Here is a 72,089-nt window from a genome sequence, read left to right on the forward strand (position 1 = left end):
AAAAGTCCAGGAGCCAGTGCTGGCAACTTTATGAGGGCGGATTGGGATGTGAAATTTCTGGAAGCAGCCCTTATGGGGGCGGGTCTGTTGAGGGGGCGGGGTCTGTGGAGAAGGGCAGGATACTCTCTCCTCTTAGGGCCTGGAAGGGCTTTTGCAAGCCATTGAGGAGAACAGGGACAGCAACAGAAATCTTGGTGAATGATGCACTCTATTTGGGGACCTCAATCCCTCTGAACTAGGTACAGGCCAGTCAGTTTGAAAGTCTTTTTTCTTACCTATATTGTGGTTTCTCTGCAACAGGGAACCTCGGAAGAATTTGAGTCTCACTGGGCAGCGTCTTCAGCCGGAATCACTACTCATGTACATCACACTGTCTGGAAGATGCCTGTTTACGTATAAATATAACCAATATCATCATCATAACCAGATAATGTATAGTAACATAAGTTTTTGTGCAGGACAAAATGTGAATTTCCCTGATCAAACTATTTATGTGTCTTTCCCGTGTTTCTCCAGACCTCCTTCCGTCTCTCCATCCTAAGGCCCTCTGTGGTTCTTCAAGCTCCCTGTGTCTCTCCATCTACAGGCCGCCATGTCTCTCTTCAGGACCCCATATGTCTCTACAGGACCCCCTGCGTCTCTCCATACCCAGACCCACCTGTAGCTGTAGCCTCATTCCCCCAGCCCCAGTGTGTCTCAACCCCATTCCCTCAGACCAAGGGTGTGTCTCTCAACCCTATTCCCCTAGCTCCAGCCTGTGTCTCAGCCCCAGTGTGTCTCAGCCCCAGTGTGTCTCTCAACCCCATTCCCTCAAACCCAGTGTGTGTCTCTTAGACCCATTCCTCCCAGCCCCAGTGTTTTCTCAGCCACATTCCCCAGCCCCAGTCTGTCTCAGCCCGTGTGACAGCCTCATTCCCCCCAGCCCCTGTGTGTCTCAGCTGCCCCTGTGTGCCCCAGCCCCAATGTGTGTCAGGCTCATTCCCACCAGCCCAGTGTTTCTTTCAACCTTGCCCCGCCCATTCCCCCCATGCAGCTGCCGCCACTTACTTGCAGCTCTTCTGTCTGCCCGCTGCTTGTTTCGGATGCGTGGTGTCACTGTGTGCAGGCTGCTGTTCTGGAGTTGGGGAGCCGGGTTTCAGAGGGGCTGGATGGAGGTGGAGCTGTCAGTGATGACTGACAGGCTCTGCAAAGGCTTGTGGGTGGAGCTGCATCGTTAGCCTTTTTTTTCCATCAGCAGCGTTTGCGCATGCACTGCAGAAATTATAGAGCTGACCGATCGGAGCTGAGCTCCAATCGCAGCAGCGGGGGGTGGGCAAGTGCTGGGTGGCCGCCTGGCCACTGTGGAGACTGGCCCAGCGGGAACCAGCTCGGTTTCCCGGCGGCCCAATCCGCCCCTGGGCACTGGTCGAATAATGACTCAATAAAGCTTCTGGATAAAAAAAAGTAGTGAAAGACCTGCAATTCTGTTCAATATATTACAATACTTATTGATCATGTCATTGCATGCTACTATGTCATTTTCTTTGTAATGGAAAAGGCCGGATGACCTCGACCTAGCCACTCCCGATCACAGATTGGAGTTTCGAACCCCACTGGGTCTTGGGGTATCAGGGATTCCCGCTTACCATCAGTGACCGCCTGTCACTGACTCCACCCACTGCACAGTGGGCGGGTATGTAGCTGCCACCACCAAACTCCTACTGTCGGCGTTTGGAACCGCTTACTGCTGCATATGCGTCGACTAGCTGCGGCCGCACCTCCTGATTGGTGTCCGCATTTTGCGCAATTCTGTTGGTCACAGAATGCAGATGCAGTCGAATAGGCAAAGGTACCCCCACTGCAATAAAAAGATTAGTAAAAAAAATTACACACACCGTAGAATGTAAAAGTTTATTACATACGTAACACACTCGCACATACTTACCTGCTACCAGATGTTCATGTCCCCTTCTCCAGTAGAATTCCCACCTACTTCTCCAATACTCACTTACTTCCTGGTGTAGCACCCGTACCAGCTTCAATCATGATGTTCTGCACTCAACACTTACAGCATTATACATATGTGCTTTCCGCTAGGTACATATCAAATTAATTTAAACATGCTATTGAAAACATATTATATCCCTGTGCAATGAAGAGAGCATCAGTCAGTGTAAGGGAAGCATTCACCAGAGCAGTTGGTTTGCTAGTGCAGGCAATGGATGAACAACATCTTCCAGCATTTGCAACATACCCTGACCATCTGCAAATTATATGACTTTCCTAAATATGCCTCTGCCTCGTTCCAGGATTTCATGTTTTTTGTATTTAAATGTACACCACCTTACTTCATACCACTAGAGCAAGGGCATTATGAGAGGAGGGGGGCCCATGTGCAGCCTCCGTTTGGGTCCCCTCCTCTCTGGCAGCAGACTGAGTGCAGTAGATTCTGGCTTAATGCCAGAATGTACTGCGTATGCGCGGGTCTCCGGGGAAATGGTGCCAGCACCTTATTCCCTGGGACATCTTTTCTGTGCATTTGTGTCACTGAGAAAATGGTTGGCGCCATTTTCCCTGTGATTTTTGCTGCTGAGCAGCACCAACATGGCACTACAGAGCAGCACTTTGAAGACTGCGGAGAGGTAAGTATAAACTAAATATGAGTGCAGCTCCACCAATTGGTGAGGTGCTCACTCTGAATTAGCCCTTAGCATTCTAACCAACTTTGAAAATCTCCTGTCCAGGAGAAGCCCGGGGAGAGGAGATGAAGGTGGCAACTGCTGGGAGTGGGCTGGAAAATGCACTGAATCGTGCTTCTATGAAGAGGAGGGAAGTGCTTATCCCAGAATTGTGTCATGTTTGATCCACTCCCTCCTCATAGACATGATTCTCCCGATCCTGTGTTGAAAGTGAAGTGCAGTATTGTGCAGACTTCTTCCAGGGAGGCTTCATTCCCTGTTCCAAGGTGGCCACCAACCTAAATACTGCACTATCTTGACACTGTGCTAAAGCGCCACAGTGGGAGACAATAGTCTTCCACTTAGCTTCAGTGTGACCAGTTATTACCTGCATACAAAGCATTTCCAGCATCTTGCACAGCTATCCACAAATTGCATACACTAATTGGCTGATGAACTGTATGATATCCGCTCCATGACCAGAGATGGTTGGTATGTAAAATCAGGCACTTCAAAGCATTTCAGCTGCAATGCGAAGTGGTTAACTACATTAACCAAATGTTACCCTATCACAAGTAAAGGGATTGGCAATCGAGTCCTTACAGCCAAAAGTTGGAACAATTAAAGCCCCCCTGAAAATTAGAACAGGAGCAAAAGTTACAGAAATCCATGACATGCATTACTTACCAGAGTTGGGAACAAATCTTATAGCCATAAGTATCCTAGGACAGAGATGCCACAGAGTTCACTTTGCTAAAGGAAAGTGTATTGTGTGAAACAGGAGAGGGACCATCATAGCTACAGGAACAAGATATCAGCAATTGTATAGATACTGTACGCCCTTATACATCTTTGCAACAGTTGCGTTAAAAAGCTCCTCTCAGTGCATCAGGTCATGTGAGAATCTGCTAGCTCAGAGCACCTTTTTTAAACTTTTATTGCCATAATGCCTCTAGCTCACAGTGTGATGTGACTAGGATGCATCAGTAGTCTCTGCTGACTAATTTGATATGCAACACTTGTATATCTTTGTCTCTGAATCAGTATACAAAGTGCTACAATGTAGCAGTCACAGGTTTTTTCATTCAAAGTTCTGTTGTGCATCATATTCAGACTCAATCGCACATAGATATACAAGTTTCACATATCAAAATAATTAGCACAGTCTGCTGGTGTGTCCTAGTCCCATCGCTTTGCAACTTAGATGTATTTTTGGCATAAAGAGATGCCTGACGCTAGCAGAGTAGCATAGGACCTGGCAGCTCACACGAGGCAAATCGCGCTGCATTACGGATTGAGGCTAGAGTGGTAGATGTATGAGGACACATCTGGACATCCTTAATCCACAGCCATGTTACGCGATGATGACAACTGAGTCACAGTCACTTGAACTCTGGCATAGAAGATTTGGTCACCTAGGATATGACAGTGTTCAGAAATGACAAAACTGGATTTTCATAGGAACGTTAGTTAGTGACACAGAGGAACCCATGTGTGATAGCTGTGTAGTGGCATAATAAAGTCATCAGCTATTTCCCAAGTCAGTAAGTAGAGCAATAGCACCACTTGAGATAGTTCATACAGATGTGTGTGGGCCAATGGAAGTAAAGTCAGTAAGTGGGTACATATACTTTGTAACTTTTATAGATGACTTCTTAAGAATGACAATCCAAAGTAGCAAAGAAGATTGCAGACTACAAGAGACTTGTAGAGAGCCACACCGGTCATAGACTCAAGACCCTGAGATTTGATATCTTGGAATTATTCTTAAGAAAATGTGGAATAGAGCATCAAATGCCCATTGTCCATACTCCTGAGCAAAATGGTGTCTGTGAGCAAGCAAACCATCCACTAATGGAGAAAACAAAATGTATGCTGATGGATACAGACCTAGACAAGCAGTTTTGAGCGGAAGCCATGTCTACAGCAGTTTTTCTCAACAGCCGTTCTCAAGTGGAAGACATCTCAGAACCTTTGGAAATATGACCTACAGTATAGTATGTGCATATGCCAAAAAAGAAAAGACAAAAGCTGGATTCAAAGTCAATAAAGTGCATTATGCCTGGCTACTGCCATGAAAGTAACGGCTACAGATTATGGAATCCAAGTACTAGAAATCTTGTCAAATCTAGAGATGTCAAATTCAAAGAAACAGTGCTGTTTGAAACAGAGGCTACCAACATGGAAGTTCAGCCACAGAAAAGGTCTTCTGCAAGATCAAATAATGACAACCAGTATGATGAAGAATTTGCAAACATTGCATTCAGTGATCATCTGGACATTCAAGAAGCAAAGGCGATATCCGATTGGTGTGAGTGGAAGTCCAAGATAGGGAAAAAGACTTCAAGATTTAAAAGTCACATTTGAGGAAGACATCCAGAATGTGACAATGACAGCAGCCCTGAATTCCTGAAACAAGAGACCGTTGTTGTAGTCCATGCTGTAAGTGAGGGGACTCTTACTGATGGATCTACCAAGACAAGCAGGCCAAAGTCACCTGATATGTTGATGTCTTCTTATCTGCTTAATCATGTTTCCCTTTCGGTTTGCTACAGAGAAGCTTTAATTGAATGTTTGTGTAACATGGAGAAGCTTGTAGCTAGGGGAGGTGTTGAAAGTTGAGTGCGCTACTGCGCAGATTTCATGTTCTTCCAAGATGGCCGTTCCAAGATGGCCACCAACCTAAGCACTGCGTATGTGCTGCACCATCTTGTCAATGTGTTAGAGCGCCACAGTGGGAGAAAGTAGTCTTCACTTAGCTCCAGTGAGACCTGTGATTACCTGCATCCAAAGCGTTTCCAGCATCCTGCACAGCTACCCGCAAGCAGCATATACTCACCGGCTGGTCAGCTGTATGACCAGAGTGTGTACAACAGTGAGTACGGCTGAACACTGTGTAACACCAATAAACCACTCCACTGGTGAAGTAACTGGGCTGTTCATAGTTGTAAAGTATCTGCTGGTGTGTACAAAAACTCTGCTATATCCTCAAGCCTGCACAAATGTATTTCCAACATCCTGCCCACTTCACTAGTAAGTGGGCGGGTTGCTGGTAGACCACCCACTCTTCCAGGAACCTGGGGGACTACCCAAAATTCAGGAGTCCCCCAGAGGTTCTTGGAGAGTAGATAAGTATGGCCCTAGGTGTATTGGGAGACGATTATATAGGCTGGTGTAATAAAAGGGGAATGTCTGTTTGGCTGATATGAACAGCATCAACTCTTTGCATAAATATCAGTCATTGTTTAAGGAAAAAATAAATTTTCAATGTAATTCTAAAACTTAATGTTGTCATTACGCTATATAATAAATTACATTTATTTAAGTAATTGGCCTTTATCTATGAATAACGCAACTTTCAATATATTCTGTAACATAATTTAGCATGCAGAACGTCTGATGCAATGTTATACAGCTTGTCCTTCTTCAGACGAGTACTGCAATGGATCATAAAGCAGAATTCAATCATAAACCATCATACATAAATGCTCCTTTATTCCCTGCTCAGGCATATGCCTCGTGCCATTTCTACTAAAGATTATAAATCAAAGCCAATGAAAGCCATTGTCTGAGTTATTTACACAGGTGACGATGGCAGAGGACATTTCACATCAGCTTTGACAATGAAGACTTGAGGCTTTAAATCAATAAAGGTCAGCTAGTACTTAACTTGGGGAGTAATAAACATTTTTATGGAGCCAATTACGGCACATGTTCCATCTTTACATAAAAGTTATATGTTTTACTACAGCTGGGAAGCCAGTACAGCAATAACCAGGCATATGGCCTGTCCTTCACATGATATTAAAATGATAAAAAAAAACAGACAAAGGACCTGATACAGCAAGGATCGTAACTGCGATTACGCACACAATCGGTCAATTGTTGCGTTCTGCGCATGCGTATGCATCTCAGTGCGAACCAGCCACTGCGATCAGGACTGCGATAGCAAAGACTACGCAGACCCCAGGGCAGGATTAATGGAGGGGTGACAGGGGCGGCCATTCCTGGACCCCCACACTCACCGGAGTTAAAATGGGCCGTAATGGGAGACGGTACCAGTTCCACCTCCGCCGGCCCACCTAACCCCGGCGCCGCAGGGAGGCTCTATTTGCCGGGCGCCCACTGCGATTTTGCTACCAGTGGGCGCCCGACTCCCTCCCAACAGCGGCAGCCGGAGGCTGGAGCTCACTCTTGAGCTCCGGCTTCCGCAGTGCCCTATGGGAGAGATGTCATGACGTATCTCCAATAGTTCAGAGGAGCAGCCGCAGCCAGGCGGACCGGATGGCAGCGGATGCGGGAGTGAGGCTTAAGGTAAGTATTAGGTTTTTTTTTTGTGGAAAGCGGCCTCATTATAGAGGGCACTACTACTGGGGGCAATACTCAGGGGGCATTATTTAGGGGGCACTACTGGGCGCATTAGTCAGGGGGCATTACTATTGGGGGCTCTACTACTGGGGGCATTTATACAGGTGGCACTACTACAGGGGTCATTACTACTGGGGCATTACTATTGGGGGCACTACCACATGGGACATTACTACTGGGGGCATTACTACAAGGGGCATGAATACTGGGGGCACTACATAAGGGGCACTACCACTACTGGGTTCATTGCATAAGGGGCACTACCACTACTAGAGGCACTGCATAGTGGGCACTGCATAAGGGGCACTACTACTACTGGGGGCACTGCATAGTGGGCACTGCATAAGGAGCACCACTACTGGGGGCATTGCATAAGGGGCACTACCACTACTGGGGACATTGCATAAGGGGCGCTACCGCTACTGGGGGCACTGCATAAGGGGCACCACTACTGGGGGCATTGCATAAGGTGCACTACCACTACTCAGGGCACTGCATAAGGGGCACTACCCCTACTGGGGCACTGCATAAGGGGCACCACTACTGGAGGCATTGCATAAGAGGCACTACTGCTGTGGGCATTGTGTAAGAGGCACTACTGCTATGGGCATTGTGTAAGAGGCACCACTACAGTGGGCATTATGTGTATTAAGGGCACTACTACTGTGGGCATTGTTTATAAGGGGCACTACTGTGAGTATTGTGTAAAAGGGGCATTACTGTGTGTCATAACATGAATAAGGGGCACTAGTACTGTGTGGTGTAATGTGGATAAGATTGTGTAACTGGTGAGTAATAGTTCCTGTGGGTGCCTATATGTGTGTTTTTTTTCCTGCGGGTATATATTGTGTGTTTTTCTTGTGTGAGCTTGAAGTTTGATTTCTCTGGGGAGACAAAATATCCTCCTTTCAGTATTTAACAAACAGCACTAAGCTTAGCTTATCGCTGTTTGTCAATGTACCGCTTCTGAGCAATGTGGTCCCCATTGCGCATACTCCCATTTCGTCCATATTTAATAGGGGCACCCACATGTTTGTTGCCCAGGGACCCCCACAGACCTTAATCCGGCCCTGCATCACAGAATGTTTGACAGCAAGTACCGTTTGGGGGAGGTGCATTTGAGCGCCATCGTAGGGGCGTGCATAAAATAGGCACTGCAATGCCATACACAGCTTGGGCTTTCACTGCATGTGATGAGGTTAGCAATTCCTGAGTAAGGTCAGAGCTTGTGCAAGTGTGCGTGAGGCTCCGATTGTACTCGATGCTACTGATGGTTTTGCAGTCTTGCTAAGTATTACGTATGTGTGTAAGGCAAGGTGGGCGTCCTTATGTTGTGCTGCGACTGCATAGTGATTGCAGAGATTTAGCATATCTTTGCAGTGAGACTGCGTGCGTAATCGCTAATGCAATCGCATTTGCAATCCGTACTGAATCAGGCCCAAAGACACCCCCCCCCCCCCACAGACTTTACTGATTTGGTCACCAATATAGTTCTAAGAGAATCTGAAACCAAATATAAAATTAAAAATGATATTTGTCGCATCATACAGTACTCCTCTGGCATTAGGCTTAGTTACTTTTTAGTAGTGGTGCCCAAATGGGAGCCGTGGCACTCTGGGGTGCTGTGGGACACATGCAGGGGTGCAACGGGTTGGTGGTCCAGGAGCAAATAAACTTATTTATGGTCAATGCGGGTGGCTGCCAAAACCAGTGCTGGTGGCTGCCAATCATAAAATATGTGGATAAGCAACAGAGCCGTAACTAGACTTTTTGGTGCCCTGTGCCAGATAGAGAGAGCATTAGCACCCACCTCATTTTTCAAAGGGACATAATGCACCCAAAAAAGGGCCATGGCTTCATGGGGAAGGGCCAGGGAAGAGATAGGGGAGGCCAGGAGATGCTGGGGATAAAAGAAGAGGAAGCTACAAGCAAGTATGATAATAAACAGAAATTTCACAGGCCCAAACAGTGCCCCCTAACCTGCGGTGCCCTGTGCAATGGCACCGGCCGCACTACCCTAGCTACGGCCCTGATAAGCAACCACATAACTGAACCTAAGGGTGACAGATAAGTGCAATTTACTTTATTTTTTTCCCCCTGAATTTCCATAACAAGGCGATTCTTGCTGCAGGGCGCCGTTTCAGGTACCCTGCTAGCCAGATGCAGGGGCTGTGGGCAGGGGCGTATCTATAATGGGTGCAGGGTGTGCTCCAGTGGCTGGCCAGCTGCGTTAGTCAGCTGCTGGCCGCCGGGAAGGGAGGAGGGGGCCACGGACGGGGAATGCACATAGGCCCCCTCCTCTCTAAAGATGCCCCCCTGGCTGTGAGTAAGCGGTGGTGCTGCCCACAGAGCCCTCCTCGCACACCCCTAGTTACTGCACTGTTCCCCCCAAATTGTGAACAAAATAATGTACAATTCGGAAACCAGCCATGAAATGACTTGTAAGAGGTTGGTACCTACAGTAAATATTTTTAAGTGTATTTGTTACCCTGTCCATTACCATAATTGTCATGCATTCAGCATTATTTTATGGGGTCTATGTACTAAGGGGCACTTTAGCGCAGTGTAAAAGTCACTCCTGCTTCGCCTGCATACCGCTGTGAAGCAGGAGCTGGCTACCGCGGTTCTAACTATTAAACCCCCCACACCCCTGAGGAGGATGAACACAAGTCACCCCCTCGGCGATGTAGGCAGTATAATAGAGAATGGACTCACCAGGGGGCATAATTACTAAGCCTTTGATGGAGACATAGGGCCTGATTCAGAGCCGTACGCAAGTGGCTGATCGCTCGTTCGACGAACGAGCGAGAAAATGTAAATTCAAGCGCTCGCTCGTAAGTTCGCTCGTAGCTAATCTTCCGCCCCAAAGTCTCCTAACCCTCCTATAGCTAACGAACGAGCAAAATTGCGACCGTCCATCTCCAAATTTGGTTGCAGGGAACGCTCGCACAAGTCCAAACAGGAAGTGGGCCTGTCAGATTTCGATTACCTGCTCGTTCATTCTGCATACATACTTTAATTGTATCATGCCAATCAATATATTAATTAGCTTAATTGCTCTTCACATGTTTGCCATCCGTTTTTTTTTTCAATTTCAATAAACTTTATAGTTGTCCGTGTGTGTCATTTTTCCCGCAGAATACGTACGGTTTCACCAATGGTTTACTTTATCAAAAAAACATGTTGTAACCAATTATCCTATTGTTTTCCTGTGTTTAGGATATTCCTATTTTCAGATTTAAATTTCTTTATTTAAATTAGCTTACGCATGTCACTGCATGAAGCCTATCATAACTCACATTATATTTTGGAGCCTGTAGGACACATGACTCATACAATGAACAATACAATGGTTCCTGTTAATTTACAAAGTACATTAGCCAATCAAAAGTTTTCTCTGGCCTTTATTAAAACTGTTTGTTGCTAAAAAAATCATTGCCATCATGAGAGCCTCCGCATTTACCACACGGGAGCTGTTGGTCCTCACCGAGGTCATGGACCGGAGGATCACCAGCCAGCCTCCCCCCATCACCAACCGGGCCAAGCGATCGGCCTATGAGGAGGTTCGCCACCACCTGCGCTCCTTCGGCTCACGCCGTAATATCGGCCAATTAAAGCGCAGGTGGTTGCATCTGCGGTGCCGCACCCCCCGCTTGCTGGCATGTTTTCGCCAGCGGATCGCTGCAAGTAAGTGTTTTTTTTTGTTTGTAGGATTTGATTTCAACCCTATCTGCGTGTGCTTGTTTCCAGTATAGCCCTGTTTGTTTTTTGCGGCCCTATCTGCGTGTGCATGTTTGTTTTCAGTATAGCCCTGTTTGTTTGTTGCGGCCCTATCTGCGTGTGCATGTTTGTTTTCAGTATAGCCCTGTTTGTTGTTTTTTGACATGTCTGTGTGTGCATGTTTGTTTTCAGTATAGCCCTGTATTTTGTTTTTTGACATGTCTGTGTGTGCATGTTTGTTTTCAGTATAGCCCTGTTTGTTTTTTTTACACATGTCTGTGTGTGCATGTTTTCCTTTTTTAGAATGTTTGTAATTTTTTTGTGTTGTAAATTTGGGTTCCACCCACCCCCCCCTCCCAAAAAAATTAAAAACATTTTTCCTTAATCAATTAGGGGCTGAACGCAGAATCCGGCCTCGCCGCAGAGTTCGTCGTCGGGCTCGGCCCCTGACGCCGACGACCAGTCTCCCCAACCTTCCCCTAATTCCCCCTCCACCCCTGCCCGGCCAATAGCTGAGTCCCCTCCCTCTACCAATTTGCACCGCCCCCAAAATTCCCCCTCCCCTCCACCCCCCCCTCTCTTTTCTTCACCCTCCCCTCCACCACCCCATCCATTTTCCGGACCGTCAACCATTTCCGCCCTCTCCCGTCCCTCAACCCACCAGCACTGGCCCACCTCCGAGGAGGAGGAGGATGGAGGGCCTCCAACACCCTCCAGCCCAATGACCGGTATGTTTACCTTTCTTTTGTTGTAAAAATACATTTTGAATTGGATATACAATGTCTTGGATATTTTCCACTGATACATATCACACATGTGAAAACACTCATTCTTGGGGTTTTTTGCTTTACCCTAACAAGGGTACTTCGTCCTTTTTGAGTCACCTTTTTGTGTGTTCATTTATAATTTAGTATTGATACCATCTTAGCATTTGCCCTTACCACAAAACTGGATCTTGTTTGCAACTAGATTTATTTGTTTAGTTTGTTTATTCAACTTATAATGTAAGGTGTCATTTCATTAAGGATCCCTGTTTTTTTTATACCAACAGAGGACCAGAGGTGGATGCATGGTATGCAGGAGGGCTTGGCCGCCTTGCGTGGCCACGTCTTTGCCATGCTAGTGGTCCTGGACCACATGGCGGTGCTCCTTTGGAGCTGATTTTTTGTTTGTTTGTAATTCTGTTTTGTATTTTTTTTCAAATAAAATAGCGTTGTATGTTAACGAGTCTCATTTCTTGACTGAAAATATTACATTGTTTAACCTTCCATAAGTCCACTATTTGGTCATGTTCTTTAAAGTAAGGTAAATTAGATTGTACAAAGCGCTAGAAAGTATGTAAGCCGCCACATTAAACACCTCACCATACCAATAGGTTTGTGGAAAAACCAACAGTTTGTTGTTTTTCTTGTGGTGGGTAATGTAAATAGAAACTGAAACCTGCTTAGGCCTATTTTTTAACAAACTACTGATTCACCCTAATACCTTTGTTGGTTTTTCTAAGCCACAAAGCATGTTCAAAGACTTAACAATTTCACACATTACAGGATTCGGCATTATGAAAGGTGGCATTTTTTGAGCCAGGTTACACGTGCTTGTAATGTGTAAATAAACAGTCTTTTTAACGGAAAAGAAACTTTAATACACAGCAAACACAAACAGAAAGTGAATTGTGACAAGCAATTCACACAGTGAAAACACACTACAAAAAACAACCTACACCAAACGCAAAAAAAACAAACAACACTCAAGAACTGTTGAAATAAGTAGCAGGCCAACATGAATCCACAAATGAGGTGATGAAATAATTTTTCCACAAGTTAGTTCCAATGTGGCCACATGTAGACAATTTAGTGGATCAGGTAGTAGGCATCGTTTTTACATTGTTTGAAAAGGAAGACAAGAAAAAAAAATGAAAAACAAGATTAAAAAGGCACATTACAATCGTACATGTAGACATTGGGACAATTAAGTAAATGTTTGCAAATAATTACCTGAAAAATCTGGCCACCACATCATCGCGTATGGCCCCCCCACATACTGACCTCCGACCAACCTCGGGGGGGCCATCCTCAGGCAAGGCATCCTCTGGCTGCATTGGGACACCACTCCTCATGGCGATGTTGTGAAAGATCCCACACAGGACCACAATTTTCGAAACCATAGCCTGCAAATACATGAGTTCGCCACCAGAGCGGTGGAGGCATCTGAATCGGCCTTTTAAAAGGCCGATACAGCACTCCACCACCTGCCTGGTGGCTGTAAGTGTGGAATTATACTCACTTTGTGGCCCTGGTGTGGGAGCCAAGTAAGGAGTGAGCAGCCAGGGTGTGCAAGGGGAGCCACTGTCTCCTGTGAAAAAACAACAATCAGGATCACTGTGTATCAAGCTTTGCATTGGTTTCAACTAAAGGGCTCCACTTACCCAGAAGCCACGCATCACCAGCTTGTAGGTTGTTTAATTTATGCCAAATCCCTGATTGCCGGATGACGAATGAGTCATGTTCACTCCCGGGTAATTTTGCATTCAGGGACAGGATCTGGAGGGAGGCATCACATACCACCATTACATTCAGTGAGTGATAGTGCTTGCGGTTCCTAAAAATTGCCTCCAGCCGTGCTGGAGGCTGAAGTGGTATGTGAGTACCATCCACAACCCCTATGATGTGTGGGAAGCCAGCTATTTCGTAAAAATTGGCCTTCACCACACTAAGGGAACCCATATCCAATGGCATGTTAATAAAATGATGGAGGTGCTTGAAAAGGGCCTCCATCACTGCCCTCAGGATCCTTGAAAAGGAGGATTGGGAGATTCCGGCCACTATTCCCACTGTGGTTTGAAAGGATCCTGAGGCACAGAAATGTAACACCGCCATGAATTGCGTAAGTGGTGGTATTGCTGTAGGACTGTCAATTTGCCACTCCAGATCACTCTCTATTAATGAGATAGTGTCTATGATGATTTGTGGAGGAAGACGGTATAGTCTTAAAACCTCATCATCGGGCATTCCAAAAAGGGTGACACGTGTTCTATATATCTTGGGCCTTACACGACTACGATGCCTACGCCTGGGACGAGGTTGAGGTTGGTCGGGTTCCGGAAGCATGGCCAAAATAAGACAACCAACATCAACCTGAAATGGTAAGCCAGGTAGTTAATGGTAGTTGAAAATGATCTTTCCAAAAAATACTTATCTTTGCCGCAAAATCCAAAGATGCTTACATGCCGGGGTATTGTCATGAGTGTAACAACCTACAGTTCAAAATTAGAAAATCGTTTTAGAATTTTGGGGTGCCAGATTTAAATTTTTCATATTTGGCAAAATGCGCACAAAGATAGGGTGGAGCACACATTATTTGGAAAATGCACCCTACATTGAGTGGACAAACAAGAATGGACAAATTTATAATATAAAAATAATTCTTGTGCTAAATAGTTCACATTTTTACATGGGGATTAAGGAAACATAAGTGCGCTAAATAGTTTGCATTTTTAAGGGATAAACAAAGGAAATATATTTGGCTAAACATTACGCTATATTTATTGTTAATACATGATTGTTAAACTTAGAAATAAAACAGTAATGTACCAAATATATGCGAAAACCAACACATCCAAATTGGTAAATCCGGAAAAAAGATAAACTTACAGAAATTCGACTAAGAAGTCACAGTCCAAAACTTCAGCCAAAATAACTGTAAAGAAATAAAAAAAAAAGAAAAAGAAAGAACATTTGGTTTGTCTATCCCTTATTTTTAAATGGAGTTGTAAAAAATACTTACTCCAACAATAACCGACAAAGAAAATAACCGCAATAATAAAAAACAAATGGAAAATAAGGAAAAAAAAACAACAACCAACTCCTACTCCAAAAACCCGCCTCAATCCACTAATCCCGCCAACAATCCACTACTACACACGAAACCTCCAACAATCATCACCCGCCACCTCAACTCGAGTCGCCCAAAGCAATAAATAGTCTTTATTTTCCTGCTCCAATTAAGGACGGATCATAGGAGCGCACAATCAATGATGTGGACGAATAATACGGACGCATGTATAAATACATCACGGAAAAATCAAAACGGTCTGCTGTAGTTCAAGTTGGTGTTCTCAAAATGGCTACAGAGCAGCAAAACAATGGCCAAGAGGCGCCCGGTAAGTATTTGACTCTTTTGGCTTAAATAATTTTTTAGAACCAGAATTTAGTGAAAACTGAATATCTAAATGTAATCAATGTTTTTGCAAAAAGGTGTTGAGGATGCCATGGAAGAGGCTGCTGGGCCGAGTAGGCCCACAAAAGAAGGCAAAAAAAAAGGCAGCCACAATTCACAAGAAAGGAGATGGAGGTTTTGGTCCAAATGTGTGTTGACATCCTGCCACAGGCAGATCGGACTATGGGTGCAAGCCAGAAGTGGAAAATGTGGGATGAGACAGCCAGTGCTGTCAATAGGGTGGGTGAGTTTGAACGTCTACCCCGGGATGTCAAACGCCGGTACGTAAAAACTACATTTTTGGAAAAAGTGGTTACAGGGCCAAATACTGCAGGAATAATGCTTTTGTTTTGTCCCACAGATGGACCGATTACAAATATCGGCTAAAACAAAAACTGGCAGAGAGGGCTAGGCATGCAAGGGGGACAGGTGGGGGTCCCACCCCTGTGTCATTGGAGCTGAATGATTTGGAAGAGCTGGCACAGGGGTGTGTGCAGTATGAGGAGGTGTTTGGCGTGTCCAACATGGATACGGACATGCCAGACTTTGCGGCTCCTCATGTTGTCCCAGGTAAATGTTGTTATGTTACCAACTCTGAAATGTTTGTGACAATATGGAGATTCTAATGTTACTCTTTTCTCATTTTTCGCACAGAGACACAGGCGGATGAGTCTGCTCCAGAGGGGAGCCTTGGCCGCAGAATTTCTGCTGGCTCTGCAGGGGAGGAAGCAGTAGATCCGGCTGGGGACCTTGCAGAAGCCAGTCCAGGGCAATTCCCCTCGCAGGCAGTGGCCCTCCTCACGGATCTCAATTTTAAATCGGATCACCACACGGAGATTCTGCTGAGGATGGACACCAGTCTGCTACGGGTGGCGAAGGCCATGGAGCAAAATGCTGCGACCAACGTGACCATTGGTCAGGCCCTGGCGGAAAATACCAGGGCCAACATCCGAATTGCCAATGCCCTGGAGCAGCTTGTTCGCCAGCACATGGTGGAGCCGCACTCCCTTCCTGCTGGAACATCAGGATCCTCCACCTCTGGCACAACAACAGCCATCCCTCCAAATGTGCCTAGCCCTCTGCCTACTCCAGAGGCCCCAACATCTGCCTCTGGAGAGGCCAGCCAAAGGACATCCCGGACCCGTTCAGGCTCCCACCCTACCCCAGCCAAACGGGGCAAAAAGCGATGACAGCACTGGCTAATATTCCCACAATCCTTCTGTGCTTGCCCCATATTCCTTAAGGGCCAAAACTTCCCTCTCCTTTCTTGTGAATTGTTTTTAATGTGTGTTATTTTATTTTTGCAAAATGCCACTAATTTTGTGTTTTCATTTTTTGGCACAATTATTGCTGTAAGCCACACATGCAAACTGGAAAATGCACATGAAAATATAAAAATGTGTGTAAAAAATAAAAACAATTCAAAATCTGCTCCATTGTAATGTGACATTATTCTCAATATGGTTTTTAGGTAATCCCGGCCCCAAAAAAGAAAAAAAGATTCCAAAGGGTTAAAAACCATTTAGGAGTTTAAAGGAACACTTTGCCCAAACCAAATGGATAAGAAATTCCCGGGACCATTAAAAATGTTGCTAAAACACAAACATTATGCCAATATTGTTGCAATAACACAAAACAAAAACAAAAAAAACAAATAAAAAACAAAAATGAAAAATTGGTACGCTAATTGATTGGCTAAGCCAGAAATTAGCAGTACTTCACCTGCGTAAGGTTTTGTGCTACTAAAAAAAAAATAGTTGCTAGACACATTCCAAGCTTGTTTTCAATTCTAAGTTGATTGCTTTTCTGGCATGAAATGATAAATTGAAAAAACATCGAAGAGGCACGGGAAGGAGGACGAGACCATCGACATTGTGGTAGAGTATACCAGACAACAAGCTGTGCGAGCAGTTTGAACTAGGGGTGTGCACCGGCCACTTTTCGTGTTTTGTGTTTTGGTTTTGGATCTGGATCTTTCTTCGTGTTTTGGATCTGGATTGGTTTTGCCAAAACCACCCTTCGGTGTTTTGGGTTCTGGGTTTTGTGTTTTGGATCTGTATTTTTTTGAAAAAAAGCATAAAAACAGCTAAAATCACAGAATGTGTTGATTTTTCTGTTCCTATACTATTATTAACCTCAAAAACCTTAATTTCCACTCATTTCCAGTTTATTCTGAACACCTCACACCTCACAATAGTGTTTTTATGTCCAAAAGGTTGCACCGAGGTAGATGGATGACTATGCTAAGCGACACGAGTGGGCGGCACAAACACGTGGCCCATCTAGGAGTGACACTGCAGTGGCAGACAGGATGGCAGTTTGAAAAACTAGGCCCCAAACAGTACATAATGCAAAGAAAAAAAGAGGTGCAAGATGGAATTGTCCTTGGGCCCTCCCACACACCCTTATGTTGTATAAACAGGACATGTACACTTTAACAAACCAATCATTTCAGCGCCAGGGTCTGCCACACGACTGTGGCTGAAATGATTGGTTCGTTTGGGCCCCCACAAAACAAGCTGGCAATTAATCTGGCCCTGCACAAACTGGCTCTACGGAGGCAAGATGTCGTCCTCATCCTCCTCATTCACCGATTCCTCACCCTCTTCAGTGTTGTGTACATCCTCATCCTCACAGAGTATTAATTCGTCCCCACTGGAATCCACCACCACAGGTCCCTCTGTACATTCTGGAGGCTGGTCTCCCTGGAAAAGTTGATAATTAATTTTTATGAACATCATCTTCTCCACATTTTGTGGAAGCAACCTCCTACGTCTTTTGCTGACAAGGTTCCCGGCTGCACTAAACACTCTTTCGGAGTGCACACTGGAGGGGGGCAACTCAGGTAAAATAGAGCCAGTTTGTACAGGGGTCTCCAAATTGCCTCTTTTTCCTGCCAGTACATGTACGGACTGTCTGACATGCCTACTTGGATGCTGTCACCGATGTAATCCTTTAACAGACAGACGCACGCTTGTCACTGCTGCTTTGAGGATGCAGGTGCGGCTACAGCCCACTCAATTCACAAAGACAGGAAAAAAAAGAAATTTTTTATTTATTGTTTGTGGAGCGCACTTTGAGGGTTACACCACCCTTTAACAGACAGACGCACGCTTGTCGCTGCTGCTTTGAGGACAGTATCATATGCAGTGACAGTAGACTTGTCAGAAATTGTTGCCTCGTCCTTCAGTCCGGACCAGATGTCCAAACCGGCCCTTGACTTATGACACAGGCGCACGCTTGGCGCTACTACTGTGTTGATGCACGTGCGGCTACATCACACACTAGTCACAAACACATAAAAAAAATAGTTTTTTATTTTTTGGAGCACTTTGAGGGTTACACCACCCTTTAACAGACAGACGCACGCTTGTCGCTGCTGCTTTGAGGATGCAAGTGCGGCTACAGCCCACACAATTCACAAAGACAGAAAAAAAAAGAAGAATTTTTTTATTGTTTGTGGAGCGCACTTTGAGGGTTACACCACCCTTTAACAGACAGACGCACGCTTGTCGCTGCTGCTTTAAGGATGCAGGTGTGGCTACAGCCCACACATTTCACAAAGATAGAAAAAAAAAGAAGAATTTATTTATTGTTTGTGGAGCGCACTTTGAGGGTTACACCACCCTTTAACAGACAGACGCACGCTTGTCGCTGCTGCTTTGAGGACAGTATCATATGCAGTGACAGTAGACTTGTCAGAAATTGTTGCCACGTCCTTCAGTCCGGACCAGATGTCCAAACCGGCCCTTGACTTATGACACAGGCGCACGCTTGGCGCTGCTACTGTGTTGATGCACGTGCGGCTTCATCGCACACAAGTAACAAATACATAAAAAAAATAGTTTTTTATTTTTTGGAGCACTTTGAGGGTTACACCACCCTTTAACAGACAGACGCACGCTTGTCGCTGCTGCTTTGAGGATGCAAGTGCGGCTACAGCCCACACAATTCACAAAGACAGAAAAAAAAAGAAGAATTTTTTTATTGTTTGTGGAGCGCACTTTGAGGGTTACACCACCCTTTAACAGACAGACGCACGCTTGTCGCTGCTGCTTTAAGGATGCAGGTGTGGCTACAGCCCACACATTTCACAAAGATAGAAAAAAAAAGAAGAATTTTTTTATTGTTTGTGGAGCGCACTTTGAGGGTTACACCACCCTTTAGCAGACAGACGCACACTTGTCACTGCTGCTTTAAGGATGCAGGTGCGGCTACAGCCCACACATTTCACAAAGACAGAAAAAAAAAGAAGAATATTTTTATTGTTTGTGGAGCACACTTTGAGGGTGTCACCACCCTTTAACAGACAGACGCACGCTTGTCGCTGCTGCTTTAAGGATGCAGGTGCGGCTACAGCCCACACATTTCACAAAGACCGAAAAAAAAGAAGAATTTTTTTATTGTTTGTGGAGCGCACTTTGAGGGTTACACCACCCTTTAACAGACAGATGCACGTTTGTCGCTGCTGCTTTAAGGATGCAGGTGCGGCTACAGCCCACACATTTCACAAAGACAGAAAAAAAAAGAAGAATTTTTTTATTGTTTGTGGAGCGCACTTTGAGGGTTACACCACACTTTAACAGACAGACGCACGCTTGTCGCTGCTGCTTTGAGGATGCAGGTGGAATCTAGACGGGATTTGGAACCGGGGACACACTACCTCCATCAATTGTCTACATCCCACTACACTAATGGCGGATACCGGACGTACGTCTAACACCAACATAGCAGTCAAGGCCTCAGTTATACGTTTTGCTTCAGGATGACTGCTGTCGTTCTTCATCCTCATCGCTAGGGACTGTTGGAGGGTCAATTGTTTAGTAAAAGTAGTGGTGTTCCTACTTCCTCTCTGGGATGATGAACAACTCCCAGCAGCAGCAACAGCACTAGGAGGAAGTGGTTCTTGATCTTTCCCTATTTTAATTTTATCGGAGAAAGTTTGGTCCTCCATTTATGTTATATTGATATATACGTGTGGCTAAGGCGCACACAAACACAGAAAATATTTTTTTATTTTTGCTGGAGAGTAGTGCACTTTGTGGGTTACACCACCCTTTAAGAAATGAGCCAGTTGGCTCTTTACTTATGGGACACAGGCGCACGCTTGGCGCTGCTCCTTTGTTGATGCACGTGCAGCCACAGTGCACACAATTCACAAACACAGAAAATATTTTTTTATTTGGTTTGGAGTGTACTTTGGGGGTTAAAGCACCCTTTAACGGTCAAGCCAGCCGGCCCTTTACTTATGACACAGGCGCACGTTTGGCACTACTTTGTTGATGCACGTGCGGCTACTGCGCACACAATTCACAAACACAGAAAATATTTTTTTATTTGGTTTGGAGTGTACTTTGGGGGTTACAGCACCCTTTAACGGTCAAGCCAGCTGGCCCTTTACTTATGACACAGGCGCACGCTTGGCACTACTTTGTTGATGCACATGCGGCTACTGCGCACACAATTCACAAACACAGAAAATATTTTTTTATTTGGTTTGGAGTGTACTTTGGGGGTTACAGCACCCTTTAACGGTCAAGCCAGCTGGCCCTTTACTTATGACACAGGCGCACGCTTGGCACTACTTTGTTGATGAACGTGCGGCCACAGTGCACACAATTCACAAACACAGAAAATTATTTTTTATTTTGTTTGGAGTGTACTTTGGGAGTTACAGCACCCTTTAACGGTCAAGCCAGCCGGCCCTTTACTTATGACACAGGCGCACGCTTGGCACTACTTTGTTGATGCACGTACGGCTACTGCGCACACAATTCACAAACACAGAAAAAATATATATTTTTTTAGCACTTGGGGGAGCACCCCTGACAGACAGAGCACCCCCTGGACAACACTACAGCACCCCTTTAGGACTGGGACACTGCACAGGACTTTGGAGTGGACACAGCCCCTATGGACAACTGACTGCACAACACAGTCCAGCCAGCCCCTATGGACTTTGAAGTAGTGGACACAGCCCCTATGGACAACAGCAGCACAGCACAACACAGCCAGCCACTATGGACTTTGAAGTAGTGGACACAGCCCCTATGGACAACAGCAGCACAGCGCAGCACAGCACAACACTACTCTGCACTACACTACACTACACAGCCCAGCCAGCCCTAACTCCCACCCTCCCTCTTCACTGTCCACAGCCGAGTAAGTAAATGGCGCCGACGCGGGTACCTTATATAGGATCCAAAACCCGCGAGACCCGGAAGGCGGGATGATGATGTTTTGCCTCGATTTCAGATCCGAGTCAGGCGGGAAAAGTCGAGCCTGACTCGGATCGGCCTCGGATCGGGAGGGCTCGGGTGGGTTCGGATTCCAGAAATCCGAACCCGCTCACCCCTAGTTTGAACGCAAAGTGGATCAGACAGTGACATATGACTTGTTCTGATCACATTTGCCGTTCGCATGAGATAATTTAGGGACGGCCACAAAATGCCTCGCCACCCCTGCGTTTTCGCATCTCCACCCACGTCACCACCCAAAAACGGGCTGTTCTGTCAATCACATTTGACATGTCACTTCCTGTTCGCTATTCGACGAACGACTTAAAAAAAGATCGCAATCAGCCGTACGCACATGCGCAGTGTAACACCGGCGCATGCGTGGTTTCACAACATCGGAACGCTACGAGCGTACTGCTGCTTATGAGCGGCTCTGAATGAGGGCCATAGTAAACGGTGATAAGGTACCAGCCAACCAGCTCCTAACTGTCATTTCTCAAACACAGCCTGTGACATGGCAGTTAGGAGCTGATTGGCTGGTACCTTATCTCCGTCCACTTTATCTCCATCCAAGGCTTAGCAAATAGAGCCCCAGGTCTCTGGAGTCCCGTACTGTGCAGAGGAAGCAGATAGGTTTTTTTTTAATAAACTTTATTGACACATTGCCAAAGTTACAGAGCTCACGTCCAGCTTCTCCAGTGTGGAGAAGCGGATACCGTCAGCTACAGGAGGTGATATCAGGGCTGGAGAAGACACCCGACGGTAAGTGCCCCCTCCTCTTATACCTGGGACACTTAGGGTTGACATTGGTGTCTATGGCAGCACTAAGTGACCCAGGTGCAGTGCGATGTTGTAGCCTGCACTTTGCGCTTGGAGGCTGCAGACAGAGAATATCCCTTTAGTACATACACTGAGAAGTTGTATGTACAGGGATTTTCTCAGCCTTTAGTGTTTTTCCCCCTTTTTCTCCTGTTAGTACATAGACTCCTATGTGCGAGATGTACTAAGCATCGCACTAAGCATCACATGGGCTCATGGGAGGGATCCAATTGGATCCCTCCCAAGGGGGAGCATCCCGAAAAGAAGCCCATAGGCTTCTATTGGTTAACGACCACCTGAAGGTGGTGTTACCCATCGGGACGCATTACGGTGCTTTCTACATATGGGGAATGCGTTAAAATACCTGAAAACTGTATTTTCGGGGGTTTTACCACATTTTCCTCTTCAGTACATCTCGGCCTATGGAACTGATTCAGCAAGGATAGCTATTCTGCAAATGTTTATAATCACATTGCGATCACAGCTTAGTATAAGGACGCCCACTTCCCCTTACACACATCCATATACTTGGGCAACATAGCGAAATAATCAGTATTATCAAGTAACATCGGACCCATACGCACAGTTAAGGCAGGTCAGACCTCACTCAGGAACTGCTAACTTCAGTACACGCTATGAGGCCTCAGGCTGCATATGGTATTGCAGTGGATAATTTCTGCACGCCCCTGCAACAGCGTTGCAATGCACTAGCATGCCTGCGTTTGCCTGACCACCCCCTCATCACCACCCACAAACAGCACATCCTGTCAATCAATGTGCTCTGGGTCTGCGCAGCCTCTTCAAACGCAGTTCTTAATGCAATTGCTAGTTCACGCATGCGTAATGCGAATCAACTAATGCGTGCGTCTTTGCTACTGCGATCCTTGCTGAGGCCCTATGTTTGTTGTTTGCACTTATTCTGTGTAAGCTCCAGCTAGTGGTCAGCCCAGTATATTAGAAGTGAACCTCAAAGGCTTCCACGAAGTTCCCCAAAATGCACCCTGGGTATATGATAGCACAGACCCACCATTTTACCTCATGTGCTCAATCAAACAGGTGCAGCTATAGTGTCCCCTTTGTAACAGCAACAATGGTAAGTATTCTGACCTAAATGTGCTCCCATTAGATCTGCTGACAGTTCAGGACTTAGGGCCTGATTCAGACCCACTCGCGAGCGGCTGTCCGCTCGCAAGTGGGTCGATGTTCTGGACTGAGCATGCGCACGACGGAGGGAGCTCCGTCGTGCGCATGCGCCAGACGCGACGAGCGAAGGAAAGTCCTTCGCTCGTTGTGTCCGATCAAAGGGGGCGTGCTGTCAATGTTGATTGACAGCACGCCCCCTTTGGTAGGCGTGCCGGGGGCGTGCCTCCCTGACGGGGGCGTTCCCACGGGAACGCCTCCCGTCAGAAGCCGGCCCACTGACATCGCTAGTGATGTCAGTGGGAGTGATTTTGGCTCTGATAGAGCCAAAATCACTCCGGAGCTTGCGGTTGAAAACCTCAACCGCAGGCTCCGGCTCGCAAATTCGATAGTCGCGATGGTCTCGACCATCGCGGCCATCAAACTGCATGCTCGTATAGCCTGTGGGTGGTGACCCACAGCTATACGAGCGTCCAGAAGGACGTTCCATTTTCATGGAGGCCGGCCCTCATTCAGAGCGTGCGCTCTGCTCAGAGCGTACGGCTCTGAATGAGGGCCTTAGTTATGTTTGTGTGTTAATAGTCAGTACCAGGGTCAGACTGGCCCACAGGGGTACAGGGGAAATTCCCGGTGGGCCATCCGTCTGAGGGCCCCACCCCCTCCTCTAGGGGTCATGTTCCAGACTTTGCACTGAATTGCACATTGTTACTCTATTAGAGGGCCAGTAACCTTGTGGAGCAGGACCACTGATAAACATTGGCTCTTGGTTTTCTTCTATAGTAGAAACTACACAAATATTTGCCTAATGGTTAGCCAAGCAACTGTGGCGGCTGGCCACACCCCCTCTCGTGGATGTTCACACCCCTTAAGCATGGGCCCCTACTACTGTATTCCCCTTGTGGGCCCTTTATGCCCCAGTCCGACACTGTTCAGTACATTTTGTATACTGTAGCAGATTGTCATGTACAGTACGTATCTCATGTTGTTAGCATACAGTACATTGCTGAAATGCGTCATTGTAGCCACCGGCCCCTGCCTTACAATGCCGGTAATATATGTTTGGAGAGAGATAAAGTGGAGAGAGATAAAATGCTAACCAATCAGCTCCTAACTGTCATTTTTTAAACACAACTTGTAAAGTGACCGTTAGGAGCTGTTTGGTTGGTACTTTATCTCTCTCCACTTTTCTCTCTACAAGCTTTGATAAATCTCCCCCCAAATGATTAAAACAGTACTGAAACTGCAAAAAAAAATACAAATGAAGTTATAGAGATGAGCCGATGTAAATATAATAAATCCAATTACATTTATTATTATACTGGTATTGATTTTAAAATTCATGTATATTAAAAACACAAATAATAACACCAGGGATCTATAATATAATCCAAATGATGTTTATTAGTGAATTCACATATTGATTTGCTTTATAATAATTGCTATTCCCAAAGCAAAAGGCAGATGATACTGTAACTTATAGATAGAAATGACCTTTTATTATTCTTCTTATTGATTTTAATTGATATAACGCCACCATAGTATGTAAGGCTGTAAAGAAAATACTTGTCAATTGCACAATTCTTTGCTCCATTGGAGCTTGCAGTCCAAGGGGCCTATGTATCAAGCTTATTTGTCCTAAAATTATGTAGAAACTGCCGTTTCTGCACAATTTTATGAATTGTAGCTATAGTATGTACTAATAGCACATTGCAGAAATCTCCAGCAGAGTGCTAATTAGCGCTGCAGATCGCAGTCCCCATTATTATCATTGAAACGTGAAAGTCTTCTACAGCGCCGTAACTGGACGGCAGTGCGCCCTGTGCAGCACTGCCGCTCCTCTCGCTCCCTCTCCGCCCCCTCCTCCCCCAGATCACTTATCTTTCCTTCCAGGGGGTAGAAGGCGGACGGGACCCGCCGCCGACGTTCTTCGTGCGCCACGCACCGCTGCCGGAGGTCTCTTCCTGCAGACCTCCGGCGCCGGGAAGTGTGTGGCCGGTGCCGCTGGAGGATTCCGCCCTGTGCAGAGGCACCGGCCGCACCACCCTCCCTACGGCCCTGGTCTTCTACAAACTTCCAGGTACAGAACTTGCAGGGACAGCAGTTACCGCAACCCATACTTGCCTACCTTCAGGGAATGGCCGGTAGGCTCCCGAAAATCAGTTGGCGCTCCCGGCCACCCGGAAAAGAGGGCAAGTCTTTCACACACCCCTTTAGCTGCCTGCACCCACTGCCAGCCGTTCCCAACCCCCAGCAGCCGCGCACTTACAGAGCACAAGTAGCCCCGCCCCCCGCTATACAATGCCTGTGATCTCAGGACTGTATAGTGGTGGGCGGGGCCATGATGAGGCAATCGCGTCACCACGCATCCCCCGCACGGCCCACCTATGCGGCCGCCACACCCCCTCTAGTCTGAACCTGCTGCAGAAAAGTTGGCAAGTACGGAGCAACCATTGCCCCTGTGAGTTCACCTGTATACATAGCGGGGATATTTTCATTAAAAATTTATATATCACCTGCGATATGGAACCTTAATAATCGCGGCAGTTCCACTATTATTAATACATACAAGTTCATACATACATACAAGTTCCCTAAAACACACAGCCAGATAGACCAAGGTTCACTTTAATCAGTAGTCAATTATCCGAAAAGTATGCATGTAGTGACTGATACATTCAGCTTTTAACTATATCTGCTTCTATTTTTCTTTCCTCTTTTTGTTTTTAGTGGTCAATGTGAACTAGGCAGCAGTTTATACATAGCGCGTCACTATAAGTACACAGTAATTATGTAGAATCGTTTTTTTCATTTTAGATGATTATGAGATCATTATGACCATATATCAGGAGCTAGCCCTCTATATTAGCTGTTGTCCTACAGTCTCTGGGTGTATGGCTCTGATCACAGAGAAACGAGTAGGTTAATGATTTTTCCAATACTTAGTGATATTCTGCAATATAGTGAAATGGAAAGAAACTTATTTGAGTTCTGTTTTCAGAGATTTTGCATCAAGTTGATGTTATGAAAGAAACATTAAAAACTATTGGTTGCTCTCCTTATAATCGTTGGTATCAATTTTTTTTTAGATCCGTATTGTTAAGATACCAAGACAGCGATAACTTTGAGGAAAGAAAAGCCTTAGCTTAATAGGTAACAATGTTGTGAACTATCCCCCATTAAATATAATTACTTATTGTCACATATTGTGGTAGTAAGAAATTATTTTAGAATGGAATCTAACAAATGTCTAAGTGACGTACAGTGATAGCTTGCACTTGGGCAACACATAGGGGCAAGTCAGGGGGCTCCACTTAGCCCAAAGATACCAAGCAACTTCCCTTACTGGCATCTACATAAAGCACAAGCCCGGTGGCTCTTAATGCATTGAGGGCTTGCCTAGTGTGTTGACATCACAAAGTCATCAAGGGAGGAGGTGGCTTGGTGGTATCGGGATTGGAGGTTGCTTAGTGTATGAGCTGCGGCCTGGGACCGAAGCAGTAATCAGAGCTCATCAGTGTCTACGGGAAGGATGTTACTACTTTGGTATTAGACCGTGTATAGCACGGACCTTCCGCCTTAATAAAGGGTGAGTACTCTTGAGCATGGGTGCACATAGGCCTGTCGCTACTGAGCGTGTCAAGTTCTGCTAAAGGGATCCTGCAAAACTTCATGTCATTAATTAGATACATAGAAATTATATTTTTCAAACTCCCCTCCCAAGAAGAGATGGGCCCGTGATAAGGAAATTAGTAAGTTTGGCCCTTCTGTAGCATTGGTTCTAAGTTGTGGTGCTAAAATTGAAATATTTAGTAAGCTTATATATAAAGGTATTTAAGTTTAGAGCTGCATACGCACACAATGATTTTTTGAATGATTATCGTTAAACGATATCGTTTAACGATAATCGTTCAAAAAAATCTTTCACTTTCTGAGTCAAACGATGAACGATAATCGTTCATGCGCGTTCACGTTTGTAGTTCAGTCAGACTAGTCAACTCAACGATTTTCATTAAGGGAATATGCAAAAATCGTTTGTAGTGCAAAAAAATCGTTCATTACACTTTAAAAAATCTGACAGATGATCTGACAGAAAATCATTCATAAAATCGTTCATAAAATCGTTGGTAACAAAATCGTTGTGTGTGTATGCAGCTTAAGGCCCTATATCATGCATGAGTGTTATGAAATTTATGACTCTACATTTTATGATTAGCTAAAGGCGGGATGAACGCTGGGAAAGTATCTATAAATGAGTGCAGATTTAGGGCCTGATTCAGAGCCGCTCGTAAGCGGCCGCTCGTTTGCTCCGAGCGATGTTTGCACATCTGCGCATGCGTATGGGTCGTAATGCGCATGCGGCAACCAGTCAGTGCGGTCGGAAAACGTGTGTTCGCAAAACAGCAAGTGCCTGCTAATTTGAGTGACAGGATGAGGCGTTTGTGGGTGGTAACAGGGAAAGGTGCTTGAAAACGGGGAGTGGAGATCCGAACGCAGGCGTGCCAAACGGTCAAAACGGGTGTTTTAAGGGTGTACATAATTAACAAAGCAGCGTCATCGACCATGTCACTTGGTTGTTTCTTAGCCTGAACTGTTCGCATGATTGCGGTAGGAAAATCCAACCACAAGCACTACGAGCAGTTCAGACCCCTTTCGATTTACTCGATTAATCTAATAAATAGCGGAGATGACGTATGATGCGAGCGGCCAGGGGGCGTCTTTACAAAATAGCGAGCGCATGTTTCGTTCGCTAACTCAGACATAGAGGCGTCAACAGACCGCAAAGAGCGAGCACTCAATTTAAATAGCCGGCCCCTTTTTCTGAACGAGCGAGCGCAAATAGCGTCCGGCTCTGAATCAGGCCCTTAATTCAATGAAAATCAGCAAGCAGCAAGCTTTTATTATCATGCTGCACTTTGTCGCACTGTTTATCATTGATGAAACATATTTCTACCACATCGTCCTATTTAATTTTACTCTGCTTAATGACACCAGGCCCCGCAATGGGGTGTTGGGGTTAGGGGGGAGGGGGCAGGAGTACAAATGAAAAGGTCCCCGAGGTCCTAGGGGGCCCTGGAGTGTACAGTTGCCTGCACTGCTTCTGTGATCAGCAGGGTGCAGGCATGTATGGGGCCCCTGCTGATCACTGCAGCAGCAAGTCCAGTGGCGAGCTTGGCAGGGGGAGGAGGAGCGGGGGGGTAGGCTGCCATCAGCCACCCGGCTGGGAGAAATTAACTGCAGCCGCATGCTGCATATACATTATATTACACATAGCAGCAGGGCCGACCCTAACGTTAAGTCTAGAAGTGGGACCTGCAAATGACCTCTGATATCACACCCATGTGACCCGCAACCAAAGGGAGAGGGTCAAGGATCAGAACGGGGGGCCAAAAGTGTCATTGCCCAGGAAGCTCTAGCAGGTAAGTGCAGCCTGGGGGGAGGGGGGGGCACAAAATGTGGGATGGGGTTGGCACAGTGATGGATGGGAGAACTGTGTAGGATGGGATAGAACAGTAGGGGATGGGAGAGGACAATGTGAGAGGGGGGGATGGGAGCACAGTGGGGGAAGGGAGAGCACAGTGTGAGATGGGGGATGGGAGAGCACAGTGTGAGATGGAGGATGGGAGGGCACAGTGTGAGATGGGGGATGGGAGAGCACAGTGCGGGATGGGGGATGGGAAAGCACAGTGTGAGATGGGGGTGGGCGAGCACAGTGTGGGATGGGTGATGGGAGAGCACAGTGTGAGATGGGGATGGGAGAGCACAGTGTGAGATGGGGGATGGGAGGGCACAGTGTGAGATGGGGATGGGAGAGCACAGTGTGAGATGGGGATGGTAGGGCACAGTGCGAGATGGGGAAGGGAGAGCACAGTGCGAGATGGGGGATGGGAGAGCACAGTGCGAGATGGGGGGTGGGAGAGCACAGTGCGAGATGGGGGGTGGGAGAGCACAGTGCGAGATGGGGGGTGGGAGAGCACAGTGCGAGATGGGGGATGGGAGAGCACAGTGCGAGATGGGGATGGGAGAGCCCAGTGCGGGATGGGGGATGGGAGAGCACAGTGTGAGATGGGGATAGGAGAGCACAGTGTGAGATGGGGATGGGAGAGCACAGTGTGAGATGGGGGATGGGAGAGCACAGCGTGGGAAGGGGGATGGGAGATCACAGTGTGAGATGGGGGATGGGAGAGCACAGTGTGAGATGGGGATGGGAGAGCACAGTGTGAGATGGGGGATGGGAGAGCACAGTGTGAGATGGGGATGGGAGAGCACAGTGTGGGATGGGGGATGGGAGGGCACAGTGTGAGATGGAGATGGGAGAGCACAGTGTGAGATGGGGATGGGAGAGCACAGTGTGAGATGGGGGATGGGAGGGCACAGTGTGAGATGGGGATGGGAGGGCACAGTGTGAGATGGGGGATGGGAGAGCACAGTGTGAGATGGGGATGGGAGAGCACAGTGCGAGATGGGGGATGGGAGAGCACAGTGCGAGATGGGGGATGGGAGAGCACAGTGAGAGATGGGGATGGTAGGGCACAGTGCGAGATGGGGGGTGGGAGAGCACAGTTCGAGATGCGGGGTGGGAGAGCACAGTGCGAGATGGGGGATGGGAGAGCACAGTGTGAGATGGGGATGGGAGAGCACAGTGTGAGATGGGGATGGGAGAGCACAGTGTGGGAAGGGGGGTGGGAGAGCACAGTGTGAGATTGGGGATGAGAGAGCACAGTGTGAGATGGGGGATGGGAGAGCACAGTGTGAGATGGGGATGGGAGAGCACAGTGTGAGATGGGGGATGGGAGAGCACAGTGTGAGATGGGGGATGGGAGAGCACAGTGTGAGATGGGGATGGGAGAGCACAGTGTGAGATGGGGATGGGAGAGCACAGTGTGAGATGGGGATTGGAGAGCACAGTGTGAGATGGGGATGGGAGGGCACAGTGTGAGATGGGGATGGGAGAGCACAGTGTGAGATGGGGATGGGAGGGCACAGTGTGAGATGGGGGATGGGAGAGCACAGTGTGAGATGGGGGATGGGAGAGCACAGTGCGAGATGGGGGTGGGAGAGTACAGTGCGAGATGGGGGGTGGGAGGGCACAGTGCGAGATGGGGATGGGAGGGCACAGTGCGAGATGGGGGGTGGGAGAGCACAGTGCGAGATGGGGGGTGGGAGAGCACAGTGCGAGATGGGGGATGGGAGAGCACAGTGCGAGATGGGGATGGGAGAGCACAGTGCGGGATGGGGGATGGGAGAGCACAGTGCGGGATGGGGGATGGGAGAGCACAGTGCGGGATGGGGGATGGGAGAGCACAGTGTGAGATGGGGATGGGAGAGCACAGTGTGAGATGGGGGTGGGAGATCACAGTGTGAGATGGGAGATGGGAGAGCACAGTGCGAGATGGGGGATGGGAGAGCACAGTGCGGGATGGGGGATGGGAGAGCACAGTATGGGATGGGGGATGGGAGAGCACAGTGTGAGATGGGGATGGGAGAGCACAGTGTGAGATGGGGGATGGGAGAGCACAGTGTGAGGTGGGGATGGGAGAGCACAGTGTGAGATGGGGATGGGAGAGCACAGTGTGGTATGGGGGATGGGAGGGCACAGTGTGAGATGGGGGATGGGAGGGCACAGTGTGGGATGGGGGATGGGAGGGCACAGTGTGAGATGGGGGATGGGAGAGCACAGTGTGAGATGGGGATGGGAGAGCACAGTGTGGGATGGGGGATGGGAGGGCACAGTGTGAGATGGGGGATGGGAGGGCACAGTGTGGAATGGGGGATGGGAGGGCACAGTGTGGGATGGGGGATGGGAGGGCACAGTGTGAGATGGGGGATGGGAGAGCACAGTGTGGGATGGGGGATGGGAGGGCACAGTGTGAGGTGGGGATGGGAGAGCACAGTGTGGTATGGGGGATGGGAGGGCACAGTGTGAGATGGGGGATGGGAGGGCACAGTGTGGGATGGGGGATGGGAGGGCACAGTGTGGAATGGGGGATGGGAGGGCACAGTGTGGGATGGGGGATGGGAGGGCACAGTGTAAGATGGGGGATGGGAGAGCATAGTGTGGGATGGGGGATGGGAGGGCACAGTGTGAGATGGGGGATGGGAGAGCACAGTGTGAGATGGGGTATGGGAGGGCACAGTGTGAGATGGGGGATGGGAGAGCACAGTGTGGGATGGGGTATGGGAGGGCACAGTGTGAGATGGGGGATAGGAGAGCACAGTGTGAGATGGGGGATGGGAGGTCACAGTGTGAGATGGGGGTTGGGAGAGCACAGTGTGGGATGGACGATGGCAGGGCACAGTGTGAGATGGGGGATGGGAGGGCACAGTGTGGGATGGGGGATGGGAGGGCACAGTGTGAGATGGGGGATGGGAGAGCACAGTGGGAGATGGGGGATGGTAGGGCACAGTGTGGGATGGGGGATGGGAGGGCACAGTGTGAGATGGGGTATAGGAGAGCACAGTGTGAGATGGGGGATGGGAGGGCACAGTGTGAGATGGGGGATAGGAGAGCACAGTGTGAGATGGGGGATGGGAGAGCAAAGTGTGGGAATGGGGATGGTAGGGCACAGTGTGAGATTGGGGATGGGAGGGCACAGTGTGAGATGAGGATGGGAGAGCACAGTGTGGGATGGGGGATGGTAGGGCACAGTGTGGGATGGGGGATGTGTTAGGTCTAGAATGAGGTGCTTTACTAAACCTCTGTTGTGACACAACTACGTGTCCCGCGAGAAAAGGGGGAGGAGTAAGGATCAGAATGGAGGGCCGGAATTGTTTGCTCGCCATGCTTCGGGCACAGTGGCTCGCTACGCTCCACACAGGTTTAAATTCCCCCTCTATGCAGTCCGGCCTCTCTGCATCGGTCACGTGGTTGCAAGTTTAGAGAGGTCCCTTCTCCACATAGGATCTGTCAACCGTTGCTTTATTGGACCTCTGACGTCACAACCACGTATCCCGCCAGAAAAGGGGGGGAGGTAAGGATCAGAATGGAGGGCCAAAATTGTTTGCTAGCCACACTTTGGGCAGGGTGGCTCGCTAGGCTCCCTGCAGGTTTAAATTCCCCTTCTATGCCCACGTGCATAGTAACACGGTCTGGCCCTGCTGCAGCGGTCACGTGGTTGTGATGTCATAGGTCCTTTCTCCAAATTCAATCTAGCAATAACCATGCGGCCGGCGGTACAGCATACTGATTCCGTGTTGATATGTACAATTATAGAGGACAATTATATAATCACCGTTCACAACTGCTCATAGAAAAACTACACAGGTGAGTGAACACTTTCATGAGCAAACATCCTCCAGTACTTAGGGCCTGATTCATTAAGGATCTCAGCGCCGTAATCGCACGCAGGTCTGCTGCAAAAATATGCTAATGATTGCTATCGCAATGCCGTTGCACTGCCAGCATAGAGACGCCCACTACCGCTATATCATCCGTAGTACCTTGCAGTCCTGCGTATACATCGGTAACATCGAGCAACATCCCTCATGCAGAATTACAGCAGCCCTGACCTTACTTAGAAATGGCTAACCTGTTGCACGCAGTAAGCACTCAAGCTGCGTATGCGGCCGCAATGGCTAATTTATGCACGCCCACGTAACGGCATTCAAGCAGACAGGCACGCCTCTGTTTCTCTGACCACTCCCCTGTCACGACCCCCAAACGCTGACTAACATCACTCACTCTGCGATAGCTTTTTTTCTGCGTGAGTGATTGCAGAGCGATTGCAATGTTAACTCACGCACGCACACTGTTTGTATTGTATAGTGTTCAACAGAGCCGTAACTAGACTTTTTGGTGCCCTGTGCCAGAGAGAGCACTGGAGCCCCCCGACCCCCCATTTTTTAAATAGAGACATATAGAGACATAAGATCTGCACCTGAAAAAGGGTCATGGCCTCATGGGGAAGGGCCAGGGAAAAGATAGGGGAAGCCATTAGATGCTGGGAATAAAAGAAGTGATAGCTACAAGTGAGTATGATAATAAACAGGAAAATTGGCAGGCAAAAACAGCAACCACTGCCCTGCGGTGCCCTCTGCCATGGCACTGGCCGCACTACCCTAGTTACGGCCCTGGTGTTCACTAGGATGCTCCCTGTATTGTATAACAAACACTAGGATGCTCTATATATTGTATGTCATTAGGATGCAATATGTTTTGGGTACAGTTAGGTAGAGGCAATGTGATTATATTTTTTTCTTTTACACTACTGGATAAAATGTATTTTAGCCCTGCCCATTGTTATACTGGCCACACCTACAATTGATTTTGTCCCGCCCACATGAGGCCATTCTCATAATTTATTCCAGGGCCACTTTAAGTTCCTGATCTTCCCTGTACAATAGGATCTTCTTCCTCTGTAGAAGACTTTTCTCCTTTAGTTTAAGAAATCCATATATATATATATATATATATATACATACACATATATATTTGAAACATTCTGTCACATATCCTCCTGCTCTGCCGTCTATTCTCCAGGCTATACATATGGAAGCCTGTACTGGCACAGTACATTCTGTGGTATAAGCCGCACGCGCCATTCTTGGCACAATGTCTGCTATATATTTAATTCTGGAGATATGGCCCCAGATCTGAGCACAGTGTTCTAATTGTATTCTTACCAATGTACTCATGGGATAAGCACTTTTCCTTACACGTAAATAATTTATCAGCGTTTCAGTGTTATATTTCTGCACACATTGCAGGAACTGCATATCTGTATTTTTCAGGTTTGTTCAAGTTCAAGTTTGGAATAGATGGAAGTTAGATGGAAGGAAAGTATTTGGAGAACAAAAATAAATTAGAGCAGTGGTTCACAAACTTTTTTGAACCATGGCACCCTAGAGTATCAGCATTGTTTTCACGTCACCCCCTAAGCCAAAAGTTTGTTATTGAGAAATTCTGAAAAAAATGTAGTTAAGTAAATTGTGCTTACCTGTCATCCTTAGGTTCAGTTATGTGGTGGGGGGCAGGTTTGCGCTTCTGTTTGTCCACATATTTAAATTAGGGATGTGCAGGCTCGGATAGGTTCGAGTTTGCACGTGGAGTTCGGATTTTTCCCTCCAAAAAAACGGAACTCAGAACGAGGCAAAACGTCATCTTACATGGACGAACATCATCATTCCTGGACAAAAGTCCAGGAATGATGATGTTCGTCCATGTAAGATGACGTTTTGCCTCTTTCTGAGTTCCGTTTTTTTGGAGGGAAAAATCCGAACTCCACGTGCAAACTCGAACCTATCCGAGCCTGCACATCCCTAATTTAAATTACATTAACCATAAATAATTTGATTTGGTGCTGGACCACCAACCTCTGAGGCACCCCAGGGTGCCTAGGCACACAGCTTGGGAACCACTGAATTAGAGGAACAAATGCAAAATAAATGTATCTTTCCAGCCTGGGTTTCGTAATATGGCTTAAATACACAGATAAATAAATATTATTATTATTATTATTATCATTTATTTATATGGTGCCACAAGTGTTCTGCAGCGCCTTACAAAGTACATAGACAAAAAAGTAACCATTGACTTACAATACAATACAATACAGGACATGGATAAACATTGCTATATTAGCGACCTTAACGCCTGCATAAGCAGCCAAGTGTTAGTTGCCCTAGTGGGGAGTAAGAGATAAATTATATTACAGTAGGGAGAAGCACAATAGGGTAGAGGGCCCTGATCGAAATAGCTTACATTCTTTAAGGGAGGGGAAGACAAACAGGAGTGACACAGAATGGGGTGAGCGGGGAGAAAGGAAGATGTAGCAGCAGGTTAGGATGAGAGCTTGAAGGCTTTAATGAAGAAGTGGGTCTTAAGAGCTCGTTTGAAAGATTGTAGAGAGGTGCAGAGTCTGATAGGGAGAGGGAGGGAGTTCCAAAGGTGAGGAGCAGCACGGGCAATATCTTGGAGGCGAGAGTGGGAGGAAGTAATCAATTGGCATGAAAGGCGGCGTGTACAACGTGAACAAAGAGGGCGGACAGAAGAGTGAAGGGAGATGAGATCAGAGATGTAAATGGGAGAGGAATGGATGAGGGCTTTGTAAGTGAGTGTGAGAGCCTTGAATTGGGTTCTGAAAGGGAATGGGAGCCAGTGGAGGGCTTGCATAAGAGGGGAGGCAGATGTAGAGCGGTTGGAAAGGAAGATGAGCCGAGCAGCAGCATTGAGCACAGACTGGAGAGGAGAGAGATGGGATTTGGGGAGGCCAGATAGGAGGAGGTTACAGTAGTCCAATCTGGACATGACCAGTGAATGTACAAGGATTTTGGTAGCATCCTGGGTGAGAAAGGGTCTGATCTTGGAAATATTCTTGAGATGGAAACGACAGGACTGCGAGAGGTTCTGAATGTGTGGTTTGAAGGAGAGGGAAGAGTCCAGGATGACTCCAAGACAACGCACTTTGGGACTAGAGGAGATAGTAATGCCATCTATTAATAAAGAAATAGTGGGACATGATGTTATGTGAGAGGGTGGGAAGACTATCAGCTCAGTCTTAGACATATTAAGTTTGAGAAATCACTGGGACATCCAGGAAGAGATAGCAGAGAGACAGATAGAGATACGAGTCAGTAGAGAGGGGAGGAGCTTGGCTGCACATCCTAATATTAAACATGATAATAGGTGCTACCATGCTGAGACCAGTAGTAGAAATATCTATAATAGACTGCAATAATTAACATGGTTTTAAATGTAAGGTTTCTTAGTAGAGAGGGGTAAAGATTAGGTGAGGAAAGGTAGATCTGAGTATCATCAGCATAGAGATGATAATGGAGGTCAAAAGAGCTGATGAGTTTACCTAGAGAAGATGTATAGAGAGAGAATAGGAGAGGTCCAAGAACAGAACCTTGGGGAACACCTACTGTAAGAGGATGTGGGGGGGAGGAGTCGCCATGAGAGGAAACAGAGAAGGAACGGTCAGAGAGGTAGGAGGACAGCCAGGAGAGAGCAGTGTCACGTAGACCAAGGGAGCGAAGGATATGCAGCAGTAGAGGGTGATCCACAGTATCAAAAGCAGCAGAGAGGTCAAGGAGAATGAGCAGGTTGTAAACAATACGCTCAAGGAGTTTGGAGACAAATGGGAGGAGGCAGATTGGTCGGTAGTTAGAGAGAATGTTAGAATCAAGGTTAGGTTTTTAAGAATGGAGGAAACACGGGCATGCTTGAATGCAGAAGGAACAGTGCCAGAAGAGAGGGAGAGATTAAGGAGGTGGGCAAGATGGGAGCAGGCAGAAGGAGAGAGGTAGCAGAGGAGGTGGGAGGGGGTAGGGCCGAGGGGAGAGGTGGAAGGGGGGGAGGACTGGATAAGTTCCTTAACTTCCTCTCCAGTCACAGGGGATAAGGATGTCAGAGTCAGTAAAATGGATGGGGAGGGGTGATCCAGGAAAGGAGGAGGTGGACAGCTGGGGGACTGGTTGGATACGATGTCCTGATTTATGGAATCAATTTTAGATGTGAAATAGGTAGCAAAGTCAGTGGCAGAGAGCAAGGAGGGGAGACGAGGAGGGGTTGGACAGAGGAGGGAGTTGAAGGTGGAAAAGAGATGCTGGGGATTTGAGGACAGGGAAGAGATGAGATTCTTGAAATATGACTGTTTAGAGAGGGAAAGGGCAGCATTGTAGGATGACAGCATGAATTTGAATGGAGAAAATCTGCCTGAGAGCATGATCTTCTACACTGTTCCTCGGCGGTTCGTGAACATTTTTGCAGGTATCTGGTACATTTGGAATGCCAGGGTTGAGGTGTGGATTAGCAAGGGTGAGTAGTGATCGCCGGGGCAACAGAGTCAAGAGCAGAAGTACAACCTTAACATACATTACAGCAGTGCCTAGGGGTTATTACTGATGTTTGCTTGTTTAACACCAACATCATTTTCTGTCCAATTGGAAGAAACTACCTGCAGTTAACAGCCTGGTCAGAATCATACCCCGTCATGGGTGTAACTACCATAGCTGCAGCTGCTATTGGTCCCAGAGCTGAGGGGGTTCATCTTCCTTGTCCAGTTACATGTGTTATATCCATTTTCCAAGACATTGGATCATCGCACAAAGAGCAACTAGCCTTCTTAGGAGCCTTATATTCCTCATTCTTCTGGTTTATACTGTATGAGGGAAGGACTATACCATTATAATTGTTTAGTCCTGCTACAGGACAACCGTTAAAGACCATCCAAAGAAACCTTGATGAGCTTCTTGAACGCTCCCTGCCTGTAAGTAGGGTACATGTGTGCCTCTTCATACTGTATCAACTGTTGGGATCTACATAGAGGGGGACATAATGAGGAGACAAAGATACCTTGATAAGATTTGCCCCACTTGCCAATATGTGAGTTGGGGTACGTGATCTGTTTATCATTAGGACCGTCTACCTGTGCATTGTCTATTGGTCATTTAAGAAAGATGTGACATTGGGTCTTTATTAGAGATGAGCGGGTTCGGTTCTCAGAGAACCGAGGCCACCCAAATTTAGCATATCCGAGTATAATCCAAGCAGGCTTGGAGGTTCCCGCTTTACTCGGTTCTCGAAACCGAGGCAAAACCATAGAGACGGAAATCTCGCGGTTCACGAGCTTTCGTCTCTATGATCAATGTTGTATATAAGGGACCACGCGACAGACGCCATTTCCACTCCGGCTGTGTAAAGTGAACAGGGAGGGTGGGTAGTGTAGGGCTGGGAGAGTACTGGTGCTATGTGCTGTGTCCTTGGGCAGGTGACTACTGATCCATTCTGGTCTCTCTGGTCACGGTGCTGTCACTGTGCTGTCTGCTGATTCATTCTGGTCTCTGGTCACGGTGCTGTCATTATCACTGTGCTGTCTGTGCTGATCAATTCTGGTCTCTGGTCACGGTGCTGTCACTGTGCTGTCTGGTGATCCATCTGGGCAGTCTGCTGTGTCCTGGGCTTGTGCTGTGTCCATCTCTGGGCCCAAGTTCTGGACTCCCCCAAAAAAAAAGTAAAAAAAAAAGTGTTATATTTTTCTGTGAGTGCATGCATGTTAGGCTTAACCACAGTAGTGCACAAGAGCCAGCCAGCAATGCACGTTGCACTTGCAACCTTGTGCTGCCCGACTCCAGTCATTCTTAAATAAAAAAAACAATAAAAGTGTCACTGTCTTATATATTTTTTTCTTCTGTGTGTGCGTGCGTCTTAGGCTTAACCAAATTAGCGCGCAAGATCCAGTGACTACAGTCGTGTTCAATAAAAAAAAACAATAGAAGTGTCACTGTCTTATATATTTTTTCTTCTGTGTGTGCGTGGGGGTTACCACAGTAGCGCACAAGATCCAGCGACTACAGTCGTGTTCAATTAAAACAAAAACAATACAAGTGTCACTGTCTTATATATTTTTTTCTTCTGTGTGTGCATGGCTGTTAGGCTGAACCACAGTAGCGCACAAGATCCAGCGACTACAGTCATGTTCAATCAAAAAAAAGCAATAAAAGTCTCACTGTCTTATATATTTTTTTCTTCTGTGTGTGAGTGCGTCTTAGGCTTAACCAAATTAGCGCACAAGATCCAGTGACTACAGTCGTGTTCAATAAAAAAAAACAATAGAAGTGTCACTGTCTTATATATTTTTTTCTTCTGTGTGTGCGTGGGGGTTACCACAGTAGCGCACAAGATCCAGCGACTACAGTCGTGTTCAATAAAAAAAAAACAATGCAAGTCTCACTGTCTTATATATTTTTTTCTTCTGTGTGTGCGTGGCTGTTAGGCTGAACCACAGTAGCGCACAAGATCCAGCGACTACAGTCGTGTTCAATCAAAACAAAAACAATTAAAGTGTCACTGTCTTATATATTTTTTTCTTCTGTGTGCGTGCGGCTGTTAGGCTGAACCACAGTAGCGCACAAGATCCAGCGACTACAGTCGTGTTCATTTAAAACAAAAACAATACAAGTGTCACTGTCTTATATATTTTTTTCTTCTGTGTGTGCGTGGCTGTTAGGCTGAACCACAGTAGCGCGCAAGATCCAGCGACTACAGTCGTGTTCAATCCAAAAAAAACAATACAAGTCTCACTGTCTTATATATTTTTTTCTTCTGTGTGTGCGTGGCTGTTAGGCTGAACCACAGTAGTGCACAAGATACAGCGACTACAGTCGTGTTCAATAAAAAAAAAAACAATACAAGTGTCACTGTCTTATATATTTTTTTCTTCTGTGTGTGCGTGGGGGTTACCACAGTAGCGCACAAGATCCAGCGACTACAGTCGTGTTCAATCAAAAAAATACAATACAAGTGTCACTGTCTTATATATTTTTTTCTTCTGTGTGTGCATGGGTCTTAGGCTTAACCACAGTAGCGCACAAGATCCAACGACTACAGTCGTGTTCAATCAAAACAAAAACAATTAAAGTGTCACTGTCTTATATATTTTTTTCTTCTGTGTGCGCGTGGCTGTTAAGCTGAACCACAGTAGCGCACAAGATCCAGCGACTACAGTCGTGTTCAATCAAAAAAAAACAATACAAGTCTCACTGTCTTATATATTTTTTTCTTCTGTGTGTGCATGGCTGTTAGGCTGAACCACAGTAGCGCACAAGATACAGCGACTACAGTCGTGTTCAATAAAAAAAAAACAATACAAGTCTCACTGTCTTATATATTTTTTTCTTCTGTGTGTGCGTGGTTGTTAGGCTGAACCACAGTAGTGCACAAGATACAGCGACTACAGTCGTGTTCAATCAAAAAAAAACAATACAAGTCTCACTGTCTTATATATTTTTTTCTTCTGTGTGTGCATGGCTGTTAGGCTGAACCACAGTAGCGCACAAGATACAGCGACTACAGTCGTGTTCAATCAAAAAAAAACAATACAAGTCTCACTGTCTTATATATTTTTTTCTTCAGTGTGTGCGTGGCTGTTAAGCTGAACCACAGTAGCGCACAAGATCCAGCGACTACAGTCGTGTTCAATCAAAAAAAAACAATACAAGTCTCACTGTCTTATATATTTTTTTCTTCTGTGTGTGCATGGCTGTTAGGCTGAACCACAGTAGCGCACAAGATACAGCGACTACAGTCGTGTTCAATCAAAAAAAAACAATACAAGTCTCACTGTCTTATATATTTTTTTCTTCTGTGTGTGCGTGGCTGTTAGGCTGAACCACAGTAGTGCACAAGATACAGCGACTACAGTCGTGTTCAATAAATAAAAAAACAATACAAGTGTCACTGTCTTATATATTTTTTCTTCTGTGTGCGCGTGGCTGTTAGGCTGAACCACAGTAGCGCACAAGATCCAGTGACTACAGTGATATTCAATAAAAAAAAACAATTAAAGTGTCACTGTCTTATATATTTTTTTCTTCTATGTGTGCGTGGCTGTTAGGCTGAACCACAGTAGCGCACAAGATCCAGTGACTGCAGTCGTGTTCAATAAAAAAAAAAAAAAAAATTAAAGTGTCATATTTTTTTCTTGTTTGTGTGGGTGGGTTTTCGGCTTAACCGCAGTAGTGGACAAGATCTAGAAAGTAATGCAAGTTGCAACCTTGTGCTGACAGACTCCAATCGTTCTTAAAAAAAAATACAATTAAAGTGTCATATTTTTTTCTTGTTTGTGTGGGTGGGGTTTCGGCCTAACCCCATTAGTGGACAAGATCCAGCCAGCAACGCAAGTTGCAACCATGTGCTGCCAGACTCCAGTCATGATCAATCGTTACTCTGAGGCAAGTTCTTCTGGAGCTGACAAAAAATATAAATCACAATTTGTCGTTTTTTTCTAATATTTTTGTGTGTGCGCACGACTGCACGTGTGTTAATTTTGTAACCGCACCTTGGCTACACTATTGGTGATTGTGACACTGCTTCTGGACTGCAGAAAAAATATGGAGGGCTGTCACATGACAGGAGAGCAAGGCCAAGAACCACATGTTGTAGCTGCCGGCAGCAATGCAAGGCCGTCAATTTCCTCGACCTCTAGGAAGGCCCATGCTCCAGGGCTTAAGTCACGCCATCGATATGGTAGTAATAGTAAAGCAGGTTTTACTGAAATTAAGAAAAAAAAATTGAAAGGATATTTGACTGTAGATAAACAAAAAAATGTCAATATGCATTTCACTACACGAAGTGGCAAGGAAAGGATAAGGCCTTGGCCTTCTTACTTTATGAATAAGACTGCTGATTCTGATAGCCCTTCTGCTTGTAGTAGTAGTGGTGGTGGTCCAATTAAAAATGTGAAAGTTGTTAAAATAGTTCCGGAAAAACCAACTGTGTGCCCTGAGAAATCAAAATCACAAATCCCCGAGGAGAGTGCAAGTGTGTCCGCGGTTGCCATGTGTAAGCCCGACCTAAATACTAGTGTACTGGAGGATCCTCCAAGTTCCAACATTTGTATGCCCTCTGTAAATATGGGGAAGGGCAGTCAACATCTTGCACACATAGTCAATGAGGATGCTTCTGTGGAATTGCACATGGAGGAGGAGGATATTTTGGTGGATGAAGGCGCTAAGGATGATGAGGATGTTGGTGTTGGTGAAGAGGATGTTAATGCCGAGGATGTCCTTTGTTGCCTATGGTTTGAAAAAGCCAAAGCCCATTGTTGTCATGCCGGGACAAAAAACAAAAAAATCTACTTCTCACGTGTGGAATTATTTCCATCCCGATCCGGACAACAGTTCTCAAGCCATATGTGCCCATTGCCTTGCAAGAGTGAGTAGAGGGAGGGAGGGACCTAAACCACCTTGGAACCTCCTCCTTGTTATGTCACTTGGAGCGCATTCATCAAATATTAAAGTGTACGTTGCCAAGTTCCAAAACTCAAAATGTAACAAGTCCAGTGTCACCTACCTGCTCCCTCTTTGTGAGATCCAAGCGCCTTCGATCTCCAACACCAACACCTACATCAACAACATCCTCATTTGTCATCAGGAGTAGTCCTGCTGCATCCAATGTTGGTATTCCAAACATGATTGACTACTCTCCTATCCGTGATTCCTCAGAAGGATCCTTGATGACTATGCCTGTTGCTGCTGCTGCTGTTGCTGTCAGTGGATCTTCATCCCAGAAGGGGACCAGGAGGAAGACTACTTGTAGCGTATCCTCCAAAAAGCAATTAACTGTTAAACAATCATTTGCAAGGGCAAACAAGTATGACAGCAATCACACAGTTGCACAGCGGATTACTGATGCCATAACAGCTATGCTGGTATTAGATGTGCATCCAGTATTCGCCATTACTACAGTGAGTTTTCAACAGTTAATTCAGGTCCTGTGTCCTCGCTACCAGATCCCTTCTAGATTCTACTTTGCTAGAAGAGCAATTCCAAATCTGTACAAGGACATTAAAAAAAACCTTATTAGTGTCCTCAGAAATGCTGTTGTACCCACTGTCCACTTGACCACTGATATGTGGACAAGTGGGACAGGGCAAACTAAGGATTACATGACTGTGACAGCCCACTGGGTAGGTGTATTGCCTACAACAGCAACAGCAGCAGCAGCAACAAGATCTCCCAAAAGACAGCTGACACAGAGGCAGGCTATTCTTTGTATAACTAGTTTCACTAAGAGGCATACCGCTGAGAACCTCTTAGAAAAACTCAGGGAAATCATTGCTAAATGGCTTACCCCACTTGGACTCACCTCGGGATTTGTGATTTCGGACAATGCCACCAATATTGTGAGAGCATTACATGTGGTCGAATTCCAACATGTCTCATGTTTTGCTCACACAATTAATTTGGTTGTACAACATTTTTTTAAAAATGACCGGGGCATGCAGGAGATGCTCTCGGTGGTACGCAAAATATCCGGACATTTTAGACATTCGGCGACCGCTTGTCAAAGATTGCATGACCAGCAGGTACAGTTAAATTTGCCCTTCAATCAGCTGAAGCAAGAGGTAGTAACTTAGTGGAATTCTACCCTCTATATGCTTCAGCGGATGGAGGAACAGCAAAAGGCCTATACAGCGGACTATGACATAGGCCGTGGAGGGGCAATGCACCTTACTCAAGCGCAGTGGAGAATAATTTCCGTGTTGTGCAAGGTTCTCAAACCCTTTGAAGTTGCCAGACGTGAAGTTAGTTCAGACACTGCCAGCTTGAGTCAGGTCTTTCCCCTCATCAGACTTTTGCAAAAACAGCTGGAGAAACTGAAGGAGGAGCTGAAATGGAGCGATTGCGCAAAGTATTTCAGACTGGTGGATCAAGCCCTTGATTCACTTCACCAGGATCCAAGAATCGTCAATCTATTGAAATCTGAAAAATATATTTGGCCACCATTCTGGATCCTATGTTTAAGTCCTACCTTTTGAGTTTTTTTCCAAAAGACCAAAATCTAAATCTATACAAAGAGCTGTTGGTCAAAAAATTGTCAGCTGCAGCCGCATGTGAAACCCCATCATCTCCTCCTTCAGTTTCAACAGCTGGCAGGAAAAAACTACATTTTCCTTACAGCATGCCTGCTGGTCATGCAGATCAGTCACAAAAAAATGACATCTGGTCAGGCCTGAGAGACTTGCCTACTAGTGACATGTCTTCTACCGTGACTATGTGTGATACGGTCTTCATTCACAGAATGGTGGAGGACTATTTCAGAGATAGCATCCTAATAGACATGTCAGACAGTCCCTTTCAGTACTGGCAGGAAAAAGAGGCAATTTGGAGTCCCATACACAAACTGGCTTTGCATTACTTAAGTTGCCCAACCTCCAGTGTGTACTCTGAAAGAGTTTTCAGCGCAGCTGGCAACCTTGTCAGTGATCGGTGTAGGAGGTTACTTCCTCAAAATGTGAAAAAGATGATGTGCATTAAAATTAATTACAAATTCCACGAGGAAGACCTCGACCAACAATTATCAAAAAATGACAGAGGCGCCTATGGTGGAATCCAGTGGGGATGAATTGGTATTATGTGAAGAAGAGGATGTACACACTGATGGGGAGGACGAGGAAGCGGATGATGACAACTTGTAATGTAAAGCCACATTGGCAACTTGTTTTATGGGGGTCCAAACAAACCAATAATTTCAGCCACAATTGGCAGTCCTTGTCGCTGAAATGATTGGTTTGTTAAACTGTCCTGTTGCGTATACAACATAAGGGTGGGTGGTAGGGCCCAAGGACTATTCCATCTTGCACCTTTTTCTTTTCCATTACGTGCTGATTGGGGCATTGTTGCCTGGCATTTTAAATTAATGTTATGGTTGGTTTAGGAACCAATGATTTTTTTAAATTAATTTATGATCAATTTAACAGCCAGGGGCTGCAACCAATGAATGTTTTTTTAATTAATTTATGATCAATTTAACAGCCAGGGGCTGCAACCAATGAATTGTTTTTTAATTTATGATCAATTTAACAGTCAGGGGCTGCAACCAATGAATTGTTTTTTAATTAATATAAGATCAATTTAACAGCCAGGGGCTGCAATCAATGAATTGTTTTTTAATTAATTTACTATCAATTTTACACCTGGTTGTCACTGTCACTGTCATCGGCGTAGCTGGGCAGGGGTGCTGTGCTCCTGTCTGTCGATGTCATCCACACCTGTCTTCGGCATAGCTGCGCAGGGGTGCTGTGCTGCTGTCTGGGGTTATTGGGTTACAAAAAGGTCTTTTGTTTAAATCTTAAACATAGCAGAAATGTTATCCTAACAGCTTATAAAGTTATATGCTCTAAAAAACTAAGCCTATATTTATAATTTTTGTAAAAAACTAAAGCCTAATTCTGCCAATAGAGAGTCTGACACCACGGCTAAATATAAGAGTCACCTTCTGGATGTGAATTTGCATGGGGAAAACACAACCCTCAGATGACATGGATCTCAGCCAGTGGACAACATTGAAATCACCATTAAAAAGTCACAATGGAAGACTACAGTGTGGAGAATCTTTCTTCACAGTCAGGAGAGGACTCAGAGAACATGAAAAAAGATGCTCTAGGTGCTGAACTTCAAGCTATTTCTCCATCATGTTCTGCAGTATTGAAAGGTTTCATTCACATGTTTTCTATAAAGCAGTTCAAAGTTACAGCCTTCAAAGTGTCTGGTAATTCCTGGCAAAGGTGGGTGTTATAGATAGCTAAAGATTATTACAAGCAAAGGATTCATATGTCCGGAATCTGTCTGGGAATTCATTGATTGTATTTGACCTGAATGCACTAAGACATCCAGTGATTCTGTCACTGTGTTCTGTAGCCCACTAGTTTATTACTACCTGAATGGCAAAATTAAATATGGAATAGTAAGCATAGACAACATGGAGGCCTTTGTTATTCTGCTGCCTGCATGCCAACCAATACCTCCCAGACTACACCCACTGGGGGGACCAGGTCTTGATAATGAACATCCCCATCTGTTGCTAGGCCTTCTTCCAGACCATCCATGCTGGACTTACTGTCCAAAAAGGGTAAGCAGGGTATACAAAGAGGAGCTAGATGTCCCAAGTGACATTTTTTTTCTTCTATCATAGATGATGTGGAGAGAATAAGAGCTTCAAATGTTTGACTTGGAACAGGGGCTCCCACCTATTTGGCTTCCGTCCAGAGAACAGAGCTCTGTTCCTCAAGAACTGTCTATGCCTGAGCTGATAGGTAGGTAGTCTTTGTCTGTTGGTAAACACCCTTCAGGAGATGGCAACCCAGAATAACAACAACTATAATAATGTGTCCACTGATAACCAGACTGATCCCTTAACAGCAACATACCCCATATGGCCAACTCATAACATGACACCCAATTTGTGGCCTCCTCTCCCTTATGACACTAATTCAGTTGCCATGGTTGCTCCAGTCCAAGACAGTGGAAACAATGGCAATTTGAAGGCCATTAACTAACTTTGTTTTTTTTAATATCCCTTTACAGGTTGGGAAACAGAACAGAAGATTTATTTTTGGAAAGCACGCTTCCTGGTCCCATTCTGGGATGAAAAAAAAATGCCAGCAAGCAGGCGAACAACGTAATACTTAAACCTTAGTTTTAGGCAGTTTGAGCTATTTTTTTTATGTCCCTCTACAGGTTCGGATATGCCAGTTTATAGAAAGCATTATTTAAGTAATTTGTTTATTTATTTTTGGAAAGTACACTTCCTGGTCCCCTTGTGAGCTGTGAGTTGGTCAAAATTGACTGGAAACGAGTGGAAATAAATGTTATTGAGGTTATTAATACTGTAGGAACAAAAATAGGCCTATTTTATGTGATTTTAGCTGTTTTTTTGATTTTTTAAGAAAAAATCCAGATCCAAAACCAAAACACGAAAACAAAACACGGAGGTGAGGTTTTGGCAAAACCAATCCAGATCCAAAACCAGGGGAGATCCAGATCCAAAACCAAAATCAAAACACGGGGGTCGGCGCACATCTCTAGTCTTTATATGTATGTTTTTCCGGTTTACATTTTATGGAGGTTTACTGAAGATTGAGAACACCCACAAGGAAGTGGATCTAGTATCAAACTGAATGGGATAAGAAGATAAAGATGACTAAGTAGTTTTCTTTTGGATTTATTCTCTAGGTTGGTTGATATCCAGCGCCAGCCCATGTGCAGAGTGTTTTTGTTTTACAAATGAAAGCCAGCAGATAAGGCAAAACGAGCAAACACTGTACCAAGGTCCCATGGGGTACAATTAAAGTCCCTTAACATGTTTCTCAGCCTTTGTAAAGTAACTAGTGATGTGCGGGTTTGGTTTTACTTGGTTCTAATCGCCAAAATTATCGCAAGTTCGGATTAGTTCGGATTTCTCTTATTGGCTATCCAAAACACGTGACAGCTGGATAGCCAATATGATGCCGTTTTTGAGATCCGAACATATCCGAGTAAATCCGAGTAAAACCGAACCCCAAATCTCTAACAGTAACTGCTTCATCAGAAGGTAAAAAATGGAGCCCACACAGTCCATACTTAAGTATCCAGCATCCATCAGAATAACAACAGGTCAAATAATTAATTGAAGACACCTGTAACGGCTCATGAATCCATTAAGCACGCATAAAAGTTAATTTCATCATAATAGTTTTTACATACATAATCATAACAGTAACATATACGATCCAATGTTAAATATTAACATGTATTAGTATCATTCATTTTCATATATTGTTACCAATATATTGAAATATATTGTCGATTCATTTGCACAAGATGTCTCGCCACACCTAAAACAACCCTGAGGTTTTGATAACTAACCAGACACACTGTATTCCGCTTGTTTATCAGTGGCCGTATTTGCAAAAGAACTTGGTGAGTGATGACTTTTCCGGTGTCTGGCCTTTGCGAAAAACCACGATTGGTTTTTCCACTAAACTGGGAGACATCTATTTATCTAACTTTAGGATCAGATCTTATTTATTTATTATGTTTTTAATTTGGTCAGAACAAACATTAAATTGCAAATTTAATGGCAGTATACATTAATTCTCTTGTGTAGTTCTAACTTGATGGTATATATCCATGGGTAGGAGGGAACTCCCACATGGTTACTTCTTTCAATACTTCATCAAGAATATCTAAAGCAGAGCTGGATTGGCCATCTTCCACTTCAGGCAGAAGGTCGATGGCCTGATGGGCCGGTCTGGTCTGAAACCCTGGCCATGCAGCTCCGCCTCCCGGGACTCTGCTCGGCCAGGATACTGAAAGAGGGGGATGTGCTGTGAGGCCAGGCCCCCGTGAATCCCGGCATGCCCCCTTGAGATTTAACCATGCCCCATAAGGCTAGGCCATTCCCCTTTTACATGAGCGCGCGCCGTAGGCTAATGATCATTGGCCAGTTCCAAAAAGGTTTTATCATCAAAACAATTGCATCTTAAACGTAAATATTGCCCTGTCAGAATGTTATTTTCCCATTTGTATGATAAACGTTTAATGGTCCGTACACACGTGACGATCAGACAACGATCAGATATCGTTGTCTGATATTCCTGCATGAGTTGGATGTTCGATATCGAACATCCAGCAACATGCACCAACCCCCAAGCTACTATAATGACCTGCGATCAACGATCACGGGACCCTATAGTAAACAGGCTAACCTGGTCAATATCGACCAGGTTGGCCTGCATGCACGGGCGATGGTCGATATCGATTTCGACCATCCATGCCTGCGCATCGGTGGTTGTTTGGTCATTGGAGGGGGCTAAAAAAAAGGACGATATAAATGATCAAACGATAAACGATATCGTTACAGTTTATATTGTCCTTTTTATCTGACCGTGTGTATGCACCATGAGACTCAATTATTCTGACGATAAAACCTTTTTTTATATCTTTGAGTTTGTGAGTTGTCAGGATATCTCCAAACTGATAGCAGACTGTTAAGACGCATATCCACTACACGATTAACATGAACTATTGAACGATAACAACATCGTTATCGTTCAATCGTTCATTAATTGTGCAGTAATTATTCCGGAAAATACCAGCGATGCACACTCCCGCTGGTCGTTGTCGACATCTGTCATCCCCTGAACATGCAGGCCAACTTGACAAGATCGTCAGGTTGTGCAGGGTCGTGGATGTGGGAGGATGCCCACACTGAATGACATATTGTTCAGTGTGGGCACAATGGCCCTGATTCACAGCCGGACGCTCTGACAGAGCGCTCGCTCTGAATCAGGGCCATCCCTCTGAATTTAAGAGCGGCCTCCTGGCCGCTTGCATTGCTGTGGGTGACCACCCACAGCTATAGCGAGCGGCCAAAATGATGGCCGTGATGGTCAAGACCATCGCGACCATCGGGCTTGCGATGAGACCCTTGCGGTAGGGTCTCGTTGCCGCAAGCCCTGGAGTGCTTTTGGCTCTATCAGAGCCAAAAGCACTCCCACTGACATCACTTGCAGTGGCGGGCTGGGCTGGGGGGCAGGGTGCCATGTGCCCCCCAGGCCGCTCTATTGCTGAGCAATGCGGGCCGCCTTCTCCTACAGCACAGGGGCCCTGGTGGTCTAGTGTTAACACTAGACCACCAGGGCCCCTGTGCTGTAGGTAAAGGCGGCCCGCGTCGCCGCTGCACCCGCGGCTGCTTTCCAACTTTAACTGTCGGCGGCAGCCACGGTCACATGGCTCCTCACTATGTGTCCTACAGGGCTACGGAAACCCTGTAGGTCCACAATTAACAACCGGGCAAATCTGTGATACGGCCACCCTGCCGCGCATAGGCGGCCGTATCACAATGGGATGGAATGCCTGTTGCCAGCTAACTTGTGTGCACAGCATGCGCAGGGAGAGGAGGGGCTACTAGCAGCCATATCACCCAGGACCCCCTGCCTTCACTGTTTAGTTTGGTGCCCCTACTGCCCATTAATACCCCCTCCCCCCAAAAAAGGACAATAAGATGGGAGCCTCATTCTTAATAGAAGGCTCCCATAATCATTTTAAAATAAAGTGGTCCTTTAGATGTGGGACTACACATCCCAGCATGCCCTGCCACAGTTTTTCTGACAGGGCATGCTGAAATGTGTTAGGCATGCTGGGATGTGTAGTTCAACAGCAGCTAATGGGCAGCTTATTATTGCCAACCCCTGGTGGGAGCCTGTGTCAATAGGCAACTCCCATATAGGAAGGGCCATGGAAAGTTCCCCCCTGGCTGCACCCCGATGTCTGAAAGGAAGTGGAGAGAAAAATAAGAAGGGGGAGAGCTGAAGGAAAGAAGAACCCAGTTAAAGGAAAAGAGAGTAAAAAAAGAAATCAAGGTAAGTGTATGTGTAGTATTGTATTTATACTCTTATTTTCTGTTTCTGTTGAAAACAAAATATGGTGGGAGGCAGGGGCGTTTTAAGAGATGAGGGGGCCCGTGTGCAGCCTCCGTTTGGGCCCCCTCCTCTGTCAGTAGCTCAGCGCTGTAGATTCTGGCTTCATACCAGAATCTACAGCGCATGTGCGGGTTTCTGGGAAAATGGCGCCCTCGCCTACTTTCCCGGGGACATCTTTTCTGCGCATGCGCAGATCACTGGGAACATGGCCACCGCCATTTTCCCAGTGAGTGTTTGCTGCTCTGCAGCACTTCGGAACCTGCGGTGAGGCAAGTATACTTTTAACTATGGGTGCAGAGTGTGCGGTGTGGGCCCCCCTGGACCCAGGGGCCCGTGTGTACCGCACACCTTGCACCCATTATAAAGACGCATATGGTGGGAGGAAGTTCCTGTATGTAATATCTCCACTGACATTTGGGGGATATATGCAAGGTGTCAAATGCGCTTTAACCAGTGCTATTTTATTATTACATTGAACATCTGTATGTATGTTAGATAACGTAGAGAAAATCACTTTTCACTATGATATCTCCAAACATATTGGGCCTGATTCAGACCCACTCGCGAGCGGCTGTCCGCTCGCAAGTGGGTCGATGTTATGCACTGAGCATGCGCACGACGGAGGGAGCTCCGTCGTGCGCATGCGCCAGACGCGACGAGCGAAGGAAAGTCCTTCGCTCGTTGTGTCCGATCAAAGGGGGCGTGCTGTCAATGTTGATTGACAGCACGCCCCCTTTGGTGGGCGTGCCGGGGGCGTGCCTCCCTGACGGGGGCGTTCCCACGGGAACGCCTCCCGTCAGAAACCGGCCCACTGACATCACTAGTGATGTCAGTGGGAGTGATTTTGGCTCTGATAGAGCCAAAATCACTCCGGAGCTTGCGGTTGAAAACCTCAACCGCAGGCTCCGGCTCGCAATTTCGATGGTCGCGATGGTCTCGACCATCGCGGCCATCACAAAGCACGCTCGTATAGCCTGTGGGTGGTGACCCACAGCTATACGAGCGTCCAGGAGGACGCTCCATGAAAATGGAGCCCGGCCCTCATTCAGAGCGTGCGCTCTGCTCAGAGCGTACGGCTCTGAATGAGGGCCATAGTGATTTCGCCATAACCATACTATTATATGGCGAAGGAAATCATGCAGATGTTGCTAGAAAACAATGAGCACTTTTGTGGCTTATCGTTTTTCATATATCAGCAGCCTTACCTGCTGGCATGTATTCTGTGCGGTGGCAGACTCCGTCCCAGTACATGTGCTTAATGTTTGCTGATAATAATGTATCTTTGAGATAATTAACACCAGGCCTATTTTTTTTATTTTTTATTAATAAATATTTATTATACCAAAAACCTCCATTTAAGGAGGCACCGTTACTTATGGGCCAATGCTCTGGACTTGCCCCCCAGGCTAAAAGTTGCCAGCCAGCCCCTAATCACTTGTGATATCAGCGGGGCCGGCCCCAGACGGTAGGCGTTCCCATGGGAATGCCTCCATCTGGGCAGCCACGCCCCCGGCACGCCCGCCAAAGGGGGCGTGCTGTCACTCACCATCGACAGCACGCCCCTTTTGGTGCGAGACCCATAACGACGGCTTGGCCGTCGTTATTCGGATCTTGTGCATGCGCACGACGGAGCCGCCTCCGTCATGCGCATGCTCACTTGGCCAACATCGATCCGCTTGCGAGCGCTCGCGAGCGGGTCTGAATTAGGCCCTATATCCACTGCACAGTATGATGAACGATTACGCTGTTGCAATCGTTCAGTCGTTCTACACTCGTGTAGTGGATATATAAATTCTGGCAGTCAGTCAGAGGTCAGTGGAGAACAGGAACTTGAACGCTATCAGGCTAATAGAGTTCAGCTTTCTGCCCTGCACTGAAGTTGTCAATGTTCAGAGTGAGGACCACAGAACAATAGTCAATAGATTATTAGAAGCTTTGAGCCCCAGCTGAAACCCTCATATGGTCACTGAACACTTCTTTCATGCTGGCTGCTGGAAATACTGTAAAAGTAAAAAGTTAAATAATAGCTTAACTTTAAAATGGCTACCTAAACTGAAGGTCATATACAAAGTGAATTGGATGCACACCACAAAAGGAATTAGTTTTGCACCAGTGCATACAAATGATCTGCCCAGCACACATCAAAGTGCAAAAAGAGTCCCATTTTAAGTATAGGACAATACTTGAAGACCGCCAACCAGTGGAGGCTCCAGAGGTGTGGCTGCAGTACAGTCAAAAATTCAAATGGGGCGCCACACCAACTTGCCAGTGAGCCCCGGCCGGCGATGTTTGGCAGCGCTTGGAAGGGCAGTTGGTGTGACCCCCCCCTATTTGAATTTTGGATTGCGCTGCACCCCCACCTCTGGAGCCTCCACTGCTGTCATATATAAGCTGGTACAAAATCCAAGTCCCTTTGCAGACTGAAAATGACCATACAACCCTCCATACAGTAAAATGGCAATCCAACTGCACCATATTTACTCCTGACTATTTTTCAATAGTATTACTCCACACGTCTTTTTCTGCTCTGTATGTATGTAGGAGCAGCCCAGCTAGAACCTACTTGAGTTTTTCAACCCTTTACTCCTCAACAAGTGCTGCCATTTTGTGCTCTGTAATCTTGAAATTCTAGGTGCTTCTGCAAAAATGAAGTGTACAGCAGGACCAAGGCTAATATGGAGTTGAACGTTTTGGGTGTCTTTATATAGCCCCATTGTGTGAAGGTGACAGGTAGACTTTAATTAAAGTATGAAATCAGATTTACCTCATGAAAATAAATAAATGAATAAATAAATAAAGCAAATAATAAATGCATAGGCCTCTAAGCACATTAAATATAGTCAGGTAGAAAATGTTCGAAATAATTTTCCCAGATATTACAGAACGCCCACACTGCCAGCTTGCAATGATTTATTTTTATATTTTTTGCTTAATTCATAGTCAACTATTGAACATATTTCAAAACAAATTGGTTAGCTTTTTTTTTACATCATTAATTTTTATTGTTCAATAGAAACCCCCTCGCTTTATTCTGCAATCTATAATCCAACTAGTCCCTAACTGATTTTCCTGTCTCTTGTTAGTAAGAGAGGAGCCTTTGAGGTGTACAGTGGTTGTGTATGTTATATAAAAACAACATTATCCTATGATCTAACAAGATTACATTTATATGGATATATAAGATATATGTCCCCCTTTAACTAATGCTTACACTTTTAGAGGTTGATTTAGAATTTAACTATGGGCGCGAGTTGACCTTAATTACACCTACATTGCACTCATGGAGAAAAAACGTAATCATTCTCCAGACCCATTCTTGGTGCAAGACAGACGTATCTGTGCAAATCCCAACTTTGTCTATCCTGCAATTCCGTCCCCATGCCCTCGCCAGATTTACGGTGATTTCTTCAGAGATAAGATGTCAGTGCCATATTTCCTAAGAAATTACCGGAATTATGGTGTGGGCAACCGACAGGTAAGTAAATACAATGTGTGCAGGGTGTGCCATGTAGGCACCAATTATTATATGTCACTGGTGTTAGCCCTTCACCAATATTGCCTGTATCAGGGTTCCAGTGTTTAGCACCATAAGCCTAATTCCTTCAGTAAGCCTCAAAGTGTATTGATACTGTTACACAGCCTCATCCTTTGTTTATTGCACTCCCATGCTTATAGAACCAGTAGCAGTGTCCTAATTGTCTTTACGCTCATTTTCTATTGTATTGTTCATAATATCACCCTCCATATTCAGATATTGCCTCATCCTATGTCTTTGTACTGTCTTGCTCAGTTAATATTATTTTCCAAATGTTATTTATTTATTTGCGTCTAAAAACCTTATCTTTTTGCAGTTTTATTGCACCACAACTTTTCCAGCCTTACTGTTAAACTATTTGTTAGACACCAACCACCACTTATTGGGTTCCTGTTAAAAGGTTGTTGAGATAATTACACAATTGTGACACTTGGCTCACCCTCATTACCTGTTTGTGTTGCTACCCGTCATTTGCTAACCTCAGTCTAATGCTGAGTACACACTCGTTTGTTTGATCGATGAACGATATATCGGCCAGTGTGTACACCCGATATGTCTGTAAACAACGACATTCACAGGTATATCAGGTCGGCCCTGCAGCACAGCCAATGTTGATATATCGATGCATCTGGATGTGTTTATGGGTGACAGGCTGACCGCCCGTGGCACTGACATCGCAACTGGGTGGATACTGACATCACAACTGGGTGGGTGGCCGAACCTTTTTCAACTCGCGGCATACCGAACAAGATTAAAAAATTTGTAAGGCACACCATCAGTCCCTCACGGGTAAGGGGCAGTGGCCAGGTAAATGCAAGTGTGTCTATCTAAACGCCTTTGCATAGGCGTGCATAAATTAGCCATTGCAATTGCCTCCACAGCATGAGATCTCTTTGCGTGTCAGGAGAGACACACAGCAGGATGTACTAAAGTGGAAAATGCAGTAAAACCCCCGAAAAGGCAGTTTTCGGGGATTGTACCACATTTTCCAGATATACTAAGCACCGTAGGTTCGTCCTGGTGGGTAACGCCATCTGCATTTGGCGTTACCCAATCAGAAGCCTACAAGCTTCTTATCGAGATGCTATCCCAGAGAGTGATCCAATCGAATTCCTCCCATCACCCCCTGCGCATGCGCAGAAGGACACCAGAGGAATTTCTGGGTGTTAAACACGGAAGTGCCTCTAGCTGGGGGCTTCGCAAAGGACAGGTCTTATCGGGAAAGCTGTCCTTTGAGATGTAAAGTGCATTTCTATGTACATACTGCGGTAATCAACCACGATATGTACCAGAAGAGAGGCGGGATGTACAATGCTAAGTACATCCCGCCCACATTGTTTGCGGCTGGTCAGACTGGACTAACATGCTGCGTGACTGACTGATGTGCATCGATGTTCCCGATGTTTGCGCTGTTGTATGCCGTTAGACGATGTGATATATACTGTATGGGGTAATTCAGCTTGGTAGCTGGGTCAGTAGTGCAGTATCTAGGTGTATAATAAGGGTCCACACGCCGCTTTCAGGTTAAATTAAATAAATGGTGCTATACTGTCAGCATATAGCAGGAATGGAGAACCTCAGGCCCGGGGGCCGTATAAGGCCCTCGGAATCATTTGGTCAGGTCCTCTGAGCTTTTTTCTGCTAGCCTCATCTGACTAGAATGGCACCCTGCAACCAGAATCTATGCAGCAGTGCCACCTGGAGCGTCCTTAGGATGCTTCAGACGGTCACACCGCTGCCCTTACAGCTCCCTGGAGCATCCTCAGGATGCTCCAGGTATTGCTGCAAGCACTGGTGATTGTGGCCCCGTCCCCGTGTGACATCACACGGAGGGGGTGCTGCCTGCATCGGGCCCGCAAATAATGTTATATATATCAAAATGGCCTCTGCAGAACAAAGGTTCCTCACCCCTGGCTTATAGGAACAAAATAATAAACCTAGCCCCCATTCATGGCACTACCTCACTTCTTTGCTCCTCTCTATGATGGACAGCTAGTCTGCAAATGTAATATAGTCTCAGTGTTATAGTCCTGTCTCTCACAGGTATAGACACGGCCTCCTGGCCCGGCTTGGTGGCAACAAAGTCTCTCTTGTGGTCCTCCCTGCTCTGCATGCAAGCATGGACATTGGCCTCCTGGCCTGGCTTTCTTCACATAAATACAGTCAGAGATTTGTGGTTCTTCCTGCCTCGCAGGTCAAGACCCAGCATCCTGGCCTCCCACTGGCCCGGCTTGGCACACTTTGGCTGCCTCAGTCCTCCTTAGGGCAGCATTCAATTAGCGGCGAAAACTGGCAAAACGGTAGTTTTCGACAAAAAACAGATAATTTTCCCCATAAAACAGGCGAAAATGGCAACAGGCGAAAAAAGACTGGAGAAAACTTTTCTCCATCCCAGATCAGGAGAGAAAAAATGCAAAATCCCTATTTTTGGCAAAAAATTTGTGGATTTCCTTCAATTGATGATAGACGATGTGTACCCAGCCCGACATCTTCAGCGACGGGACCCGTCGGGGAGTTCGCATTGGGAAGCGACGTTACAACGTCAGGGGCCTTAATCCATTCGCCTAACAACATCCCCCATCGGTCCAGCATGTAGGGCCGACGGAGGATGTCGCTGACGACGCGAGGGAGCGTGCATCGTCAAAGACATATCGTCTAGTGTGTACCCAGCATAAGTGTATCTTGGAGATTGTATCATAGGAATCTTGCACTTCTCCAAAAGGGGCCGTGATTTGTGCAGCATCTCATCGATAAACTGTAAGTAGCATAATAGACATGCAGACCCTTGTACTCCCTTTCTCCCCACAATAATTTCATGTAGTCAGCCCATTACCAGGGCTTACAGCCAATAGCTCAGGATCATTCAGTTCAGAAATATTTTAATCTATCATCAATTGTAAACATAGTATTGTATAATTCACCTGCAGGAAATCTATTATTCAGGGAGTTCAAAAATAAAAAAAAAGTAAAGAATTACTGTCTTTCAGCAATAATCTATTTAATAAATGTGTAAGATCTGTCCCATCTCAGACATGTATGCACAGTGGGAGCTGGGAGAATGCTGCCAATTCAACGGTTCCCCCTGCTAGGCGGTATAGACCTAGCATTGCAGAAGAGGAGGTGGGCATGGAGCAGTGGAAAGAGGGGCGGGGACAGAGAGAGCAGGGGTGGGATCAGACAGAGCAGGGGTGGGATCAGACAGAGCAGGGGTTAGACAGGCTGAGGTGACCCAGCATATGTCAGGTCCCTTTATAGTGTAATACTTATGGACATGCTCAGCTAGAGTTACCTCCTACAAGCAGGGCCACTGAGATGATTCGCAGGCATCACTGCAGCATGGTGTTACAAATTCAGGAAAGCCCCCTTATCCAGAAAATATGAAGTACCAAACATTCCACATAATAGGACTCATACCAGTGGTGTAGCCAGCTATTGGCAGGAGCGAGAGTGAAGGTAACAAAATAGGAGCCCCGCGGGGCCAGGTGCCTCAAAATTCTAATATCAACATGTAATTAGAAGCGGTTGTGTTATCGTTATTATCATGTTTAATTCTTTTGTACTTTCAACCTTTTGTTATTTTGTACGTGATCAACCCTTGAAAAGTGTCCCGGCAATGCTGGGACCTGTGCTTGCCAGGGAAAAAAATATAATTTTATCTGTTTTCAAGCATAAAGTAAAATAAAGCCAATATAAATAAAATTTAGTGGAGGAGCAGTTTCCTTGGTTATGCAATCGCCATGTCGACATACACTGTGTTGACACTTATATTGATGACACCAGAAAGTTGAATGTTATGATGTGGACATGGATAAAATGTTGACATAGTGTAAATGTTGACCATCACACTTCAGGCTCTGAGACCCTGTTACCTGACTCGGTGCTGCCGCTTCGCCTCCTGGGGTGCCTCCATCTGTCACTGCAGGTTCTCTGGTACTCTGAGGTTAGCATCTTTCCAGAACTTTCCTGGTCCCAGTGCTGCATGGGCGCTACCATGTTGGTAATAGTAAACTAACACCAGATGCTCCAACCAGAGGCTGCATTTCCCACGGCTGACTTGAGCAGCAGGGATCCTGGGTGCCCAATTTAAACTTCTCTGGTGCAGCAGTACATTGCTAGAACAACTTCACTTGTGACCGGTTGCCTGGCTCTAGTCTGAGCAACTTCTAAAGCTCCCTGTGTGATTCCAGTGCTATTGTGCAGCAATTTGCAAGTGTTGGCATTACACCTGCTGAATTCTCTCTTCAGAGAACACCTGTGCTCCTGTGCAGCAATCAGCAAATACCAGCATCTCGCCTGCTGTGCACCCTCTTCAGAGAACATCAGTACTTCTGTGCAGCAATCAGCAAGTACCAGCATCTCACCTGCCCTGCACCCTTTTCAGAGAACACCAGTACTTCTGTGCAGCATTCAGCAAGTGCCAGCATCTAACCTGCCATGCACCCTTTTCAGAGAACACCAGTACTTCTGTGCAGCAATCAGCAAGTACCAGCATCTCACATGCCGTGCACCCTTTTCAGAGAACACCTGTACTTCTGTGCAGCATTCAGCAAGTGCCAGCATCTAACCTGCCGTGCACCCTTTTCAGAGAACACCAGTACTTCTGTGCAGCAATCAGCAAGTACCAACATCTCACCTGTTGTGCACCCTCTTCAGAGAACACCAGTACTTCTGTGGACTAATCAGCAAGTACCAGCATCTCACCTGCCATGCACCCTTTTCAGAGAACAACAGTACTTCTGTGCAGCATTCAGCAAGTGCCAGCATCTAACCTGCCGTGCACCCTTTTCAGAGAACACCAGTACTTCTGTGCAGCAACCAGCAAGTACCAGCATCTCACCTGCCGTGTACCCTTTTCAGAGAACACCAGTACTTCTGTGCAGCAACCAGCAAGTACCAGCATCTCACCTGCCGTGCACCCTTTTCAGAGAACACCAGTACTTCTGTGCAGCATTTAGCAAGTGTCTGCATTTCACCTTTCTGCGCAGCATCCAGTAAACACCAGCAATCCACCTGCTGTACGCTCTCATTTATATCACCATCTCTACTTTGTGAATACCAGCTCTCTACCTACTGGGCGCACTCCCCAGCTGCACCAGCAGGTGCCAGCATTCATTTTGCAAAATAAAACTCCTGCTACTTCTATCTGTAACCGTGCCAATCCACAGTGCCTTTCACCAGCTAATACTGCACACCAGAGCACCCTTTGGCGAGTTCCTTTCAGGAACCTCTGAATGAGGAGGATACCATCCAACTCTATCACCAGCCAGGCCAGGCCAGCGGTTTCTGTCCAGTGTCCACAAAAAGCCTGATTACTGACATAGACATGTTTAGGGTAAGTGTTAGAGTTAAGCCGCATATACACTACACGACTATTGAACGATAACGAATTGTTATTGTTCAATTATTCATTATATTGTGCAGTGGACATTGAGCCCACACTGAACGATATACAGTATTGTTCAGTGTGGACACCCTCCCTCATCCCCGAACCTGCACAACCTGATGATATTGTCAGCTTGGATAGCAGGTTCAGGCGATGACAGATGCCAACAACGACCAGCGGGAGTGCGCATCACTGGTCGTTGCCGGCATCTTCAGTGCACGATTAATGAACGACTGAACGATAATGATGTCATTATCGTTCAATCGTTCATTTATATCGTGTAGTGTATATGCCCCATTAGGCTTAGGTTTAAAATTATTTGTCACCATATCGACATTTTGTCAGTGTCAACATGCTGCATGCTAAGCACGTCGACATGTTGTTTGTTGACATGTTGACCATGTCGACATTATGCTGTTGAAATTATGAATGTCAACATGGCGATTGTTGACTTAATATACCAAACTTGTTTCCTTGAGCCCCTCTGGGAATCTGTACATCTGCTGAATTTAAGGGCACCCCCATTTCCCTAAGGCATGTAATACAAATAGTGGAGACACAAAAAATTAAGTGGTTCACAAGCGCTGTTAGGATCTGATTTATGCAGAGGACCCTTGAATTCCTCTGTAGTGGGATTCCTAAATGTTTCAACAAATTAGAGAAAAGCAGTGATTTATCAACATAAAACTTTCTTTTTCCTCAATCGTTGATCTGTACTTCTAGACTCACCACAAATAAATAAAATGTGTACATCAAAAGGTATCTTTGATCTTCTATATAGGTACCAAATCTCACTTAATACTCCCAATGGTAGGAAACTCACCAATAATTTAGCTGCTACATGCACATAAAGGTTTCTTTTTCCATCTGGATAGGCTTATCACCAATATATTCTTAGTTAGTCCCAAAGAGACCAAAACTGAACCACATTCAAAAATATAAATGGATTCCTTAGTAGTCCAAAATGAGAATTTATTGATATATACAAAAATTAAAAACAGTAGCTAGCATCCTCTATAAAAATTGTGGTTTGTTCTCCCCTACTCCACTGTGGCTGAGAACATATTCCTCTCACCACTCATATATCGGACATAGGAATGGGACATGGAACTGTTCTTTAGATGAAAAAATCAGCCGATAATTGAGAAGAGTTGATCTTTAAACCAGAGGGATCCTCCAACTCATCAACGCGTTTCAGAATATGTTTTCCTTCCTCAGGGTGTGAAGGTGAACAACCCATACTGACTTTTTATACCCCAAAAAAAGCCAAGTGATCATCATCCAATCAAACAACACCCCCAACAAAAATTATGTTTGGAGGGAAATCACGGTCCCCAAAGTACATTAAAACAATCCATCTTATTTGTACTTCATATTTTCCTTCCTAATACACAAAGAAGACCTATCTAAATACATAAAAACCATAAATCTGTGCAAATTGGCAACATTAAATATATGGGGTATATTCCGGAACGGATTCCGCACTGTCTGCATATAGAATCTAAAGTCCATCATCCAAATCCGGTCCAGTATTCACCATAAATCGTCCTATAAATCAAGTCAAGAAAATGTACCTGAATATCACTGATATCAAACGTTAATGCTATATTGACTTGATTACCATTTAAATGTGTACAAAATTCCTCTAAGGAGTGACGATCTCCTCTCCACACGAATAGTATATCGTCGATATATCGGCTCCAGGAGACCAGACTGGCAACGAAATTATGGCCACTCAATACATTAAACTCCTTCCAGTGTGCCATTAGCAGATTGGCATAGCTCAGTGCCAGTCTGGTGTCCTGGAGTTGATTTATTGATGGTATACTATTCGTGTGGAGAGGAGATCGTCACTCCTTAGAGGAATTTTGTACACATTTAAATGGTAATGAAGTCAATATAGCATTAACGTTTGATATCAGTGATATTCAGGTAAATTTCCTTGACTTGAATGTTTATGTAGAGGAAGGAAAAATAAAACAAAGAACTTTGCGAAACCTATGGATTGTAATTCATTTATAAATAATACAAGTAATCATCATAGAAACTGGCTGCAAAGCATTCCTATTAGCCAGTTCCAACGAATAAGGAGGAACTGTACTGATTTGGAAGTATATAAGGAGCAGGCCTCATTATTAGAGGGACAATTTATTACAAAGGGTTACAATAAGGAAGAGGGTAAAGAAGCCATGATAAGGGGCTCCAAATTAGATAGATTATCAGCATTAAGCAATGTATCCAGGAAAAGGATGAATGAAGCAGATAGAAATATCCTATTTATCACCAGGTTCACGAGTCAACATAAACAGGTTGAAAGTATAATAAAAAGACATTGGGGAGTGTTAAAGAAAGATCCTCTATTAAAATCATGTGTTTCAAAAACCCCTAGATTTGTTTATAGAAAAGCACAGAACATTAAGGATAAAGTGGTGCGTAGTATGGTGTCTATCCCAAAAACTCCAGGGACAGTTTTATCCCAGGGATTTTACAGATGTGGCACATGTTTAATGTGTCACACATTTAAAAATAAGGAAAATAAGATAGTGGAATATAGATCCTGTCAAACGAACAAGACATATAAGATTAAGGATTTTGGACCTCATTCAGAGTCGGTCGAAGCGGCCGCACGGTCGTACGGGAAAAGGGGCCAGATATGCAAATGATGCACTCGCATGTTGCGTCCCCAAGATCGGATCGTTAGCTGGCCGACCAAGGGGAGGAAGCGGCCGGAAGACAAAAAATACGCCCCCTTCTCGTACGCATTACACGTCATCTCCGGCCATATATATGGATTAACCGAGACCATCGGGCACCATCGGAACTGGTCATAGAGCTTATGGTTGACCATACCCTCTCTTAGGCTCTACGATCATGTCAGTGTAAAAACCTTCAATGTTACATGTGCCATGACGCTACTTTGCTAATTATGCACTCCCATAAAACGTATGTACTCCCATAAAACGCCGTTCGCATAATTAGGCACGCCTGCGTTCGGTTCTCCACTCCCCCGTTTTCAAGCACCTTCCCCTGTTACCACCCACAAACACCTCATCCTGTCACTCAAACTACCGACCTGGCTGTGTTCAAGGAGAGAGAAATTTCTGATCGTATCGGCTAGTTTGCGCACGCGCATTGCGAACTTTACGCATGCGCAGTATAGTGAACATCGGTGGCGTACGACTGTGCGGCCGCTTCGACCGACTCTGAATGAGGTCATTTGTCTCCTGTCATACCAAATACTGTATATATCTGTTGGAATGTTTGTGTAAAGCCCAATATGTGGGGAATACTACCCGCATGCTCAAAATAAGATTGGCGGAGCATATACGAAATGTGATAAAAGGGTTGGAGACCCACAGTGTATCCTTGCACTTTAAGAACCATCATCAATGTAATATTGAGAATCTGGTGAGCTTTTGTGGAATGAAAAGTATAAGCTCCAGTTGGAGAAGGGATGATGAGGATGTAAAATTAGCAACCACTGAAATGAGAACTATCTATGAACTGAGGACTCTTGTACCCAAGGGACTAAATGTAGATTTTGAAATGAAATGGTTCTTATGAAATATGATTCTTAATTCACTATACATCTCTTAATGGCCAATTGAATTATTTATTATTTATTTTTTTATTTCTTTTATTGAACATCTGTTTGATATTATTTTTTTTTTAAAAAAGAGGGTATTATATTGATTCAGAATTTATTGCACATGAATTCTATTTATATTTTTAATGTAATATTGATTCGTGGTACATAACTAATTTATTGATTTTAATTGCATGTGGATTGGATGGTCTGAACAAATACAACGGTATTTGCGTTCCACCGCTATTCCCGTCCACTTCCGGTTTGCATGCCATTCACCGCAAGAGACCGGGATGATGACTTCCGGATGACAGAGATTGAGGAAGTTGAGAGTCTCATTGTGTGATGTCAGCGGTTTACTTACCTGGCCAGCAATGCGCCCTTTCTCACCAATCGATGAAGCGATAACAACTGGAGCTATTTAAGAATGCCAGTGATTGGAGAATGGGACTATAAGGATGATTTATGGTGAATACTGGACCGGATTTGGATGATGGACTTTAGATTCTATATGCAGACAGTGCGGGATCCGATGCGGAATGTACCCCATATATTTAATGTTGCCAATTTGCACAGATGTATGGTTTTTATGTATTTAGATAGGTCTTCTTTGTGTATTAGGAAGGAAAATATGAAGTACAAATAAGATGGATTGTTTTAATGTACTTTGGGGACCGTGATTTCCCTCCAAACATAATTTTGTTGGGGGTGTTGTTTGATTGGATGATGATCACATGGCCTTTTTTTGGGTATAAAAAGTCAGTATGGGTTGTTCACCTCCACACCCTGAGGAAGGAAAACATATTCCGAAACGCGTTGGTGAGTTGGAGGATCCCCCTGGTTTAAAGATCAACTCTTCTCGATTATCGGCTGATTTTTTCATCTAAAGAAAAGTTCCATGTCCCATTCCTATGTCCGGGATATGAGTGGTGAGAGGAATATGTTCTCAGCCAGAGTGGAGTAGGGGAGAACAAACCACAATTTTTATAGAGGATGCTAGCTACTGTTTTTAATTTTTGTATATATCAATAAATTCTCATTTTGGACTACTAAGGAATCCATTTATATTTTTGAATGTGGTTCAGTTTTGGTCTCTTTGGGACTAATTAAGAATATATTGGTGATAAGCCTATCCAGATGGAAAAAGAAACCTTTATGTGCATGTAGCAGCTAAATTATTGGTGAGTTTCCTACCATTGGGGGTATTAAGTGAGATTTGGTACCTATATAGAAGATCAAAGATACCTTTTGATGTACGCATTTTATTTATTTATGCCACTACAGAGGAATTCAAGGGTCCTCTGCATAAATCAGATCCTAACAGCGCTTGTGAACCACTTCATGTTTTGTGTCTATATGTTGATAATGTTTGGTGTCCTTTTGGAGTTGGTGTTGAGCTGCAGTTAAGGGGCGCTAGTTATCCCAACCTATCATTATATTAAAGTATCTTGTGTAACACAAATAGTAGAGAGTCCCCATGGACAAGGTCCAGCTGGTTTCACAGTGAGACATGTTTCTCTTTTATCCTGATTTTAATTCACTTGGACATATTTCTCAAAGTAGAGTTATGTCTATATTACATTCTGAGAGGCAAATTACAAATATACTGCCAATGGAGATAGGATTGTAAGATCCAACAGCTTTATGGCCTGTTTAATTATTTCTGAAATCGGCAAAAGCTGAAAATAAAATATAATTCTACTTTCTTTCTCTGCTTAAACATTATTTTCCTCTGTCTGGAGTCTTTCCAGACTTCCATTGAGGGAGCACAAGCCTAGTGTATCTTAGCTGTTCAAAGCTCTCTATGCTCAAAAACTCTGTAAAATTTGTATAGTCTTTGCATCATCTTGGGCATGATTAGTATAGTTATTATTATTATATGTACATGAATAAGTGCCTCTGGTGTCTAGCTGCTGCACCACTGCTGCTCGGCTGAGGAGTTAGATCAGCAGTGTACACAGGTAGGTCCTGGCTGCACTGATGTGATCTTTCCCACAGCCAGGGGCGGATCCAGGATAGAGGCGATCAGTGTGATCACCCTGCCCTTTTTAACACTCCGTCTCTGCCCCCTACCGCCAGTGTCGGACTAGGGTATGAAGGGCCCGCTGGGAGAATGTAGTAATAGAAATCCATGCTTAAGGGGTGTGGTTATCCACAAGAGGGGGTGTAGCAAGTCACCCCAGATGCTTGGCAGACCAATAAGCAAATATTTTTGTAGTTTCTGTAGAAGAGAACCAAGCACCCATCAGTGGTACTGCTCCACCAGGTAAATGACCTTCTAATAGAGTGACATTGTATAATTTGAGGTCTGAAACCTGACACCTTGAAGAGGGTGTGGGCCCTCAGGCAGTGGGGCCCACCGGGGATTTCCCCTGTACCCCTGTGGGCCAGTCCAACCCTGCCTACCGCTAGCAGGTGCTGGGATATGGAGGGTCCAGGGAGGCTGCTGCCGCTGAGCAGTAGCAGTCTCCTCTCTCTCCCTGCCTCATGTGTCGCTGCGCTGCTATACAAAGGCCAGCGGTAGTGGGCAGGGGAGAAGCATTATGGGATGGGTGGGGGGGAAGAGTTGGTTCAGAGTAATAAAGTGGAGGAGTTGCCCAAAGCAACCAATCAGCTTCTATCTGTCATTTAAAATAATAATAATAATAATAATAATAATAATTTTATATAGCGCTTTTCTCCTAAAGGACTCAAAGTGCTTTACATTTACAGTACAAAATACAAAATAAGCTTAAACAAGGGACATTAGTGAAATGCTTGGGTGAATAGGTGAGTCTTGAGTCTATTTTTGAAGGATTCTAGAGTTGAGGCCTCTTGATCTGTGCGTGGAAGTGAGTTCCAAAAGGTTGGAGCCACAAAACTGAAAGCTCGACCCCCAGACGAATTCCGGGAGATTCTTGGTACTGTTAATAGCCATTCGTCAACGGATTGCAGTAATCGAGTGGGACAGTAAGGAATCAGAAGCTGCTTCAGGTACTCTGGGCCATGGTCATGAAGGGCTTTGTAAGTTATTAATCCAATCTTGAAAGCAATTCGCCATCTGACAGGCAGCCAGTGAAGGGAGTAGAGAATGGGAGTTATGTGGTTGGAACGGGGCTGGTTGGTTAATAGCCTGGCAGCTGCGTTTTGTACCATCTGCAAGCTGTGTAATTCTTTTGCTGGGAGACCGAGGTAGAGGGCGTTGCAGTAGTCTAGGCGTGATGATATAAATGCATGTATGACTTTAGGCAGATCTTCTGAGGGAATTAAGTGCTTGATTCTGGCTATGTTCCTCAGATGAAAGAATGAGAATTTGATTGTGGCTGATACCTGATGTTTAAGTGTCAAGTCACTATCCAGGGCAACACCAAGATTCCGCACATGTTCAGTGTTTTGTAATTCTGAACCCCCAAGCGTAAGTCCTGTTGGTTGGCTATGCTGTAGCCCTGTCCTGTGACCTATCATAAGAACCTCTGTTTTATCAGGGTTCAGTCGCAGCCAACTGGCACTCATCCACTCCTGAAGCTCAGCTAGGCAGATAACTGACAGCTAAAGGCTGATTGGTTGCTTTGGCCAACTTCACCACTTTATCACTCTCCAAGACTTGCTACATCTCCCCTTTAGAGAGGTATTACAAAGGTTCTCATTCGGAGTCGGACGCAAGTGAAAATGTGGATGGATGTTGCGGATTTCAGCATACTAAGCATGCGCCAAAGTAAGAAGTCATTGACTGCGTATGCGTTAGACCGGGAATACGCATATGAATGGAGATCGCTAGTGCACAGGGATTGATCCATCTTATAACGTGCTTTTCTGGGCAGTAACTGGGTGGCGACCAGTGGCGGCTTCAGAGGTGGGGCTGTAGCACAGTCCAAAATTCAAATAGTGGAAATACACCAACTGCCAGCTGGTGATGTTTGTCAGCGTTTGAAATGACAGTTGGTGTGGCTCCCCTATTTTATTTTTGGACCACACTGCAGCCCCACCTCTGGAGCCACCATCGGTGGCGACCATGCAAATGCACGTCAACCGCCATGTGGGCACGTCATGCACTCAGTAGTAAATGTTATGGAGAACCTGTACTGATATGGCTTATGGCTCCTACAGATGTGCCCAAATACATCTATCCTCCGTGCGCTACAAGTCGTGCCACACATAATGCGGGAGCTCAGTGTGACTCGGTAGCGCCAAGCATCTTTGCGTGCATCTTTTTACCTTAAAATTCAGTGGTACAGCCGATGACACTGTAACGTAGCATTTCGCATTCAGATACACAGAGAACATAGGCATGCTGCATATCTTTTTAATCAAGACGAAAGACGCTCAGTACTACCGAGTCACGCCACGGCATGGCGCGACTAGAAGAAGCTGGTTAACGCGCCAGGAGGCTAGATGTATGTGGACTCATATGTAGGGGCTGCAATATGCAGGGCAGGTAAGAAGGACAGGTGTGGTGATGCCCAAACCCAGGCAAACTTTGCAAGGACTGGTTGTCTGTAATTCAGATGGAGAGTGGGCAATGTGGTTTTAAAATTTGCCCCACCCCAATGACTTCATTGTTGTTTTTTGTAGATTTACAAATATAAAAAAAACCCCTGAGATCCAAGTAAAGTAAAAATCATCCACCCATTAGCAGCTCTAGCACACACATTATAAGTAAGTGCTGAATTATATATTGTTAAAAGGTTTTAACTTTTAACACTCTTCATTGTTTCTATGTAACTAGCAAAACCGTGTTGATAACATTACTTCAGTGAGTACGTACATAGAATTAATTACCACAAGAAAATTAATTCCAGATATAACCACTGATCCAAATTGACTTGATACATACCATTGGTGATGATAAATGCTTGATGATTTGTTACTCAACACTGCACTTATATCTTCTCTAAATATGAGTTTCCATAGAGACAACAAAAGCATGTCTTCCCCATACAGCACATCTCTAAATTAATTTCCATTGTATTGTTCTTAATTGAATAATTGCAAGAGTGTGAAACTGTATAAAATAACTAATTAAAAATATATTTGAAAATACTAATAATATTACTAATTCTTGCTTGCCAAGCTTAGCCACTAATTTAAAGACTCATAAATAGTAAAGTGGGGCTTGCATGGAAATCTCTACAGTCTAATAAAACAGAATACAGCAGAATATAAATGGTTTTAATTTGAATAGTGAAATTACATGCTGAGTAGCAAGAGCTTGGTTTTCTCATTTCTTTTGAAAGTAAAGAATGCCCTACAGTACTTCACATGCCTGATTCTAGTCAATACACTAGCTACACAATTGTCTTGTATCAGTCACACTTCTACAAATTGTTGGCAGTCCCTATACAGACCGATCATGGCAATTATTCAGACTGGCAGACAAGAACAGTGGAGGATTTCTATTGCCTGGAGGCGTCACTTGTGCCCCTGTTGACAGTGGTGTAAGTATACATTTTGCTTCCCCCTGCCACAAAAGTTTCTGCAGCCCCTCACCCCATCATGGCATTTTGGTAAAACAATACAGGGCTGTTTCTAGGCAATTTGGCTCCGAGTGCTAACAGTTAAAAATGTGCCCCCCATAGACAGTTTACATTATTTGTAATTTATATGCCTTATAGTCATGCCCCTTACACATTATGCCACACAACGTAATGCCCCTTACACATTATGCCACAAAATGTAATGCCCCTTGCACATTATGCCACACCGTAATGCCCATTACACATTATGCCACATGCAGTTATGCCCCTGACACCATTTTATGCCCCACCATAAGGCTTATAATTACTTTTAAATTACCTGCTCGTTGTCAGGGGTTCATGCTCTGGGTTTCCATGCTCCTTGCCAGGGGTCTCCTGCTCATTGTCAGGGGTTTCACGGCAGAAGATGCAGCTCTCTTCATCTTCTCCTGGCGATGCCAGTGTTCTCGGCACTTCCAGTGCTCCTAGATGTGCAGCCATTTTTGGAGGGACATTTCCAGCAGATTCCATTTGGACTGCTAGACCGCATAGAGTCTGCATAAACATTGCCCCCAAGCACCCCCCACCCAAGCCACCGCGCCCTCAAGCCACCACGGGGTCTGCAGGGGCTTTTGTTGCGCCCCTGACTGTTGAGCACAGCAGGCCCTGACTTATTTTTATTTTTTGCAACTTGTGGGGAATGGGAGCTTTGCAGATAGCGAATTGTGTTGCGGGAGTTGGGGGGCAGGGAGAGATTGGCGCTGCTACCAGTCGGCTAGTATGACATAACCTAATAATGAAAATAAACCACATAACCTGTAAGAATAACATCTCAGTTCACAAGGTGGGTGGCGAGTTTGTGATTTTTTTTTTATTTAAACATATGTTTTGTAAGAGATGTGGTTATGTTTACAGGTATTTCTAACTTATTTTTCTAGGTATAACACTAATTGACATGGGGATATGGATCCTAGGGTCTGATTCAGAGCTGAACGCTCTGACCAAAGCGCTCGCTCTGAATCAGGGCCCTCCTACCTTTTTTTGGAGCGTCCTCATGGACGCTCGCATAGCTGTGGGTTACCACCCACAGCTATAGCGAGCGTCCATGATGATGGTCGCGATGGTTTTGACCATCACGACCATCGGGCTTGCGATGGAGACCCTGCGGTAGGGTCTCGCTGCTACAAGCACTGGAGTGATTTTGGCTCTATCAGAGCCAAAATCACTCCCACTGACATCACTAGTGATGCTGGCTTCCCAACTAGTGAATTTGCAGGGGAACTATAGTGTCTGTCCCTTCACGTATATTGATTTATTTTTATGATTCAGCAAGGATGGTAACTGCGATTGCAATAGCGATTGTGCACGCAGTCTCATTGCGAACACATGTTAATCCTCGGCGATCGCTATGCCGTTGCAGCACAACATAAGGATACCCTTACACACATCCGTAATACTTAGCAAGACTGCAAAACTATCAGTAACATCGAGTACAATCGCAGCCTCACGCACACTTGCACAAGGTCTGACCTTACTCAGGCATTGCTAACCTCATCGCACACCCCTCCCATTCATCACCACCTCCAAACAGTACTTCCTGTTAATCACTCTGCGATGGGTCTGTGTAGTCACTGTGATCGCAGTCCCAATCGCAGTGGCTGGTTCTCGCACTGTGATGCATACACATGTGCATAATGCAACAATCGGCCGATTACGTGCGTAATTGCAGTTGCGTTCCTTGCTGAATCAGGCCCTCTGTAAGAAACTGTATCAGTTATTCTAATCTGTATAAATATATACAGAGCCCATTTGAAATAGCTTTGAATTGCATGACCTTTTCGATGTATACAGTGCTAACTACAGTAAGCTGGTTACACATTGGCCGGTCTGTCCACTTGGCATCCAGTTTGGACTAAGGCCTAGCCAGGCCGGCCAAGAGCCGTGGCGGGCCCCGGTAATAGGGGGCGTGGCCTAATAGGGGAGGCGTGGCCACGCCCCCTTGCCGAGAGGAAAAAAAAAATATTTGCAGCACCGCGAAGCCCCCCCTGGGCGCTCTGAGCCCCCTTAGCCCGGCGCAAAGCCGGGGGGGCACGTTCAGTGTGATCGCTCCCCCGCACAGGCATAGGAGACTGCTGGCAGCCACAAGCAGTCTCCAAATGCAGCTCAGCACACGCTGTGTGCTGGGCTGCTGTGAGGGGGGGGGCGGCACCGGACTCGGGCCCCCGCCGGGCCCCTCAGGAAGCCCGGGTAATCTGTACCTGCTCCCCCCTCTCTCGGCGCCCCTGGGCCTAGCAGACACATTGGATGACATTCAGCATGACAGAGGCCTGTTAGTGTGATCAGAGGGTCACCCCACAGGTAGACCAATAGATAACAATGTTCTGCTATTATCATTCAATCATATTTACCAACACCTGACAATGATGTCAATGATTTCAGCTGGAATTGAATCGGTTGAGCTACTGTATATGTCAACCCTCTGAGATAACAAACTTCTTCCATACCGTACCTCACAGATGTGGGAATGGAACTATTGGGCCTATACTCTATAAGCAATATGGAAGCCACTAGCAAAGGCAAGATGGCTTCTCCTGGAGAACAAATACACACCAAGTGGAAGCTATGCTTAGTTATGTGTTATTTTCTTACATATCTGTTTAACCGGTTAGCTGACCATTTTTTTCCCGTCAAAACCACACAGAAATTGTCATTTAAAAAGAAAAATGTAATTAAGTTTAAAAAGTATTTTTAAAAATATATACCTAGGGGGTGTTTTGCATCCCCCCCCCCAACCACATGTCCATAGGCCACCCATTGAAATTTCACTTCCCATCCAACATGAAAAATAGCCACCATAGGGCCGTATTCAATTTGAAGCGAAAAGCTGTTTTCGCGTGTTCCTGGCGAAAACTTTTCGTCGATGACGTCATTTTCGCCTGTTTTGGTTTTACTCCGTATTCAATTTGGAAGACTTTCCGCCTAGGCGGAAAGTCAATGGAATGTAATAGGCGGAAACGTTTCGCCTATGAATAGCAGGCGGAAAAAAGTGCAGAATTGGGGATTTGGGGTGCAACGTTGCGGGAACACCGTGCAGCCTTCAGATGTCCCCCAAATGTAAACTGTTTCAAAAAATTAGAAGAAAACACTTAAGGACACCCCAAAAAATGACTTTGAATTTGGTGGCGAAAAAAAAAAATGTTGGGGGACAAAGTTAAAAACTAGCGAACTTGACTCTGGGGGGGGCCCCAAGTAAGCCCCAAGTGTTTTTTGGATTGCAGGTGCTTGCGGCAGGCGGATTTTTCACGATTTTTTCAACTTAACTTTAGCAACTTTTAAATATGCTGCCCCCCATTTTCAAGTACCCCAAATTTGCTGGGAATAGATATTTTCTGGAAAAAATACTCCTGAATACTATTCTTCACCACTTATGCAAAAACGCTATTTAGCAGCTATTGAGCCCATTTAAAAACACCAAATACCTTCAGCAAGCCAAATCGGGGGTACCATAGCGAACCCCCATGTCAGAGCATCTTTTGGGGGGTGTCAGGCTGATTTCCCCAAATCTGACAAGACTTTCTGCCTGTTCAAGTTTCGCAGGGTCCCGTTTTCACGTTTTTCCATATTGAATACGGGGTAAAGCGGGGACGGCCGCGATACTTTTCTGCCTACAAAATACGCGATGTAGGCAAAAAGTCTGGGAGGCGAAAAAGTATCGCGGATCCGCTGTAATTGAATACGGCTCTAAGTGTCAAAATATCACCAGTAATATAAACCCCCACCCCCCTAGTGGTAATGGGTCTGCTGGCAGAGCCCCCACCCTTACCCCCAGGGACAATGGTACCAGTTTAGCACACGCAGAGATCAGCGTACCTGTGCTCAGAGGGGAACTATGTTCCTCTGCTCGCACTTGAACAAGGCAAGGCATTCTGGCAGTGATGTTGGTGGTCATAGACCACAGCATCACTACAGGGGGAGCTGGAGCAGAAGGTGGAGATCCGTTGTGCACTTGTGTAGAACGGATGTCCTCTTCAGTAGCCGGGGAACAGAGCGTCTGGTTTGGTCGCATGTGATGCCACCCTAGCAAAGGAGGCACTTCTGTTTCCGGTTGAATTACATACGACCCCGCTATTTAAGTGGTTAAGATCATATCTATAATGAGTGCAGGATGTGCGGTGCACACGGGCCACTGGGTCCATGGGGGCCCACCCTGCACACCCTGCACTTATTTAGTCTTTATACTTACCCATCCGTTGTCTTCAGAACGCTGCTCTGCAGCGCTGGGCTGGCTCTGCAGGGCAGCAAAAATCACTGGGA

Source organism: Taudactylus pleione, unplaced genomic scaffold (genome assembly GCF_031769625.1).
Source record: "Taudactylus pleione unplaced genomic scaffold, aTauple2 ptg001091l, whole genome shotgun sequence".
NCBI lineage: Eukaryota > Metazoa > Chordata > Amphibia > Anura > Myobatrachidae > Taudactylus > Taudactylus pleione.